Source organism: Strongylocentrotus purpuratus, unplaced genomic scaffold, assembly GCF_000002235.5.
Source record: "Strongylocentrotus purpuratus isolate Spur 01 unplaced genomic scaffold, Spur_5.0 spur5_contig_827, whole genome shotgun sequence".
Taxonomy (NCBI): domain Eukaryota; kingdom Metazoa; phylum Echinodermata; class Echinoidea; order Camarodonta; family Strongylocentrotidae; genus Strongylocentrotus; species Strongylocentrotus purpuratus.
The window spans coordinates 731,893-803,981 of record NW_022145532.1 but is presented as its reverse complement, the minus strand read 5'-3'; the positions used below and the strand labels follow the sequence as shown (position 1 = coordinate 803,981).

The window sequence follows — 72,089 nt, the reverse complement described above, 5'->3', positions numbered from 1 at the left end:
TTGTTAAATATATTTATATTTAACAAATCATTTCTTTTAATTTTTTTTTTTTAAGTGATAGGTCGGCTGCTCTCAATGATTGAATGCGTTTTCATTCAAAGAAACATGATTGCAATAGCATTTTATAGGGAAAAAAACAGAAACGTAAAACAGTCAAAATCTGTTTTTTCACCTAAAAATATGCTTTTTCAAGCTGAATAATATGTTTTTTGAAAGTAACAGGTTGGCAGCTCTGCATTGTCATTATAGATGGTTTTTCTTAAATATTTTTTTATAAAAATAATTTAATTCCCTCTTCCTAACATTTTATTTTTGACATTTAACGGCATGAAAATAGTTTTAAACATGAACAACAACTACAAATGACAGATTTATCCAAGGTATGAGTGATTTAATATTATTGAGTGCTCAAAATTTAAACTAGAAATTAAACTATATATGTATCAATAAAAGGTAATGGTTAACAAATAATTTAAAAGAATACATATTTTCATCAATTTTGGAAACGGCTCCTGGTCCTGGAAAACGGCTCCCGGTTCTCTAAAAAATTGAAGGACTGGGAGCCGCTTTTCAGATATTTGGCTCCTGGTCTACTTTGTCCTTAAAAACGCAGACGATTTTAGTGGATGTTCTGTCCGCTTTCCGCGTTTATGTGGATGATCCTTATTCTCGGACCAGCGCCGCTTCTGGTCTGGAGCAAGATTGCTGGTCTGCCTGTGCAGTGTCTCATAAAACCGTCATAAGTTCACTGACATCCCATTGAAATGCGTGTATTATTTGTTTAACACGCGTTTCAATTAAATGTCGGTGAACTTGTACTTTTGACGGTTTCGTGAGACGCTGCCTAGGTCGATCGACAGCAAAAACTATTTGATATAGGACTAGGGGATTCAAGAAAGTGACATTTGTTAATCTTCTGCATGCACAGACAGCACTCTCACCCGAACCGTGTAGGGCCTAGGGCGGAATGTGAAAATCATGAACTTGATACACTGTACATGTAGATGTAAGTTCACTTGAATACCTAAATTGTTTTTTTTTAGATCATTTTAGAAATACAAAGTGTAAGACTACTGCCAACGGAGTCTGATCAGACCAAAGATCAATCATATGTGCAACACTGTAGCAAAAGAGACCATGATTATAACTGCTATGTAGTAGGAAGTTTTCCGTTCCATACTCAACCCTGCATATGTCAACAAATTAAAGTGATGAAATTTTATGTATCACAGCACATCCTCACTGATATTTCAAACGTCAAGTGGATGTCCCCACTGCCAGGTTCTTTTTCTTGAATCGCCATTATTAGCGATCTGCTACTGTATGAGTTTCATTTCATTTCATTGCTGATGTCTAGCAAAAATATTCATGGGAGAGAGCGAGAGAGCAAGAATGAAGGACAGGAGTGTCGTGGGAATGTTGACAAATGTCAGTTTTATTAAAGAATGACCCATACCAGACAGTTATTTCTGTCTAATGTACTCATATCTTTTCTTAAATCCCCATTTCTCATTCTGTCTTCTTTGATCACATCTTAGAGTTAGATAGCTTGTTGATATCATGCTTCTGCTACCTGACTCAAAGAATGTAATTTGATTTTGGTATGATACACAATTCCTATAGAATTCAGCCTGAGAATTCAACCCATCATCAATAATTTATTTAGTGAAGCCTGTATTATATGAAGTTCGCTTAAGGGAGACAAGAAAATTTGTCTTTATATGCAGGTGCTCTGGAGGAACAGGTATCTTTTGTAAATCTGTCAATGAAAAACACTACTCGAGGGTCTTTATAGATGGGTGGTCTGTCTAGATACAGGTGAGCCCAAAAGCAGGTTTCACAAATCGTCTACCGGTAGTCCTTCCCATAGCCAAGGCCTTTACATAAATGTATCGTCTCATAAGCTTGCATGTGCCTGTCCATCCAGGGGAGCAATATTTAGTTTCATTCTCCAATTCTTTATAAACGTCTTTTTTTTCTTTCTCCTTTGAACAGAGGAGTAGACCATCTACTGGAGGTGCAGTTGGAGGTCGAAGGTTAGCAGCTGGAACCAAAGCTGGTGGTACAGGATCCAGACCATCATCCAGTGCAGGTGTGAACAAGGATCTTGTCAGCCGTGAAGAAGAGTATATGTAAGTCTATGAAATCCACAATGAAAATGTTGAAAAGCAATAAGCATTAGGCCATTTTTGTAATGTAACCAAATTCATGCATATATTATGATTTATTTCATTCACCTGTTCAAAATAAATGTATCTTGATAGTCAGAATTCAAATTGCATACATTTGTTGTTGCTAGGTAGGACAAACATTATGGCTTGCCCTACCTTACAACATGTAATATATATGCAATTTGCTTTCTGACTTCTGAAATGCAAGTATCTGTGACAGGAGAATGAAATCATTCCTATCAAGGCACTAAAGTATAAATTAGTTTACAAATATAAATTAGGTTTTAATCATACATCATAGACCCTATGTTTAGCTGAAGAATTGGAGTATAAAAAGCCTTTTTAGCAAGTGTATTTAAATCATGCACAAGTGATGTTACTAGGCGAGTGATCAATGAGTGTTTGGCAAGATATGTAGACCACCTCATACATGTTCATGTTGTATGTCTTGGTTTTGTGTGAGTGGGGATACTTGAACTTCTGTGCCTTTCTGTTATATTTCCGTATCTATTACCCTTTTATTTATTACATTTTTGACATAGCAAGTATGATAAAAAGCTCTTTCATGACAACCATTACATGTATTAACTTTTGACCGATGTGCCAGTCACGACTGTGTTGCCATAATCTTATTTAACCAATCATGTGCATCTTTTCATGTATGCAGGCGTCTGAATGCTGCCCTCGAAGCCAAGACCGCATCACTCATACAGGAGGCTGAGACGGTCATGGTAAGGAAGTGAGATGGGAAGTCTGACTAATTCCTCAACTCCTTTTTAAAAGATTAACAAAAAAAACAAAAAAAATTCTTGACTCCTTGATCATGGTATAAATTGTCTTCAGGAAAACATTAGTCTCATGTATGGGTTTGATTACCTTCACTGGTGTTTGTTTTGAACTATCCTGAGGTAAAGCTAATTATTTCAGCTCATTTCAAGTTTGGGATGGGAAGTCTGACTAATTCCTTGATTCCTTGAATATGGTTTATAATGTCTTCAGGAAAACATTGTAGTGTCTTCAGGAAAGCCTTGTAGTGGCCTCAGGAAAACATTGGTCTCATTTTGGGGTTTGGTTACCTTCACTGGTGGTTGTTTTAAACCATTCTGTGATATATACATGTAGGTAGTGATTTCAGCTCATTTAATGTCAACACTTTGAAGGGTTGTTAATCTGTTGGAACTACCTTTCTGAACATATGACAAGTTCATGCATGCACTAGCAGTGTTCATAATGAAGAAGGCGCAAAGTTTTGTATAAAGAAAGAAAAGTAGGGAAGGATTAGGAAGAAGAAAACAAAATTTGGCGGTGTCAAGTAATGCTTTTAATGTTTTCATTCTTTGCTGACTTGGGTTCTTTGTAATATGAACAATAATGATGATAATGATAATAATAGTGGGTTCTCGTTTAAGCACTTACTGTAGTTTGGCACATAGCCACTCATGGCACTCCAATATTATTATTACTTTGGCTTTAGCACCTCTTCCGTTACAGCGCTCAAGCTTTTTAAGGAATTATTTTCTACCCGGTAACCATTTACCTCTCATGGGTTGAATATGGTAAATTTATATACCTAAGTGCTGTGCCAGGGATTTGAACCCTGTACCTTATGGTTCACAGTCTAGAAAATTATCCACCAGAATATTAAATGTGAAAGTATTGTTAAATCTAATTTACTCATTTCATAATGCTATTCTATATGAACAGAGAGAGCAAGAGGACATCTTGACCCGTTCTTTCAATGGGCTTGATCTGAGTGGCGAGGAGGAACGGCAAGCCATATTTAATACGGAACCAGTCGTCTCTGATGACATATCAAAGGTAATTATTGCAAATAAAGGTTTTTCTGTTATTAATGAGTTTAATGAGGTTATAAGTAAATATCCCATTTGAAACTTCTTCATTTCAGACATGAGAGTAAAAGTACACATTACTTGGTACATTTTATTATAAGACATAATGTATCACTTTATTTTGATGATAAGGCCTAAAAAAAAAGATGTATTGCCCTTTGCGACCGACTCAAAAATCTTGACATCTACGGTTGGCTTTTTGAAAAAGTTTTTTTAAAGAAAATAAACTAAGAAATATCAGCCCAAGGAGGGAGGGAAATTTTTTTTTAAAAATATGAAAGATTTTAGACCAACCAACCCTTGTTTTGGCACCTAAAGGGCAATACAGCATCTTTTTTTAGGCCTAATGTAGAAAAATGTATTTAATTCTGTGTTAAATTAATGAGTTAATACACTTCTAGCTCTCAGCAGACAATAGCAACTTTGCATTTTACCGAGATAAATAGGAAAACACACAATGTATCGTATTTGCCGGCGATAAGGCCGCAGCGCCGTATAGGCCGCACCCCCGATTTTGACATTTAAAAAAAAAAAAAAAATCTTTTGCCAAAATCGGGACTCGATCTCTTGCGTACAAATGTTGATGTGACTAAAATCACCGCCTTAAACCGCTCGGCCATCACGCACTGATACCATACACGGCAGTTTTCTGTGATGTAGTCATTGAAATGGATTGAAAATGGGGACTTCGCGTGCTGGATGCTTCGCGGTAGCTCCGTTAAACGGGCCTTTCTTTTACTTTTGCAATGCATTGGCACGAACTTAGATCAAAATCTATGGGCAGATGTTGTTTTTGGAAGTTTATTTTCGTCTTCATGTCAACAATGCAAGATAAAATTGTCGGTAAGATGTGTGGAAATGTATAGTTATTGTACCGTTCGTAGATCAAGTCCCATATGTACAAATTTCGCCGTAAAGGCAGCACCCCGACTTTTTTATATTTTCTCTTCCAAAAATACTGCGGCCTTTACGCTGGCAAATACGGTAAGCACTTTTATATCTATAACAGAATTATGCAACTATCGATGACACAATTCTCTATATCTTTGTACATGTATTTTAAAGCTTATTTGATAATCGTGCTTGTAGCTGTAAATATCATATAGAATGGTGAAAAAGATTATAAAAAGAAAGTAGAAAGGATTTTTGTTAAAATTAAAAACAATTTTTAAAGGAAGATAATAAAAAGTATGTAATGACATGTACAATGCAGCAATGGCTCAGATTGATAATCTTTTTTTAAAACTTTGCTTCCCAAGCCTTCCCTAATTCAATCCACAAACCTCGCATCAGTGAAGAAACCTCCCTCTAGAGGCAGACCTGGGTCAGCCGCAGGTGCGGGCAGACCCTCATCGAGGACTAAGTCAAGGTATGAAAGCAATTTCACGTTTGATTTGATCTTCTAAATCAAGAGTTTGTTCACTGGCCCGCAGGAAGGAATTAGTGTTTCCAATCTTAACAAAACAGAGGAATTACATAGGTGCAGTTTTTTAAAAGGGAACATAGAAAATACAATTAATATCGTAGCTTAGGGTTAGCTACCATGGCAGAATTTTTTTTTTAATGGCAGTTTTACCAAACCTTAAAAAATGTAATTATCATAATAACAATGATAAGTTCTTGTATAGCACTCATGTTAGTATGAAATGACACTCCGGGCGCTCCACAATTATTATCCGGGCTTTAGCATTGCTGCCATTGTGGTGCTCTTGCATTTTAAGGAATTATTTCTTGCCAGGTACCATTTTACCTCACCATGCAGGTCAAGCATGGCAAATGTAAATTCATGTCTTGCCAGAGAACACTTTGTGGTGCTGTGGCAGGAATTTGAAACCTGTACCCTATGGTTCACAGTCCAGTGACTTATCCACTAGACCACAACACCTCTATAGAATATGCATTGCACTGGTAGTAGGTGCCCTTCACTGAGTTCAATCAACTGATGCAATAGGAAACCTATCATGTAGACCACAAAGTCACATTTAGCCGCAAATGAACTTTTGGTAATTCCAAGTCTAGAGGGAGCCATTCCCTTTCTTGTAAAAAGAAGGATTAGATTTAGTTGATACTATGCTGGCATGTGAAAACCCTTTTGCATATCGGTACTATATTTCCTTGTACCCCTGTATGCTTTTCTTGGTTGGTTCCTCTTGTTGTTTACTTCATCCTGTCCTTCAGTCTGTTTTTATATTTTTCTATTCACTTTCTTTTTGTTGTTGTTATCTTCCAAATAATGGTATATTTTTCCATTCTTTTCTCTTTTTTTTTTTTTTTGCACCTCATTTACCAGGACTTTTGGTTGTTGAGCAAATTTTTCATCCCTATTTTACTTGTTTGTTCATTGAAAAAGTGTGGACAATAACAATGAATAAATTATGCTTGAGTTGTTAAATCCTACTAGTTTTCTTATAACAGGGATACAGAACATCCATGAAAGGGCAAGTTAAGCTATTTTGTCCCATATGTTATCAACCACATCCAAGATTTCAGTGTGTCTGATGACTATCAAGCTGATAGCCCTACTAGAGCTTGAAGCACACAAAGCATCAAATGAAAATTTGTGTTGACATTTCCAGGACACAATTCAATTATACTTGATAAAGTTGATAATGTATAGTACATATCTTGGACTTGTCTGTAAATAAACATAGATTAGCATTGATCAGTGTCTTTTTCACATAGCCCTCAAACTAACCACCACTAATTGGAAGAAAAAATTAACCTCCATGCTATATTTTAAAACTTTTCCAACATAATATACATGTTTTTTTGTAAAGTGCTTAGAGCCTTCATAGATTATTACCTTACTAGCAGGACCCGCGGAAATCCGCGGGATCCTAGACGGGGGCGGTGGGTGTAAATAGATATATAGAGACTGTCTAAATTAAAACCACCAAGAACTTTATTTGCCATTCAGGCCATTAAGAAATATACATGTTAAGCGTCCCCGCCCGCTTCCTTTTTGGGGGCCGCCTCCTATTTTTTTTTTTGAATTTTTTTTTAAAGTTTTTTTTTTTTTTTTTTTTTTTTTTTTTTTAGAAAGAAAAAAAAACAGCGTCCCCGCCTGCTTCCTTTTTGGGGGCCGCCTCCTATTTTTTGTTTTTTTTTTTAAATTTATTTATTTATTTTTTATTGAAAGAAAAAAAACATGAAAAGCACTGCTAAAATGTATTTCTGATTTTAAAAAAGAAAAAAAAAAATGGTCGGCCGCCATCTTGAAAAATAGCCTGAATGTCAGGAAAAATGTACGGAGCGGCCATTTTGAAAGAAAATAAAAAGAAAAAAAAAGGGCCTCCTCCTTCCCATTTTTCGAAAAAACAGGAAGCTAAACATGTATTTTTTTTAATTTGGCCTTATATAAAAATTAAAAAAACGATCCAACTGTACCGGTAGTTATTCTTTAAGCCACTGGAACTGCGTAGAGTTCCGTAGTGTGGCGTACCGACTACGCAGAAATTAGGCTGCGTATTAATGGGGAAAATAGTCCCTGCGTAGGTTATGCGTAGGCTGGCGTATAGGTTTGCTTATGGTTGCTTACTGTGTGGAAAGCTTTTACTGCTTTGTCGATCTGGCGAAGGGTAGCGTACTGTTGCGTAGGCATGTAGCGTAGTGTTGCGTAAAAAGGCGTACTTTCTGCGTCAAGTTTCTACGCTGAAAGTACGCGAAAAAAATTTAACATGTAGAATTGTTTTCGTTCATCTTGCGTACCCCTTTCCATCCCTCAGCATATATAGTAACGTAGGCCAGCGTAGTTGGTACGCAACACTACGCAACTCTACGTATTGACCCCACGCCAATTCCCCGCAAGTGTCACAAATCAAGTATTAAAAATATGCTCATCTGACCCTAATTAAACGCCTAAAACCCCCGAGCTTTCGGGGGTTTATGGCCCCTTGAAACCCGTGGACCCCACGCCTATACACTCAACTCGCTGCGATCTGATCTCTCCCCCCCCCCCCCCCCCCCACCAACTTTGAAGAACGTAACCCCTGAGCTTTTTGGGGTTATGGCCCCTTGAAACCCGGGGACCCCACGCCTATATTATATATACACTCAACTCAGGACCCGCGGAAATCCAAGGGATTCTAGAGGGGGGCGCAGGCAAAAAATTAAGTTTTTCATTTCGGGGACTCCATTTCAAATTTTTGGGAAATTTTCGGGGGCTACTTTTTCAACTTTCAGGGGCTCTTTTTTCTGGGGCTACTTTTTCATTAATTCATAAAAGGATAGGCCTACACTTTGTTGAGATTTGTTTAGTAGGCTAAGGTTTCAGGCTTCCTACTTCATAATTGCCTTTGTAAAAAAAAAATCATTTTTCTAGTTCAATAACTAAGTTTTCATGCATTTATTTGATGCAAGAACTGTAACATAATAGACCCTAGATTGTGATTATTACTGACCATGAATTTCGATAATCATTTTTCAAAGTAAAATTTTCACAAGAAAATCAGACAGTCGTTTAAAAACGTAGACATTAGTAATACTTTTACTAATTCTAAGCTAAGGTTTCATAAATCTATTCACGAAACTATATTGAAATCGCGGCAATAATGATGCAAACCAACAGATAACAATTTCAAAGTGTCAAATCTCTTCGACTCGAGCTCAGCTCAACTTAACTCACACACACTACAGCGTAACTCCATAGCTCGAACACCGGCGCCGCAGGCGTCGGACGCCTGCGGTGCTCGGTGCCGGTGTTGGAGCTTCCTGCAAGCTCGTCTCAACTCACACACACTGAACAGAAGCCCTGCACTGTATGAAGGCAGCTTGCGACTAAACTGTCAGTCCAATGGTTTTCTTGTGAAAACTTTCCTTTAGAAAATGATAATCAAAATGTAGTATACATTAAAGGTAAAGACCAGTATTGGCAACACCCCAATTTCAAAAAATGAAATGGAAGCTCTCATTACCAATCATGTGAAAGAATATGTTTTGACTAATACATGATGATAAAAAATTTGCCGGGAAACCGCCTACTAATTCATATATTTGGTAAATTTATTTCTCTCATGGTCTGGTGAGAGAGATAGGGTAGTCCCATATACATCTTTCTGTGTATAGTGCTTGTAACTTTACGAAGAATGAGCCAAATTTCTTATCATTTTGATGATTCCAGAACCTTGCAGATGCTAGATGCTAGATGATCGACCTTTTCTGATCGATTCCACAACGTTTCTTTCACAATGCAATCGCATGACCATTACTGGTCTTTACCTTTAACCGTCATAATCACAAAATAAGCTTTGATTTCATACCTCCATTCACGAAAACTATATAAAAATCGCGGCAATAATGATGGAAATAGGTCTCTAAGTTTGGACGTGGACGGGAAGCTTCGTGTGTACCTCTGTTGCTTGTGCAGCTACTACAAAGGATATCCTATAGAAAGATGCTTTACTCGGGTAATCCCGACCCTGTGCATGGTGCATTTAATACGCAACTTAATGTGAGTGGATAGTCATCGGTCGTGTGTCTACGGATGCAATGTTGAATATCCATGAGGTATCTCTGTCGTCACGCATATCCTGCATTATGCATGTCGCGTCTGTTTTCGCCCTGGACGTCGACACGGAGGAGGACCTCGGGCGGAGTATAGCCAATTCGCTAGAGTAGACTCTCCCGCGGACGATGGCACCGGGCACGGGTACCCCGAGGGCAGGGTTCAGGAGGAGATAGCCGCACCAACTTCGGTCGGCGATCTCATTAAAAAACAATAGAATACAAAGGCCGGCGGAGACGTCGCGCCCCCCGCGGAGCCTTAGCGTATTACTTATATAGATACCTGCCACAACACTAACGTTCTTTGGCAAGACGTTAATCTACATTTGCCACACTCCACCCAGGTGAGGTTAATGGATACCTTGTAGGATTGTTCCTTGAAATGAACTCTGAAATAACAGCTGCCGGAGGTAAAGCTAGAGTATTCATTTCCAAAGCTCTTTGGAAGCAACGTTACATCATGTATGTGTAATATGTACATTATGTATGTATGTATGTATGTGTTATGTATACAAGAAGAGATTATTATTATTATTATAAATCCTGAATATTCTTCTTCTTTTTATTTGTTTATTTTCAGGACCAAATCTCAGACTTCGATGTCCTCTAACTTAGCTGATGACGTTGCTATTCCTGATGCTGTCCAAGCAGATTACTCCTTAGCGGACACATTCTCAGCGTTTGATAAACAGTATGCTGAAGGGAACCCTCCAGCTGATGGAGATTATGATGATGTCTTACCTCAGGCTGCAGAGGGCATGGGATCAGGTACTCTATTGTTAATACAGTATAAACCAGAAAGAATGCTGCGTTCCAGGAAAAGTCTTCATTTATGTCCCACAAACTATGTCAAAATATTACGGGGAAAGGTCATTTTCATATTGCAGCCACTGCTTTATGGAAGAACTTGCTGGAATTCCTTAGAAATATAGAAACATATGAAAAGTTCAGAATCAATTTGAAAACATACATATTTAGCACTTTGTATAATCTCACAGGTAAGAAACCATTTTGCCATTTCCACTCCTTCTGTATTCTGTTGTGTAAAGCGCATAAAGACATGAAATTTTGCCTATGTATTATGTGCTATACAAAACCATTTAATCATTATTATTATATATGGTTGATATAAATGCTTTTCTTCTCTTGTCTCTTTTTCTTTCTCTCTCTGACTCGCTGACTGTCTGTTTCTCTTTCTCTCACATTCATTCTCATTTTCTTTATTTTCCGTCTTTCTCTATCAAATGCTGTATTTCTATAGTACTCTGTTTCTCATTGCTCTTCTCTCACCCTCTTTCAATTCTGTTTTTTTCTTTGTGTCTTTTGATATAGAAATAGCTATGCTTTTATCCTAAAATTCTTAGGAAAGTGATTTTGTGGATGGTGCTATAAGATAAATTTCCTACACACAATATAAGTGGAACCATGTGCTTTAAATGTAATGACTGAATCAAGTTTGATTTAGGATGTCTCAATTATTGTGAATGCAATTATTTTTCTGTTCCCTGTCAGTCATGTTGTCTCAATGTATAATTGAAGTGTAAAAAAATGTGATAGCAACTACTTTAGAAAAATCAACCTAAGACAATTTCCTTAGCCCTTTACATCACCTATTGAAATGTGCAAATATGACAATTATGTATTACGTAATCCGAACATGATTTCTATTGGACCTACAATAAGGTATTGAAATGGCCCTTTATTTGATTTTTTAAAAATAGTTGCGATCAAGTTACTATCAATGTATCTTACTAGTGTGAAAACAACCACAACTTCTACGATAAAAGTCTTCAATAAACATTTTATAAATCTGTATGAAATGCCTTGTAACTTTATCTTTCTTGTCATGTTTCAGAGGCTACCATTCGTTTCCTGAAGGCCAAGCTCAGGGTCATGCAAGAAGAACTGGACAGATTAGCTCATGAATGTAATCAAAAGGTATTATTGAGAGCAGATCTTTAGTACAATTGAAATGCTTTCTCTTGGAATCTTTCACTTTTGATAAATTTATATATATATATGTTATATCAATGTGACGTTCTATATCATCGCAATGTCAAAGTATCTTTCTGAGTTATCATGGAAGATCTGTAAAATTGTGAAAGCCTCATTTGCTCTCATGTGTCACACACTGTTTGTGTACCATAATGTTTGAAACATTCTATTATGACTATTACATGTAAGTCAATTTTTATTAAGCTACCGGTACAATGAAACGTCAGTGGAGAGATTTTAATCCTTCCTGTACTGAAAAAACTAAACCCTATAGATTTTCTGTATCAATGATATTGGCATTCTCTCTCATCTCATACTTAATGAAAAAAATCCTTTTTGCTGGTGAGAGATGGCTCTATAGCTCATTTGATAGATATGAGGTTGTCCAAAGAACTAAGCTATGGAACATAGATAGAGAGATAGATGCTGCCATACAAGTGTTTATATTATTGTTGTAAAGACACTTTTAGCTTGCACCCATTAGATAAAGATCACATACTCCATCTTAGAAATTTAAAAACAAGTCAGAAATTTTTTTGAACAGGATTTGGACTTGTCATCTACTGCTTGCAGGGCAGCGACTTAAACACCAGGCCAAACACCATGGCACAGTCAAGATGGACTCGAACCAAATACCTCAGCTCTCCTCACCTCATTCTGACTTATGAATATTCATCAGTCCACCATTAGGACAAAAGCTTTGAATGTCTTATGGGAATAAGTTTCAATTGTTGTAAAGACATGTTTATATTACTATCATTAGCCGGTGATATGACATTTACAGTATCTGCTTCAAAATACTGGAATGATCTACCACTTAGAATTAGGCAGTTTCCATTCGTTATTACCTTCACAAAGGCCTTAGAAACACATTTTTTTTTGCAGTTTGTAGTTGTTTTTCTTATTATATGTATTTATGTAATTTTTATTTTCATTCACTGTAAGCGCTTTGGGCCTTTTGGGAAAAGCGCGGTATAAGTAATAATAATAATAATAAATGTTCTATTTGATGACAGGATGAATCATTGGGCAAGCTTGAGGTACGGGTGAAGGAAGCAGAAGAGGAGAGATCCAGGCTACAGAGAACCAATTCATCTCATCAAACCCAGATCGATAAATACAAGAGATTGGCAGAGGACACAAAGAGGAAGAGTGATGGGTTGGAGAATCAGCTCACTGGACTCAGGAAGGTAAGATGCCAGGGATAGGACACCGTGACATTGGCCCAAAGTGTAATTACCTCAAAGATATAAAGTTAGGTGGTATTCTCGAAAGGTCCATGGTTTAATCTTCTGACTAAGTATGGAATGCCAAGTGTCCATATGAATAATGTGATATGTTCCTAAATTACCATGATAACATAATTTTTTCATAGTTATATTGTTGGTTATTAATTATGTTATTACATTTTATTTTAATTTAGTGACAGATTAAATTATTCAAAAGCATATTCATATGGACACTTGTTATTCCATACTTAGTTGGAGGATTAAACCATGGACTAAAGTTAGTCCGCTTTCAAGAATACCATCGTTAGGGTTTAGGTAAGGTTTGGAGTTCAGGTGAAGGTTGGGTATAGTCTTTGGTCCATGGTTGAAGGAAGGGATTTGGTCAGTGTAGGTTATTTCAATTGTTGCAGGACCATGTGCTGTACAACTGAGATGCCTTGTTTTTTAATGGTGTGGTCAACAGAGGTAGTTTTTTTTTCTTTTCTTTTTTTCTTACTCTACTCTTCTCCCCTCTCAGAAGTCTCTCTTTGTCTTCCATATTGTCTCTTTCCATTTCTCTCTTTCAGGTACTCTCTTTCTCCTTCTTTGAGCAGCTCATCTTATAAATAATTAAAACCAATGAACCTGTAGAGTATAGACTCTTGTAAAGGCCTGTTATATTGTTGCTTTAAGAGAAGCCACAAGAACTTTTCCTTGTAGTGTACTAAAATCATCTGCTTCTCACTGTTTTACAATTGAAAGATATTTCTGTAAACGTTATCATTCTTGGGTTTATTTTGAGCAGGAGTTAGATGAACACAAGAGAAACCAGAAGAAATCTGCTACAAGTCAGAGTGCCACTGAAGTCAGATTGAATCGAGCAATGGAGGAGGTTGAGAAATACAAGTCAGATTTACAACGGATGAAGACATCTTCACGGGTAAGCAAATCTTTTCTGGAATAAATATGCTGTGTGTTTGGTACTTCAAAATCAAAGAATAGCAACAAATACAGACATACTCAAGATTTAGTATGTCTGTATTCATTGCTACACTGTAGGTCTATGTATCAATTTTTTTTAAAGCCATGATTAAAGATTTGAAGGTTTTATATTCCTTGTGCAGACTGTTGAAACATCAATTAATCATAAATAGATAGACTCTTAACATTGATGTTACCCTAAGTTATATCTGACATTTTCTTACAAAAATATGCATTTCTAGATTATAGCTGGCATGCCTTGATATTCAAAAAGTATATGATGACTTTATATCCCCTGTGCAAAATATTAAAACATATAATTGAGTATAGATAAACTCATAATAGTAATGTATGATATCTTTAGGTGCTGTAACATGCTATCAATATTAAAAACTAACTTTGTATAGTGTGGTTGATGTATCATTATCACAGATGATTATGTTATTGCTCTTGATATATCAAATGAAAAAGAAATGTCTTATTTTTGTGTGGCATGACAGGAATCATCTGAGGGGGAGAGGAGAAGAGTGGAGCAGCTGGTTGCAGAAAACAAGCGTTTAGAGAAACAGAAGAATGAACTCATGTCAGGTTTCAAGAAGCAGCTTAAACTCATTGATGTACTGAAGAGACAGAAGGTCAGTTCTTCTTTTGTTGTCACTGAAGTCATTGATCATTGTGTAATGAAATTGTTTAGTATTTACCATTGTCTATTCTCTTCCTTGATTCTTGCATGGCTAGTGAATAAGGGACAGGTACATACTAGCTTAGGTTAATAGGGACTTTTAGATTTGCACAACGACAACGTGGATTGCTACGATCGACGTCCTTTTAATGCACTGCCTTGAATGGACGTCACACGTATCAGTCCATGTAAATCTAAAAGTCCCTAATGTAATGTCATGAAAGACACGTCCAGAACACAAAAGGTGTAATAGATCCATGTAATAGATCAATGATGTTGGTGAATTCAAAGTTCTTATTGATATATCCGAACGAAAGTTTAGTAAATATTAAGCATGATCAAGATAGTACATGTATTTGCCAGCTTCATATCCTAATGATTAGGTTCTTCCTCTGTTCGATAAGATTAGGATTTTCAACAAATATGCATTTTGCGTTCCGGATATGTCTTTTTCTGACACTTCATTTTGCTAAAGTACCTAGGAAGTAGCAAAGAGAAGGACAGTTGATCCAGTTTAACCATCGGTCTGAAAAGAGTTATGGTACCTCCTATGTCAATAGTGTGAAAGGAACCTTTAACAGACAATTCTTATCGTCGCTGTTTTCACGAAGTGACGGTAGTGAAAAAAAATTGCATTCACTTTGCGTTACGATTTTCCTCACTACCATCACTTCGTGAAAACAAGGACGTTATGGCAGATGAAGAACTGCTAGTTTTTGAAAGTGCAAAATTATTTAAGTGGAACTAATGTCCTTTGGCAAAATTTTAATTTACATTTGCCACTCTCCACCCATGTGAAGTGAAGGGGTAGCTGGTTGCAAGAAATTCCTTGAATGGTGACTCGAGTCAGCTAAAGCATGGTTCACAATATGATACTTTGTAATAAGCGCAGTAGAATATATTCAAACAGTAGCTGCACTATGTAAATGGACCTATTTTTATTATTTATTATGACTATTTTTCCTATACACTCAATAAACATGTAACCATTGTTGATTCCTTCAAATGTGGACTGCACACACAGCTCACTTCAATACCTCAGATACCATGATATTTCATTCATTTCCATTTAATTTGCTTTGCTTTGTTTTGAAATTTGAAAGGGGTAGGGAATAATCTATTACACAAAAATTAATTTTTCTTCCCTATCTTCCCTATCTTTCAGATGCATATTGAAGCTGCCAAAATGCTTGCATTCACAGAAGATGAGTTTGTGAAAGCCTTAGAGTGGGGTAACTGATGAGGAATGGGGTTGAGCTACATCCTATGAAGCAGAGATGATAATTTATGGAAGTAAAGCTGATATATAGCTTCCGCTTTTGCAGTTAATGCTATGCTGGAAATGTAATGAAACAGAGAGGTTTTTGACTGCTGAGAAATAAGTACACCATCTTAAAAGAAAGATTCTCAATTAGCTATTCTTTTATGTCATGAACATCCAAGGAATGTTTTAAGAGTTAATGGTTTGCCTTCGCAAAGTAAATAGTTTGTTCTCATGTTGTCATCCAGAGCTGCTCTTACAGGTATACCTTTCTTCTCTGAAATAGGCATCAATTGTAAGCCATAGCTGCTAAACATTCCTATTTTGGAGGGATTATTCCTATTTTTAGCCTTCAAGCTAATATTTTAAACCCTACATTCCTCTCTTTTCCAGAAATATTCTGTGTGAAAAGTATACAAAGTACTGTTGAAAAGACATGGCAGTAATGCAAAGATCATCATTGTGTATTTGTTTGTGTTTGTCAGTAGATTGTATGTAGAGCTATACATTAACTTCTATATCTGACTGTTAGCATAGCACATATGATGCCGATAAGAGCGGGTTTTATAGTGTGTGAAAACGACTTTATATTATGTGTGGTAAGTGATCTTATCTCATTTCCCAGAAACATTTGTTATCTGGGAAGTACTAAAGCCCAGCAGAGCTGGCCTGGGATGTTACCCATTATTCATGTACATTGAGTGAAATGAAACCATTTTCCCAAAAGATTCAAGGTGATGTTGTGATTTCCTTTCATTTTGATAATCAAATTAGTTTTCCAAAATATTTTTAACTTAGAATTATTGAGGTGATCTGAGTGATCTGAGATATTAGTGAAAACACATTTGTAAAACATTATGTTTCAATGTGCATCAGAAAGAATATAAAAGTTAAGGAAGAAACATTAAAATCTAAACTGTCATTAGATTCAGACTGTTAGCATACCATTTGATGAAGATAAGAGCAGATTATATAACATGTGGAAATGACTTTATATTATGTGTGCTTACAGGGATCTTATGTCATTTCCCAGAAACATTTGTTATCTGATTATGTTCTGTTAACCTGTGAAAAAACTAATGCCAGAGCTGGCCTGGGATGCAGCCATTATTCATGTACACTGAATGAAATGAAACCATTTCCCAAAAGATTCAAGGTAATGTTGTTGATTCGAACAGCCCTGTCATTTCCTTTCATTTTGATGATCAAATTAGTTTTCCAAAATATTTTTAACTTAGAATTGTTTAGGTGATCTGAGTGATCTGAGATGTGAAAACACATTTGTAAAACATTATGTTTTAATGTGCATCAGAAAGAATATAAAAGTTAAGGAAGAAACATTAAATCTAAACTGTCATTAGATTCAGACTGTTAGCATACCATTTGACGAAGATAAGAGCAGATTATATAACATGTGGAAATTACATTATATTATGTGTGCTTACAGGGATCTTATGTCATTTCCCAGAAACATTTGTTATCTGATTATGTTCTGTTAACCTGTGAAAAAACTAATGCCAGAGCTGGCCTGGGATGCAGCCATTATTCATGTACACTGAATGAAATGAAACCATTTCCCAAAAGATTCAAGGTAATGTTGTTGATTCGAACAGACCTGCCATTCCCTTTCATTTTGATAATCAAATTAGTTTTCTAAAAAGTTTTTAAACTTAGAATTAATAAAGCGATATCCAAGTGATCTGAAATATAAGTGAAAATTCTTGTACTACCTGTTCTCTTCAATTAATTGACATATTCTGATTATAAAAGCATTACATGAATTTCATTAGTTTGCAGTGGTATTTGGTAAATATTTTTCAAATACTGGTTTCCTAGCGAAATATATAATTGTAAGAAGTATTTCAAAAATTGCTACACTGGTTATCGCCAGGCATTGTTTTATCTAATATTAATTGTTTTGGTTTCTTAATTTTAAAATTAGTGGCCTCTAGTGGGCATGTTTTATCTGATTGTCAAACGTTCAAACCACCGCCAGATAAGGTACCGTTCTGAGGTGACCTTTGGTCATCGCGTTAGGACGATACAGGTTTATCTGATAAAATCTCTTTCAGGAGCTAATTGCCTGTCCAGACTATAAGAGTTCTCTTTGAATCTTGTATAAAGAGACATCATATAAAGACTCATTGTATAGTGAAAGGGGAGTACAGCTTGTATAAAGAAACATAGTAAAAACAGGTTTTGAAGGGGTCAAATGACATGACAGCTAGCCAATCATCAATGTCTGCCCACAATAAGCCCCGCCCAGTTAAATGATTTTTGTATGATTTGGTGTTCAGACTAGAAAAGTGACCCTGATTCTTTATCAAGTCTTCATTTTGAAACGATGATCAAAAATGCGTTTTTGCTTCACAAAGTTATGTTAGATGACATTCAGACTAGAAAAAGTACCTTGCTTACTGTATAGCTATACAAATCTTGTATAGCGATGAATTCTGGTAGTCTGAATGAGGGTTAGAGAGCTTGGATGATGAGAAGAACCCTGGAGCATGTTTTGTTTGCTTCCTTAAAATTAGTTCAGATAAATTGGTTCAGACAAAATCAACTGAACTTTATCAGTGCGCAAATAGTATGCTTCATCTGTTACCTTAGATGTAGATTTGTACACCATGGTATGTTTAGAAGACTGTTGCTTTGTAGCAAGGTGGTAACTGACATTTGTACCGACAAAGTAGTCAATAAAACTTTGTTTTATTCATCAGCACTATGAATAGTCCTTGCAATATATGCATTGAGTTGAGTTGAGTTGAGTTGAGTTTATTGGTTTCACAATTCACATATTATTCACAAATATAATACAGGTAACAAAATATACATAAAAGACATATTGTTTCATAATTTAAAAAAAAAAAATGATTATAATAATTAACAAGGTAATCAGACTACAAAGTTACATGTCATCACAATTGTTTGACAACTAATATCATTTAAAGGAAACCCAGACAAAAGTACAAACTGTGAAATGTGCAGGAACCTATAGAAAAGCAGAGCTTGTAAAGAATACACTGTAGGTTCCTGCATGGGAGACTTAAAAAATGACAGGGACAGAAAATGTTTACAGTAGAGAGAAGTACACAATTAAAATTGGGACGGCAGTAATTTGACAAATAATTGGTTGGAGTTCAATAAAGTACATACAAAAAAAAGGGGGAAAAAAGAAAAAGAAATTCACTAAAACGAACAGAAGTAACGAGCCAATAAATAGCAGAGTATGCACCTATTTCCACCACATTGCAGGGACCACTCTTATGTACTGAATATACTCAAATGAATATTAGAATCTGGCAGATTTTGTTTTTATTTAATTGCAAGAAATAAAAAGTGTTGACCTCTTTAAGAGTAAATTGACCTGATACACCCTTAAGTAGGGTATAGTCAATTGCACTGGGAGATATTAAGATTCATGTTAATAACTGACCCGCATCTAAGCCTCATATGTTAATTTAGTGTGTCTCTTAGCTTCCAACAAAGTTTGTGCAGATTTTGTATTTCTTCAATTGCAAGAAATAAAAACATGCCCCCCCCCCCCCCTTAGAAATATTTGAACTGGAACAACCTTGAGTATTGTACAGCTAATTGAGTTTGATATGTTTAGGTTTATGTTAATAAATTGACCCGCATCTTAACCTCATTGTCAATGTATAGTGTCATTCAATATGCTTCAGCACAAAAAACATAAAGCCTCCAACAATTTCCTTGCAGATTTTGTACTTATTTAATTGCAAGAAATAAAAACATGCCCCCTTTAGAGTCATATGAACTGGAACAGCCTTGAGTATTGTACCGTTAATTGCGTTCGATATGTTTAGGTTTATGTTAATAAATTGACCCACCATCTCGACCTCATTGTTAATGTAGAGTGTCATTCAATATGCTTCAACACAAAAACATAAAGTCTCTAACAATTTTCTTGCAGATTTTGTATTTATTTAATTGCAAGAATTATAAAAATTACCCCTTTAGAGTTATATGATCTGGAACAACCTTGAATATTATACAGTTAATTGCATTTTATTTGTTTAAGTTTATGTTAATAAATTGACCCACCATCTCAAACTCCTTGTTAATGTCGAGTGTCATTCAATATGCTTCAACACCAATACATAAAGCCTCCCAAGATTTGTTTTGCAGATTTTATATTCATTTAATTGCAAAAATAAATGCAGAGTTATTTGAACTGGAACATCCTTGAGTAGGGTGTAGTTATGTGTATGTGATATATTTAGACTTGCATATTTAGACTTGACTTGCATCGAGACCTCATTCTTAATCTATAAAGTGTCTCTTAACTGCTTAAAAACAAACACATACAGCTTCCAACAAACAGAGCAGTATTTGTCAAGACCATGGAAATGGTTGATACTTTTGATCCATCTATAGCCTTGTTTAATCTTAAAACAATGGCTATATATTCTGGACAGTAAACAGTATTACCTTTTATATATCTTACTCACGTGGAAGGACATGCGTCTGTCAAAGTCTATATGACACTTAGGAGATGATTACACAACATTTTATTTACCCCTGGTCATTATGACAACTGTTTGATTGCCCTGGTAACTGTTGCCCATATCCAAAGAACAAGAATGATACGATATGAAATCAGAAGCAAATGTATTGATTAATAGCTTGAGGTATCGGAGGAGAGGATGCTTACAATTTCTGCACAGTTCCTTATCTTTTAGTCCATTTCTGCACCTATTTATATATCTAAATATAAATACAAGAAATCTATTATTTCTTAAATATATATATATATATATATATATATATATATACAGCTGCGTACGCAGGATATTTTTCAAGGGGGACTTTTAAAATTGGATTGCATCATTCAGTTTCGGATCCAAAATTTTCCAATAGGAAGGAGGGGGGTGGGGGCCTGAAAATCGTGCCGACTGATATTTCGCTCAGTGGGGGTGGGAGGGCGTAGTGACCACTCTTTGGAAATGTTTGTTTCTATACTTGCACAAAGAGGGACCTTAGCATATTTAAAATATATATGGTTATTGTTATCTATTTGCAATCTGTGCAAGCTCCAAATCGATCTATATTTAGTGCCCCTATTTGAACACTGCTACTTTTTTCTGGGAATCTTTATAACTATGTTTAAATAACCTTTACAATGGAAAGAAATAGTATGATATTGATTTCTTAATAGCATTTTCTTGTCCTTCACAAGTACTTAACAATCACAATAAACAGAAAACTATAATTTTGAGAATCAACTGAATAATGCTTACATGATCAGCATTTATATTTATCAGTCTTACATTCCACCTACAGAATTAAGAAAAAAGAAAGAAAAAAAGCAGAAGTAGAATGAAGAGAAGAAGAAGAAAAGGAAGAAGAAGAAGAAGAAGAGAAAGAATAAAAAGTAGAAGAAGAAGAAGGAGGAGAATAAAAAGGAGGAGGAGAACAAAATAAAGGAGAGGAAGAAGGATAAGAACAAAAAGAAGGAGAAGAAAAAGGAGAACAAGGAGAAGAACAAGAACAACAAGGAGGATAAAAACAAGAAGAAGGAAGACGAAAAGAAAAAGAAGAAGAGGTAGAAAACATGTCAGGGCAAGAGTTACTTTCAACTCCCACCCTTATCATCTTCTTGATAGGGTATTTTAGTTATACTTGGTATATAAATGGTAATTAACATGTCCCAGCAATTTGGGTCAATAAATAGACAGAGCAAAGGTAGACTTGGAGTGTTTGTCGTTTATTTTCTGTCAGGAATACCTTGATGAGATATAAATGTAGATGATCATTATCATGTTTGTGTCTGTTAGTATAGTTATGTTACTTGATATATCTTGTCATTAACCAGCAGCAGAAACTGGGTAAAAACCAGGATAATTGACTCATCAGTCCAAGCTTTCAACCCTTGGGAATAAATCACACCATCCCTTTGTGTTAAAGCTAGGTAACATATTTATATCACTGAGGAATCCTACTTATGTTGAAAGTCAATTGATTTAGATTTGTATGTTCCAACTCTAAATGCGAAGTGTAATGATGGTGACATTGATGATGAAAATTGTCTTAATGATATAATAATATTCTGTTCTTGTATAGCGCATATCACATTATACAACGTCTCTATGCGCTTCCAACCCCACGGAAGACCAGCTTTCCCATGTCGGGTAAGCTGAATGTGGCCAACCACCGTATCTCATGCTTTATTATGTTTTTATACGGAAATAAATACTACTACAAAGAGCTTTAGAAATTATTACCCTAGCTTTTGCGCCGGCAGCCGTTTTCACCGCACAGTGCATTTCAAGGAATAATCCTACCAGGTACCCATTTACCTCACATGGGTCGAGTGTGGCAAACGTAGATTAATACCTTGCAAAAGGACATTAGTGCCGTGGCGCGACTCGAACCGTGGACCTTGCAATCCATGCAGATTCTTAGAAAGATGATAATGCTAACAGAATAGAGTAAACCAAGAAGGACCTCACCAGCTTTTTGACTTTTGTAGTGTACATAGGTAACAGATGATCATCCAACAGAGGACTCAGACGCTCCCCACCCCCCCCCCCCCCGTTATGACAATTAGCCCTCATCCCAACTAGTCCATTTGACAAGAAAGCCTTAGGTAATTGTTGAAGGATAATTTTCCTAGGGGCTAATTGTCTTTGGGAAGATGTCCTATATGTTGGTTGTAACTGTTGTTGGAAATGGGTGTGTAGTGGTTAGATGGGTAGATGGCTACTGCCGGGGATGTGGAGGTTATACTTGAGTGGAAGTTTTCAGAAGTGTAGGTAATGCACCACAGATCAAACAGGTGAAATAATTTAGCATTTTAGTTCATCTGCTTATTTGTAAGGGAATATTAGGAAAATGGCACCTGCACTCAACAAGAACTTGGGTTGGTCAAAACTATGACGTGTTTCTTTTCTGTGGCATTTTTTGCACACTACAGAAGGTAAATGTTTAGCTACGATTTTAATAGTGTGGTCATTTTTTTAATCAGAAGATTGCGTTTAAAGACATTGTTGTTTTTAAAGAACAGCGAATTCTGTGAAGTGGATGACTCTATGAAGTACCCAAGTGTACCGCCATACTGAGCAAGTTGTCAAGGATACTGGTTCCAAACAAATTTGTGCTAGACAATAATAGGGACTTTTAGATTTGCGTGGACTGATACGTGTGACGTTCATTCAAGGCAGTGCATTAAAAGGCTGTCGACCGTAGCAATCCACATTATCTTCGTGCAGATCTAAAAGTCCCTAATAGCGTAGTGATCACGACAGCGCCATTGTCTTATTTTGGATTAAAAACCATCTCTCTGTATGATATTTAATTTGGTCAGAAATGATGAATAACACTATTAAGTGCAAAGTTGTAAATCTAACTGACCGGTACTTCCAACACCTCGTGAATATGCCATTTTCGTAATGCAATCAAATTGAATGCACAAATCTTTATTAAGTGCCTTGTTTTAAATTATTGAATTCACCTGTTGCGAACAATTATATTTCAATAGTCAGAATGAGAATTGCATATTATTAGGACAAGCCATAATGTTTGTCCTACCCAGCAATTGGTTTGTAGGTGGGGGAGGGGGGGGGGCGATTACATATGATGACATTTTTTTTCTCATCAGTGCAATCACTGACCTTGTGTATTATCAAAGTCTTATCATCTTGACCACTGCCTGTTTAGGTAGGGGTTTTCGCATCTGTAATGTATATGGATAGTTTTCTGGGATTAGAATTGAAGACCTTAGTGTATGGCCTCGGGTGTTTATCTCTAAGGTTAATGTATTTACTGCATAATTTTGTTTATGGTTAATTTGAAATAAGTGACTTGTATACAATTTTCCGATTGAATGTGTCCTTTTTTCTTAGTGCTATTTGGCTAGTATGGTGTCAAATGTGGATTATTGATTGGAAAGGTCTGTAATTTAAATGGAATGAGGCTGGTCACGTGTTTTAAAGATCTCATAGTTGCAAATATCCCGATTTTGCACGATTCCCTTTTTATGCAAATGATTGAATGAGTTACAAAGCATTATCTAAGAATTTGTTTTCAGCTGTGATACTGTCTAAATTTTGAATGTGTTTTTGAAGTATCGATATCATTGAATACATTCCATTTAAAATGTATAAATTTGAGCGTAAGTAAAGAGCTAGATTTCTTTTATGAAAGAAAACACACTAGCATTATTTTCTATTCTCTATTCTCTATTAATAAGGACAGTGAATGAAACTCTATCTTGAAACGTTTTATCAAGAAATTGTGAATAAAAAGACATAAATTTGAAATGAATGAATGTTTCTGATTATTGGTGTATGTGTCACTCACAAGTATTAATTATAATTTGATATTGAATATATGCTAAGATTAATACGTATGTGTATAGGTACACAAAACTCAGTTTTTGTAAATGTGAATTATCCTTTCCAAAAGATAATAATAATAATCATAATGATGATGAGGAGGAGAAGGATGAGGAAGATTGTGATGATGATGTTGATGATGATGATGATGATGATGTTGTTGATGATGATGATGATGATGATGGTGAAGATGATAGTAATAATGTTTTGTTTGTGTGCCCATGGTAGCTTCATCAGTATTAATACTGTTCTCCATGAGGGCCCTGCAATCATAAGTAATGATAATGATGATAATAAATGATGAAGATGATGATGAAGACGATGATGATAATAATAAGAAAGATCATGATAATAATGTAATGTAATTGACCTTACAGATTTGACGCAAGAGGAGAGTCATAAAATACAATCGACACACGTCATGGTTATGAGTGATAATGTATGTTTATTTGTTGCAAGGCAACTATATTTCTTGAATATCACATATACCAATGATAGAGATAAAGGGTGTGTACACCGGAATAAACCGCAATCCCACAAAACAAATATCCTTTATCCTTGGTCTGTCTCAACCATAATATTCTTCTTATTCATACCGAGTCTTTGAAATGTGTATTAGTATGTGGCTTACCTTTGTATACTTAAATATGTGACGTATATTTGACTTCAAATATTACAATTTGTATAGATAGAAGTAATGCTTGATATCAATTGAAAATAAAACCACTAATATAAGCGGAGACGTTGCTTTTATATACCGTGGACTTTGGTTTTGCTGCCATACTCTATACACCCACGTACTTATAATGCAACACACTTATTCCAAAAATTAAACAAATAAAAAGGAACTCAGTAACCTCAATTCTTTTTTATGTTCTCTTCTTTTTCTTCCCAAGCGCATATAGAAACATACTTATATATTTTGTTAGTTTTAGCGACTTTTAAAATCACTTTTTTTTCAGTCAGCGTGAATTATCTTAACACGGTTGCGCAATTAAACAGTTGAAGTAGTGAAAGAGATTTTCGATTGCCACTTCCTAAACAACTCTTGAAAAGTTATCTCTCATGTCTTTCTTTAAAGTTTGTGTGCAAGAGTGAGAGTACAAATATAGGACATGGTTCTATTTTAATTCAAGTGCGGAGACACAGCCCTCTCAATACCTGATACTAATACAAGGAGGCTACATTTTAGTTTTCGAAATGTTGAAATTCATTCTACGGTTAAGGAAGCATTGCAAAATGAAGATATCTTTCTACGGTCATTTGAAGATACTTGTATCTTTTATCACGTGTAATTTTCTATCAAATATAGCGCTTCGTTTACGACATAATACAAATTGCTTTGATACATTCTATTATAACTTATTTGCATATATGCTTTGTTCAACGACGTCAAACGTCATACTTCGCACTAAAACATGTAAAGTTGTTCTTACCAGGGCCGTGAACAAAAGTCTATTTACAAAAGTTTACAGTTTTACAAAATATACAAATTACATTCAAATGAACAAAATTGGTGCAAAAGGTAGAAAATTAATATAACGATTTGTCAATCGAAAATGGTAATATCAAGCGCAGTGTTTGCTTTAAGATACTTCCATACTCCTTATAAGTGCTGCCAAATGAGTCATTTCCCAGAAAGCCATCATAAATGTTTTTTAAAGCAGGTTAGGCCTACTATGGATTATTAAAGGTGAATGTTTATTCCACTGAGAACAGTGGGATAGCCCGTACAATAAAGTAGATCGCGTGATTTTTATTTGAATAAGACAATGAGCATAACAAAGATTGTGAGGAATGTAGTACCTCGTCTATTTATAGTCCATGATCAAATCTTGAGTTCTGATAATGGTAGCTCAAAACTATTCCGAATTCCTTTTTATGCATTTAGAGAGTTTTAGACCAGCAAATCCAGGGAAAGTTAAACGATTTTTGCCAGAAAAAAAGTTTTTCACTGACAACTCTCATTTGCACCTTTATAATAATATGAGACCCCAATGCCGTGTATGTATTTCGGATCGACTGGCTTGATTTATCGGAATCTTTCTTACTGTTTCATTTATAACATAAGTGTTATGTATATATATATATCAAAATCGTTTGGCAGGAATCATTTTATTTGTATATTTTTGGACGGTTTCGATTTGAATTCTGTACAAATTCACTTTGCGTCATGATCTTAACTCAAGGAGTACTTTCGATTAGTCACTACGGATAATTCAAAACGACTTTTTAAGTATAAAACAATCAGTTATTTATATTCTGTAATATTTGGCTCCGATTTAGTTTGCCATTTACCTAAATTGAAATATATCCATCAATTCACGTATTAACGTATCGATGCTACATACTTGCTACTACCTTCTACTGAAACATTTTATTGCACATGCACATAAACAGAAAAAGAAAAGAAATATTAAATAATAATACTCGAGGGTGAAAACCTTGATGACGACAGTTTCATTTCAAAATGAAATTATCTGATAGTGACTGTACAAAATAAACATCCATGCATTTTAATACCGGAAACCCAACATTTTATTATCTTGATATTAACTTGAACTCGTAAAAGATACCACAAGATGTCTATTTGATAGTAATAGTGAAATAAAATACACTGGAATTTGGAAACATATTTCTTTCTTAATTTAAAACTTTGCTGGGTCCTTTTGAAGGATGCCAATAAATATTGCAATTAAACGAAGGCAACAAAGGCACTTAAGTGAGTTGTATCAATATCACGGAGAAAATAATTTGCCTTTTAGTCATGTAATTGCTCGTCGTAAGAAACTAGATTCATCTCATCTTTTTTATAACATAGTTGCTTCATTTACATTCTGAAATATAATATTGAGCTATAAGTAGAACTTTGTCTTCTGAGTTTAACAGCAAAAAGCACGCCAGTGTTATAAAGTGAAAAAAAGCTTTGAGTGACGTCGTGTAAGACGTCATAGAGCTGCAGCGAGTGAAGAGAACTGGGTTATGAAGTGGCACCTAGGCCATGCTGATGACGATACAGATATCTTTCGCTCACTATAGCTGGTCCTTAGATGATTTCTAGTAATGAAGATGGTAATTCGAATGTGTAGATTCTAACATCTCGGCCATACAGCAGTCCTCTTTGATGTTAGACATTCGAGAATCTGGCCCTTGGCGTTAATTCACTTAGTTATTTTCACAATATTATAGAAGGACCACATGCGTGTACATGCAGGTTCCGAAAGAAAGAAAACATTGTCACGTTCGCAAACTGTTTCCATCCACCACTTTGTCTTTCAAAGAAGTTTGATCATTCAGCGAAAAGTCTTTAATACTGTTCAATCTACCAGCTTTCAAGAGACAGGCTCAATCGACCTGTATCTGCGAAGATCAGCAAGTTTTTGAATTCTTTCAAGACACAACTCATATCTGCTTTCAGCAGGAGCATACAGAAAATGTGCTCTTTTTCTTGGCAAGTAGTTCAATTTTCTCTGTTGTCGTTGGGCGTGGTAAAAGAGGTCGATTTGTATTCATCTGAAGAGGAAAGTGAATATTAAAAAATTCTGATTAAAATGGGAATAATGAATGAGGTAAAAATACGAATTCTTCATAAATCTGCTTTTAATTCTGTTCGGAAAACTGAATCAATCACGTCGTTCTCTTCCCACTCTATCAACTAAAAAAGTACACTTTCAAAGACTTATAGTCACAGCTGTATTATGCTATTGATATGATAACATCATTTAAATATGAAATGTCACATCTTGATTTTAGACACCATTTAAAGGAAAACCTGTTTTTAATAGCCTTCTAATTCCAAGGAGGAATTAAACCAAGTATTTACTATGTTAACATATTGTTTCTCGCTGTATTGATAAATACATGCCTAGACAGGTCCACTTTAGTGATCTTGGCATACCTTTTTGTTGTACCTATCAAGCATCTGTCTTGTAAGAGTCTCGAAGACGTTCTCAACATTTTCACCGGTCTTCGCACTCGCCTCGATGTAAGGAAAGTTAAATGCTTCTGATAACTGTAAATTAAGAAGAAGAAATCAAGGAATATAAGCAACCAGCAATCGTAGGATGGTATTGATATTTGAAATGCACTTTATCGTTCATACCACCTTCAAAACTAAGAATATGAAGTAAAATATATTATATGAAGATGTTTTTTATAATTATGATATCCAAATACAAATGTTTCTGAAATGAACTGGACGTCTCAGTATAGCGACATTTCACGAGACTGACGACTCATAAGACCGACCGATGTCGACCTCGTGATTCCTCAGAAAAGTCATACATTTTGAAGGCACGCGAGACTGACATTTTTAATCTCAAGGGCATTCGGTCTCTGGGGCTGTACCCGAATGAATTAACTGCCACAGTTCAAATATACTACACCCCACACTGATTACAGTTCTTTGTCAATACAAACCAATTTGAGGGTTTTGCAGTGAGGTTGTAGAAAATAATCTGAGCAAACCTTACCCTCCCATTATTTAAAAAAACCTAGCTCGCAATATTACCGTCGGTAATAGTTACGACGTTTATTGATTTCTTGCTATGACGTCACTGGGAAGCTTGAAGGCAAATATTTTCATTCTCTTAGCCTTAGGGTTATGAAACCATCGTCATTAAGCTAATATCCACCATTCCAAGATATAACAAGTGATGCAATATCAAATTCGATGGCACTTTGCCAGTGCTCATCATCTTGAAGCATTATGTATTACTATAGTTTAACCGCATCCTTCAAAAATATCATTCTGGTCTTTTAATTGCTGACCACTCGCATTTTCCCCAGAAATGATATGTCTAAATTCAAACTCAAATATAGTGAGACGACATGAAACGGTATCATCACCTCTTTGTCTTTCTTTTACGGATGAAGTGAATTCTTACCGTTATTGCTCGTTTGCTTGGCACTCTTCTTGCTCTAGTGAAGTCGCTCTTGTTCCCAACCAGGACTTTGCATATGTCGGGAGAAACATTCTGGAAAACATGAAATAATAAACAATTTATTGTCAAAATACCATTCTTATATTTTGAAGAGGGGGATAACAGAACAGATTGTAACTTCTTGGTATAACTGCAAGTAATAACATTGTGTATTTTTGTAGTGATATTTGGTATGTTATATGAACATTGCATTCCTGCATTTAATAGCTTTGCTGTTTCGATTGTTTCTTTTTTATCCTGTATAAATATTTTTGATTTTGACAATTTATTGACACCTCTGTAACCTTTTTAATATACTTGAAGAAAATACTAGAAACGGTCGCACTATGATACAGTTGTATACATATGTACTGTGCCAAGATACAATAGGCCTATACATATTTTCCCATTTATCTCATTCCATTTATAAGAATTTAAAGTGATTATTTAACCCATTGTTAACCTCAGTTTATCGTTTGAATGCAATGAACTCGCTATTTTGATGAGCTTATCTTGATTTATCTATCACTGTACACTAAAATGCCCTTATACCAGGTACGTGACTATAGATAGGCCTATTTCATGAGATACTCGTCGTAAATTATGTGCTCACCGTAATTATGTCAGAAACATGTCTGGTATTATCTGTATAACCAACAAATAACACTTAACCTTTGTTTCTATATAAAAATGCCACTCAATACTCTTATTCTTAATTTTTGTTATCTTAAGGTGATTTGCAGAACTGAACAACACTTTTGTCAGGGTAATATAATAACATATTTGTTCAATGACTCATGAATAAGTAAACAGGGGTAGTTTCTACCGTTTGAAAATAATATTTGTATTCAGTTGAGAGCATATAGAGACAAGAAATAAGCCAATTAATATGCTTATACAAACACTTGGAAAGTATAAAGTGTAAAACAATAATAATTTTGATATATTTCTGGCCGAAAGAGTTTCTCTTTTATTGAACATTAATGGGAGAACGTCTGTTCACGTGACTATAACAATGACAGAAAATATGAAGAATAAAGAGGTAACAGTGGAGACAAACATAGACGATAAAAATGATTTTACAATTCATAATATTCATCCATATAAATAGTATCACCACGTGCAGCATCATAGCCTGTTACACATGTGCAAGTGAGACAACTACAACTTACACTTGCTATTAATAGCCTATATTATGCCTTTGAGTTGTGAAACATGCTGAAGTCATTTTGATTTCTATATTAAGTAGACTATATCGGTAATCGAAACATTCATCAATCTAGATCGAGATATAAGTAGCATGGGAAGTGATTCTCGGGTAAGGCGTATTTCACTGTTTATAAGAAAATGGCAGTAATAGCTTGGCCATGTATAGAGCACGTGCGCTTGACTGCCACACGCTTGGCTGAAGCTGACCCGATATACACTGTAGCACTGAGCGACGTAGAATAAGCATCATGTATTCTTGTTCTTTACTCGATTTTTCTTAGCTAGGCACTGAAGTTGATCTAGCATGAGCTAAATCATTGATTTTGTTTTGAGTCCGAGGCCTATTCAGCTTTTCCCTTTAACAATGTTATCAAAAGTTTGCACATTGAAATGGAAGCAAATTCATGCCAGTGCAAGTCAGTGGCAAACAGTTGTTCAAATAGCATTAAACTGTTTCTCAGAAAAGCTTTCATGTCTCATTGGTAGTCCAAAGTCAAAGTTTACTTAGAGCACTTTAAACTTGCATATATATATATGTACACTCTGTTGCCCATACAGATGGAATAATGTTTCCTTATCCGTTTTCATGAAATGATTATTTAAAGACAATATCATTTTCTCTTGATAAAGTTTGTATCTTCTCATAACTTTACTGATCAATTTAAAGTGTCGTAGATGTGGTCGATAAAGTTCTGAGAAGATATAAACTTTTTGTGGCAAGAATAAAAAAATAATATTGTGACAATCACTTCATGAAAAGATGTAAGAAAAATTATTCCTACTTCATGAGCAACAGTGTATGTAGCGAACAATTTCACTTTACTGCTAAGAAACATTGGCGTAGGTTTTTTTTCTACCTAGGGGGGGGGGGGGGGGGGGTTGACGTCTCCTGCCTGGATTCAACTTTTCAATTTTTCACAAAAGCAGATATTATTATCAAGATAAGGTTTATTTTTCCAATTAAACTACACAAGATAAGATATACAAATGACATAATTAGGGCATCTCGCTGCCCGAATATGCGGATAATTCGGAAAGTGGGCTCTTCAACGAATATTTACATTCGAGTTTCGTTCTGATAAGTAAATATGAATCACGATCACGTGCAAAAGAGCTTCTACTTCAGCCATGTCTTTCTTGACTCTGTTTACTCAGATCTCGAGCTGAAACAGAAGGTTATACGATAAACACCTATACCACTATAGCATGGACCATATGAACATGACTGACAAAGAAAGCGGACAAAAATATACAGTTCCTCAGTTAGACAAAGGAACATCCCTTCACTGCTATTATGTAAAAAGGTGAATATGCATGTGACACTTGTTCTACACATTTGTACATAATAGCAGTGAAAGGATGTTCCTTTGTCTACCTGAGGAACTGTATATTTTGTCCGCTTTCTGTGTCAGTCATATTCATAGTGATAGGATCACATTCTCTGTCCATTACGTCACATTTTTTTAAAGATTAAGTCCCGCCATTCCCACCAAAAGAATGGAAAAGAAGTTTTTTACTCCAAAAATAGTAGAAGAGAAAGAGAGAGAGAGAGAGAGAAAAAGAAAGACGGAGAATAAAAAGGAGAAATAAACAAAGATATAGACAGGAGGAGATCGAAAGATGGAGAGGGTGGGGGTTCAAGATACTTACACGGGCAATATCGTCAAGCCAACTAGTCACATGATCAAATGAAGTCTCTCTCGTTACATCGTAGAGAATGATGATGCCCTGATATTAGATGAAAATAAAGTATCATAATGAAACTACATTTCAGCATTTTAAAATTATGACTCTTTGAAAGAATTAGTTTAAAATACATTAAATATTCCATTAAACATAAGTTAATCGGCACTTACAGCGTCATGAGTCAATTTTGAACGATTACTTTGCATCAAAATATGCATTAAAACATACGTTTAAAAAAATCATTCCAATCATCTAATCTATATCAAAAGTATACTTTCAAAGTATTACCACGACAGAAAAATAAACCTAAAGTAGATATAGCTTCACACACAGTTCAAAATTTTAAATTGGTATTTTATCGAAGTATAATGGATCTTCCCTTCATATCATTATTGATTCTTGATAAGGGAAAAGGCAAAAAAAAGAGACGTTTCTTGTCAAACATAGAGTATTTATGCGAGCAAAGGTATATAGTCAACAAAAATAAATAAGAATTTTTGTTACGAATCCCAGCTACATTTAATTATTAACATCAACAATAAATCACTTAAATTATTTTATGTCTACAAACATCATTATTATATATTATCAAATACATTATACATATATGTTATAAGGTTATTTTTTCAAATAAATAGCAAATTATAATAATCAAATAACAAAATAAAAAATAAAAAACTAATAAATAAGACAGAGACTCACCATGGCGCCTCTATAGTACGCTGTTGTAAGAGTTCGAAATCTTTCTTGACCTGCTGTGTCCCTGTAAAGTTTGTTGAGATATGAAGAAAATTAATGATATAAAAATCTCCTTCTACTTTGAAGGCATTGTATTCTACTGACATTACCTTAGATTTACGTCTACTGCCATATGCTGCCCAGCAGTGGTAGCGATGTCGGTAAAATACCCCCCCCCCCATAAACCCAACAATGAACGGACCCACGTGATGTATTAAAGGGAAAGTCCACCCCAAAATAAGTTTGTTTCGATAGAGGCAGAATAATAAGAAAATCAGGAAAGTGAAAGTTTGAGCAAATTCTGAATAAAAATAAGAAAGTTATGAATTATTGAAGTTGTGATCAATCAAATACAAATTGGCAACTATGTGACTTATTATACGAGCTCTCCTTCATTTGCTTTGTGCATAATATTCCATAAAATCATGTTTTCTTCGTTATTGATGACGGAATATATATTTGTTCCTTGCAGGGGGAGTATAGAAACATATTTGCAATTATTATATTTAGGGTGCATGTATGGTTGAATTTTTCTTGAGGAAAATGACAATTTTAGATTTTTTAGTACTGAGCAAATGGAAGTTGAGCTCGCATGATACGTCATAGAGTTGCCAATTTGTGTTTGATTGATCACAACTTCAAAAATCCTAACTTCCTTATTTTTAATCGGAATTTGCTCAAACTTTCACTGACTTGTTTCTCTCATTTTTCTACTCCTATTAAAACTAACTTAATTTCAGGGTGGACTTCCCCTTTAAAGCTGCATGAGTTTATATCATACGGGAATGTATTTCTCCCACATGAACATGTACATGTGATAATGAATTGTTTTGGTTGTTTCAATTTTTTTGGAATTTTCATCATAGTTTAATTTTAATGTTATAATTTTGTCAATTTTAAAAATATCTTAATATCACGACGTTTTGAAGCCGGCTCTGGATTATTTACTTCCCTTTTTGCAATTAATATAAAGGAACCCCCCCCCCCCCCAAAAAAAAAAAAATATATATATATATATATATATATATATATATATATATATATATATATATATATATTATATCTTCAGTTATTTGGATACGTTCATTGCATTTTTGTTTCCAATTCATCTACAAGATTTCCCACCAGAATGTATGAAAGAGGTGTAAAGCATGAGGTTCTTAGCATGATTTACAGATTTTCAGCACGACACGGGCGTCGCCATTTACTTGATATCATGCCAAGAATATCTTCATTTTATTTCACTTGTACATTTTCGTAAGGAATATTGTACATCAATAGGCAGCGATTAATAAATCTCATATTTCAGTGAACCTACACTTATTCGTTGGGATGAGGTTTCCATTAAGAATACTCCTCAACGATGACATGGTTTATTTTAAGGTCGAAATTATTCAAATTTCATCACTTTAAGTAAGGTGATCTGAGATGGAACACTCATCCCATCTGTATAAATTTACTTTGAAAGGGAAAACAATTGCTTAAAACATTTTGAAACTCAACTTTATGAGTTTTTGTATTTTATAAAGAATAACAATCATATGCTGTAACTTCCACAAACATACGTACATACACACATAAATACGTATATATACTTAAAGATAGACCTGAGTCTGTTGATGGAAATTCGAAAAGAAAGCAATAACTAATGAAACGAAATTGTTAGAGAAAGCTAATATACGACTGTTCGGCTATAACCAGGCACGTAGCCACGAGGGGCAAGTGCCCCCCCCCCCCCAATTTCCAAGATCGGTTGAACTTTTTTAGACCCCTCCCCAGGACGTCGATCAATTACATGTATGTGCCCCCCAAACATCAAACTCTGGCTACGGGCCTGGCTATAACCCTTTGTCAAGTGATGGCAAATTTCATTCAAAACCCCAAAAGGGCACCACAGTTTAATCCTGAGTGCGCGAATTTTAAGAAAAAAGGATGCCAGCAAATATGTTTTCGTGAATTAGTTTGAAATGAGTGTACATGTATTATGTAAACAGGAGCTTCCACCATATTCTATAAATTCCACATACACGTAAACGCACAATACACATGTATGCAAGAATCGTGCCCTTTATCGTTAGAATTACCTCGCCCTCATATCGCGTGTCTTAACACGTGATTGCAATACAGCAAATATTTTGTTCTGTTTCAAACATTGTACTTCGGGATTTCAATCTGAACATGTCGAAATCGCAAGATGGAGGTACCCATACCCTGTCAGCAAACAATGAAATATTTTTGGGTCAATATTTGAGATAATTTTGGGGCCCCTCTCTCTCTCTCTCTCTCTCTCTCTTTTTTTTTCTTTTTTGTTTTTGTTGCCGCTGCCGTTATTTTCTTATCAACCCCTACGCCCTTTGCCCCTGCCCATCTAAGCTCCTTGATTTGACAGGAGGGTTAGTTTCAATATTATTTTTGTTACAGTGTAGTGCACCCGTCTATGTACTGATTAATTGTATTGTTTATTCTGATAATTACACCATATTAATTCGATACAAACTTTCGAAAATAACATGTTACCCTATGTACGAAGACACTAACATCTAACTGTCTTACAAAATAGATACTGTCATGTATCAATAGATTAAAATCGAAGAAGAAAAATCTTTCTATCACTTTATACAAATGATATTAAAGATGATATTTCAAAAGTTGGATAGTACTTTAAATTCACTTACCATACAAGTAACCTGATTTTCTTTCCATCAACATTGATGATGTTCTTTTTTAGGTCCATTCCTAATCAAATTAGAAGAAGATTAGATACGGGACATGAATTAAGAATCACGTTCAAGTGCATGGTCGCAATAATCAGTTAAATCATTAAACTCTCTTGCTCAGCCAATTTTGGAAACTTGATATGCGCTGAAACGAAGTCTTTCTTTCGATATCCAGTATTGGATTTTTTAAAAATTTAAATAGTGCTCTTAAGCATCATGCAAGGTGCTCAAGGCGCTCCAACATTACCCCGGTTCTGGTATTGCTACCAATTTCGGTGCTGGAGCATTCAATGAATCACTCCCTACCAGGTACACATTTTAACAACTCGGTAATGAGTAGATGCTGAGGGATGGACAAAAAACAAAACACAAAACAAACGCAACAAACTACACACTACAGTGAAATTGCAAGCATAAACAAGAAAGGGGTTGCTTTCCCAGTTTTGAAAAGTGCAATAATGAACATATATATTCTGACAGCAATATGCAGTTTTGCACGTGTCAGCACATGTGTGCGTGCATTATTTTCCTTGTCAATCTATATATCGGCACTTTTACATGGGCTTATCCCCCCCCCCCCCCAATTGGGCCTAAAAAAGGGATGTTGTACTGCCCTTTGCGACGACCCCATAATATTGAAATCTGCGGTCGGCTTTTTAAAAAGGGCAATACAATTTTTTTTTAGGCCTAATTGTAGTAATTTTGTACGGGACGATCTAAAATGATGAAATTAAAAAAGTGGTATACTGACCTATCGTTCCTGTGCCATTTTCTTTAAAAACGTGTTCACAGAACATATTGATGAAACTAGTCTTGCCGACACACGTATCTCCTATGACGAGTATCTTAAATGAAAAGTCAGCTGGATCGTCAATGGGTGGACAGAAATGAGGGTACGGTGTCGACATCGATCGTGGTCGATGGCACTGCTGCCAGTTCTGACAGTCCATGATGGAAAGTGAGATGAGTCATCAACGGCAAAACATTAACCAAATCCGCCGCAACTCGTGAAGTCCGGACCGCAACTATCGTGGCTACTGTTAACAAGTTCTTCTTCGTCTTCTTGTTTTGGTAATCTCTGAAGGGCTGTACAGCCTTTAAAGAGATGCAGTACAGGTAGCGAGGTAGACAGATGATGTTTTAGTGGGATGAGGACATGCGATATGCCTCAGGAGTAGTCCCGCCAAGTTCTCTGGACTGTTTCAAAACATCTCGACAAGGTACCAGACGATTGCATTGTCTTCACCGCAGACAAAGAGCAGCTCTGCTAACAGTGAGCTTTGTCAATTGCAGCACATGGATGCAACGACCTATCGATCCCGTAACGTCGATTTCAATTGGTTTATTTACACTAGCTCAACAATAGATATGAGATTCCGTTAGAATCGGTCGCAGTTAATCATTGAAGAGTGTATTTATAACCAAGTACACGCCAAGTTTGGACGAAGGCGAACTTGTTTCTGTGCAGCAGGGCAGCAGAATAAAGATTTTTTATTAATATGAGGCATATTGGCCCGAGGTTTGTCGACAAACCTAGGTTCATGTGACGCGTTTCGATGCGTTTCAGACCAAGGTCCAGACAAACCTTGGTCTGAAAAGCGTAAAAACGCGTCATATATGACGCACCGAAACCTAGGTCTGTCGACAAGCCTCCTTTGTGAATTCGGGCCACCGTTTCTCGTTCATTTTGAGGAAGTTATAACGGGAAATTACGATCTATATTTAAATAAGTTAAAGTGATGCCGCACGTAAAATCCTTGGGGATATTAACAAATGAAATTTATGTAAGAAACGTTTGAAGTAATATTTCATAACAGTTGAATTACTGTGAACATGATATACAATTACGTGCATATAAAATTAAGTTTATCTGAAAAGAGGAGGAGACTTGACACAAATTGACAGACATTATGATCCGTTTCGGAACATCCCAGTAGACAGCCCAAATAAGGTTGAGACAAAATCTCAGAAGGCCCACGAGACCAACATTGGCTGTTGGTCTCGACGGTCCGTCGGTAGCGTTTACCCTCAGATTATATTTCGAAAGCCCATGAGACGAACGTCGATCTCGTGGGTTGCCTTAACGCTTGTTATGTGCTATTGATCTCGAAGACTCTTGGTCGTCAACTTGGCTTTCGTTTTCCACCATTGAGTGTGTGGACGTACTATAACTATGATGGTAATAATATTTATAAATGATAATGATAATCTACCTATCTAAAAACAAAAACAAAGTAATAACAAATTAGATGTACAAGAAGACTAAAATACTATTTGATGGACTGACGATAGAGGGCAATATTCCACATAGGGCATACTTCGCATACAGGAGCTAGCTATGAAACTTGGCTTCGATAACATTGCTCCCTATAGTTTGGTCAATGTGTCTGTGAATATAGCTAATTGATATATAATGCATAGCACTTCAGACTTAAAAACGCAAATGGCAAGTCGATTGATTCCTTATCTTTAGGAGGGAATATTATGTAAATCGATTAATTCTGCGAATCTCTACCGGCCCACCCCCCCCCCGCGAGTTCTATGACCTTGTCTATTACATAATCAAGACTAGAAAAGTTTTTTTTTATCGATATTTAAAGCAATAGTAAATATTGATCTGGATCTAAACAAATCGGTCCCATGTTGCCCCTGGTTGAACATTGCATCCCAAAAGACAGAACCAAATAACAATTATGTTTTGGGGATTTGTGTTTCCTTTCAGCTGAACGTTTGTGTACCCGCGGCTTATATACATTAATATGTTAAATCAAATAAAGTTATTGAAATAAAAATCAACAGTTTCGGATCATCATAATTATTAATATGCAGTAAAATACCACCCAAAATCAGAACAAGAACAAATTAAAAACTGACACAGACTGACAATTTATCATAATTTCCTCGGTTCAGTTTGAGACAATTTTTTTCTCTCAGTATTTGAAGGATATTTACATCACCCCTATAGTCGTATAGGTTTATAGTGACGTATCTTTGGTCTAATCAATGGAGGTAAAAGTCTTCCTCTGTATTTTACATTTCTTTGTAATGAACGGAATTAATAACGTGTGAATCAGGAGAGCTGCAGTGTATATGACCTTCTCAACTCCTGTTTATTTCCTTGTTTGTTTCCATCTCTTCCTTCTCTTTAATGCGGGGTGGGATGGGTGTGCAGGTCATGAGCCCTCCCGTAGTTACACCATGTTTCATTAGGCCATTAAAAAATATACATGTTGAGCGTCCCCGCCCACTTCCTTTTTGGGGGCCTTATAGCTCGAAGCAGGCACCAGTAGATATAATGAGTAATATTAATCACGCCATTTCATCGTAACTTTTTTTTTTACCCGGGAAAGCCACATTAGCATTACTCTCTCTCTGCTGGTCATTTAATGCACCATCGTCATGTGTCCATTTCGATACACCTGGCTAGAAAGTAACTATTGTGCCTTGGACAAAATACCTTGTCCAAGGATGGAAGCACCAAGTGAGGTTCGAACCCGGAACCTCTCGTAGAAGAGTCAGGGGCTTTCATCGACAAACCAAGGTGCTCCCGTAATTAAATGATATTGCTTTGAGCGCAGTCTCTTATTTAATTCTGAATTTAAATGCAACTATTCAGTACTGATACAGAATTCGTGAGGGTTTTGCAAAGTAACGCTGAAGAACATTTCGGTAAATGGTAACAATTATTGGTGCTATCACATTCTCTAGGTTTTCATGAACCAAGAATTCTGTAAAAACGGCCTCCGAGTGCTGTTGATACCCCCATGGTCCCAAAGGGATTTTTTTTTAAATACCAACTTAGAGTGTACTTTTCTATTTCTTAAATAGTTTAACTAACAGAGCCTACGTCAGGCGCGCCGGAAGCAGTTTGGGATTGGGGGAGGGGGGGGGGGGGAGAGAGACAAACATTCCAAGGGGCTCACCTACCAGGGGCAGTGACGTAACGAGCAAAAACGTTTGGAAGGGGGGGGCAGAAGAAAAATCTGCATCACCACCTCTCTTACACGTTACATGCAGGCCCAGCGGAACGTTTTTCAAAGTGGATTATTAACGAAAAGGTAGAGCGTAAATTGGCGTGGGGTCTAGGGGCTGAGCCCCCAGAAGCTCAGGGGTTTTAGGCATTTAATTACGCTCAGATGAGCATATTTTGATACCTTATTTGTGACATTGGCAGGTCACTTATTTTTTCTCTCTCTTTCTTTCTTTTTCTCTGTAACAAACTTTTTCAACAAGTGAGGGAGACTCGAGCCCCCGAGCCCGGCCGTTCTGCAGACCCTGACATAAAGGCTTCTAAATAAGCATATTTTCCGCCCGACTGTAAATTTTCCAACAAACGCATAAAAAGGTATGACTTACAATTTTTTTTAGAAAAAATACCGGAAATCATGTCATTTCAGCAACATTTGTAAATCACTGGTATCGAATATAAAATACCCCCATCAGTACGCCAGCGTTCAGGGGCTCATGAGCTTCTCACCCCTATAACAAAAAACACACACGCTTTCCCATTCTCTCACAATTATGTCCACGATATGCGCGTAGGCTATCGCTATTATTAAAACCTCCATTGATAAATATAGGTAGCATGCGCAATGTTGAGGAAATTTAATTCTTGTTAACTTTCCTATTCTCTGAATGGAGTTTTTATACGACATTTAATTCAGGTTTTTATTATTGTTATGTTCTTTTGGGTTAAAAATACAAACCATCTTTACTCCTTTACTACTTTTTTTTTTTGGTTGGGGGGGGGGGCAAAAATGGGTTTTGCCCCCCTCCTACTTTTTTGGTTGGGGGGGGCAACTCCCCCCCCCACTTCCGGCGCCTATGGTCTACGTGACCCCTTCCTCTTTTATTCTTCTTTCGTGTATACCCCTATACCCCTCTTTCTAATAGAAAATTAAGTTTCCACGTGATTATTTGGTACTATGGTAGTCTGAGCTATAGCTGTAATTTTTTATCTGACAGTTCCGTTGGCTTTCTTTCTTTATAATTGGACTTTGAGCGCTATATACTATGTTTACACTCTGTACAAGGTCTTTGCACGAACCTAGTCTGTCCCCAGAAACACGCATAATGGACTTTGACATGTGAGAATTAGGATTACCAAACATCTGATCGAACAAAAAGAATTTCGTTACGTTCTGATTCCCAAAAGTATTAGGTAATCTGGAGTATAGAGTAGTGATGCTAATAGCGTACTACGATAACATCAGCGTTGAGCAGGGCAGCATCATTCTGGTAAGTTACGATTAAGGTTTGTAAGTTATTATTTTGTATCAAAAAAAAGACTCAGTAAGCAAAATATATAACATTGGCTACGCCCCTTTTACCGTCCATTATAAACGATATAAACCAGGTCAAGTCAAGTCTTTTTTTTTTTCGTTTTCCAGCGGGAAAAGTGTAAGTCTTTTAAAATATAAAATTCCATACAGTAGCCATGCAAATATGAGCCATGCAAATATTGAGGCAACAACGCGGAAAACAATATTAAAATTTTATACAGTACCCATGCAAATATGAGGCAAACAAGATGATGCAATGTACTGTTATTAAAGAAGTATTTTCTGTAATAGCATACCATTCGTTCTTTCTGTTGAAGAGGAATAAAACCACGATCATATTGACTTTCCAGAAATCAATTCAAGAGCAACTTCCGGCTTAAGAGATCATGCCTGGTTTACATAATACGTCATTGCAATGTCCGCACATGTAAATAGGTGATGGGCAACCTGTTAGTTTGTCTTAAAGCGGGACTACACTACTTGTAGCTATTTGCTTCCTCTCTATAGCAAACAATGCCTAAGTGGTACCGCTGCCCCATAGTCCCATTTTCTTATGTTAATTGAGAGCTGATTCGATGAGAAAACCACATATCAGTGACCACGCAGGGAGGTCTAATCCCTCCTGGCCAAACTAGTGCAGATAGGCTTGAGCCTTTGTGATCATGTTATTTCCTTCGACAGGCTTAGACGTTCTAAATCTGTACATTATTAAACAATTTGATATTGTTTAGTATTTCAATTGATACTTAACGATTACTATACTCTAATGTATTTCAATTATCAATATTTCAATAAATCTACTCAATTCAGTAATTTAATTAATATTCTCAAGAATCATATCGAAGCCCCGTGTATACTGAGCACATCCAAGAAGCCATCATCATGTCTTACCGAGTCTTTGAGAGTTCTTCTATCGCCAAGGATTACGCCCTCTACCGCCCATCTATTCCTGATGATGTCACAGATGCTATCATTGGCAAACTAAAACTTCAGGTGACATTTTTTTCTTTTTCATAAGCTTGTATTACACTTAGAAACACATTTGAATAATTTCGTGATTAATCTAAGGTATACATTCTGTATAATTTTGTGACAAATTACAAGCCCTAAATGCTTTTATTTTAGCTGATATCATGGTACATGTATAAATAAATCACAATAAACACTGTTTAAACATAATCTTACTTTGTGAACGGAATGTGATTCAATATTTAAGTTGTTCACCTGTGTATCACTGCCGTCTTTTATATAGTTTTTTAAAACGGTTATTTAGTAGGAGCATAAGCTTTTAAGGACCAATAGTTAACATATTCGTAGAATAAGAGCTGATTGTATTTAAGATATTTTGACATGATCGCAAGAACTTCCAAACAACCATTTAAATAGCTTCCTGCATCACCTATTGAAATGTGCGAAAAAACAATGACATAATGTATGAAATGATAATAATCCAAACGCTCTTCGTTGGAACTGACTGATTTCTGATTTCTTGAACGTCTTTTGCGATCGTGTTTTAGGCTTTTATAACTATTACTTAAAGGTAATACAAAGTTTTGGTAAGGGGTCATGAATTTGGTTCAAATTAACAAATTGGAAGCGTATGCGATCCTACAATATTCAGTGATCTTTATCGCGGTTGAAATCGAGTGTAAAGTTATGAAATTATGAATAATAAACTCTTTATGTTGTATAGCTCCCTCTCAAGGTCAAGATATTAATTAAGCTATAAAACAATGTTTATTGACTTAAATCTACCGATTAGCTATTCCCGTTTGGAAATTATATATCACAACTACGTATTCTGAGATTTTCATTGTCGCAGCTACCATTGTACGGCCGTAGGCGCTATTTGAAATTTATCAAAATTTACCGGGAGCACCGGTAAATTTTTGTATTCCATTTTCCTCGAAAGCAGAAGTGTTTTAGGGGCTTAATTTTCTAGTGCTTATAATACATCCACAGGGGCATCCAAATATATCAAAACTGTAGAAATTCACTATCCACCCAATTTTCAAAATTTCCCAAAACTTTGTATTACCTTCAATACTTTCTGAACAGAAAATGGTTACTTAGTTTCATAAGGGTCCTTTGACTGATTTATTTGTAATTTGTTATATTCAGTCAGTACCCTTAGCTAATTTTCTTGGTCGCTTTTTTGGTTCAGAAATCAGACGATCACGAATCCTTAGTGGTCGACATTGGCTGTGGGTCTGGACAGTTTACTCAGAGTCTCGCCAGACACTTCGACCGCGCCATCGGGTATGATATCAGTGTAGCCCAGATCGACGAAGCGCGGAGTCAGAACCAGAGAAAGAACGTAGAATATGGGCAAGTAGAAAATTGTAAAACCTATCTTTAAGGAAATTGCAGTTTATAATTTGGTTGCAAAATCAGAATAATATTGTGGATAGCATCGACATAAAAGGTCGATATGTTCTAGACCTCACCTTTGTACTGTCAAACTTATGGGGGGCTATAAAACGAAAAAATATGTCCACTGTTTCGAACCGATGAAAAGAAGGATAAAAAAAGGGAAAGAGGGGATGATGAAGAAATTGAATGTGTTGATACATAGGTATTCTCCCCGGAAATCAGTTTTAAGCAGAACTCACTCAAAAACTATGAATGATGCAAGTTAATTTAATCCAGGGAGCGATGACATTTTTTTCTATAATGCTTTTCTCTAAGCAGTTAAAGAAAAGGTCTGTGCACAATATAATGGTTGTTTCTTGTACTCGTATGTAATCTCTTAATACCAGCAATCGACAACTAGTCATTTGATTGGTGCTTTTTTCATGTATGTAAGACATGTGTATATCTCTCGTCATCTATATCTTATTATATTATCATCCATCATAATTTATGTTGATACTATGTGATGTTATTTTGAAATGAAAAAGATCAATATAACATGAAATACAAAAGAAAATAAAACAATTAAACTACTTTCGGGGGGGGGGGTATCGAAAATAATAAACTTGTAGTTCTGGTCTGTTCTGTTTTTATTCTCAATTGTGTTCTTAATATTTTGTTAACTACAGTTTGTTGTAAATATTCAAATGGATATCATTTTCTTTTGGCAGGGAAAGTATACATCAACGCGAGTTATATTTGTTTATAAAATCCATAAGAGATTACATGTAACACTTTAAAAATAATAGTTTGTACTTCAAAATCGAGCATTGTTGTATTGGCTAAGCAATTACAAGTCCTACTCTATAATTATTTCCGAATATTTGTTATTTCCGACCCTTTATAGAATTTCATCAGCTGAGAAGATTCCTTTGGAATCCAAGACGGTAGATGTGGTAGCCGTCTCTCAAGCCGCACATTGGTTTGATTTCTCTGCCTTCTGTCTGGAAGCTGACCGTGTTCTACGACCAGGAGGACACGTCGTGATCGTATCTAGCTTAAGGAAGACGTTACATCATGATGATCCCGTCATGGAAACCAAGATCAACGAATGTAATGATAGATACGTGAGTGCAGACATGTGTCGTCAAACGTACAAAGAAATAATAAATAATACAATTTCAAATACGAATGAAAACTGTGACATTAGTCAAAATTTCGTTTTTGACTAGAACGCAATTGCAAAGTCTTCAGGAAATCAATGAAAGGTCAATTTTAATACCATTGGGCCTATGGAATTCCGTGTAGGAGTAATGTTCGGATTGCTAGTACATCATTGTCATGTTAACACATTTCAATGGGTGATACAAAAACATCACAAACATCATAAGGGTCTCAGAGGTTTTGATTGTTTATTCAAATTAATTTTAGATGACCAGTTCATTAACAATACGAATCGAACACTTACTTCACCTGCACACACCCACTTGCACACACTTGCACATTTCTTTTCTTTCTTTAATTTCTTTCCACTTTTTATTCAGATACTTTCTAAAAAAAAATCTTTATACGTGACTCTCTATTCATCTACATACTCCTATAACAGCGCCATGTACCCCCCCCCCCCTTCCCGGCTGCTATCGACTCAAGCATCTTTGCTTATGATAGTTGGCCTCTGCAATTATCTTGATTATTTTTACTTACCCTCATACTTTCAAGCTTTCAACTATACATTTTTATTTGTGTGTATTAAGTTGTCACTCTTTATGTAAATCAATTATATTATATGCTATTATTGTTATTTGAATGTTTTATATTCGATGTATTAATAAATGCAGAAACATCTGCTAAAAAAAAATACACAAGGCTATAAACCTACCGGAAGTTGATTTTAAAAAATCAAACCAGACGACTGCAACAAGAAGAAGGAAAGGGGACGGTTTGGTGTTCCCAAGGGTAACAAGAAGTAATATAGGACATTTTATGGAACGACAGAGGTTTGTCACAAAGAGTGATCCTGATAGATTTGCCAACAAAAGTTTAAGATATTTGGAGGGGGGGGGGGGGGGAGGGTAGACCCTTAATATGACGTCCCTGAATAACAGGTTTTCACTGATTTTCCCTTTATTGTATAGTAACCCCCCCCCCACATCCACCCTTCTCTTTACCACATTCAACACTATTTCCAATATGAAGCAAATTAACTTCTATCGTATATTTATTTTGTAGATGAGTATTCTAGATACCTATCGGCTCATCAGTCATGATGATCTAGATAAGTTCTACATAAACCTCAAGAGTCATTATCCTGAGACAATAAGGTATGTACATGTAGAATCCTAGACAAATAACAGGTGTATCCAGGGTTGTCAGAAAAGAGGGGGGGGGGGGGGACGGCGGCGAAATGATTGAAAACTCGAAATCTATATAGCACTCGTGGGAAAGAAAATGACTTATTAATTATGATTCTATTCGAATATCAAGAAACAGATGATTCTAGATAAGCAACCAGACTAATTTTGGCCTTAATTTTAATCAAAGGTTCTTGCTGATCAGAAGGCACTAACCTGAACCCCGAGCCACTGAAAAAAAAGGCCGCAGTCGATTTTGTCATCCGTTGATAAGCTCCAGCAAACGTATCAGGTATTCTCAGGTTAAGATTATACGATATACACGGTCATTGATTTGACTGCCGTAAAAATCTAAAAGTAATTTTTCCATTATGACGGAAGAGTTTCATCGAGATGGTTGTAGTACTGGTTTGAAAGATCGTATATCACATCCGTAAGTAAAAATGACCTGTTACCGTTTCGATGTCTAGAGTTCAGACATCTTCCACGGGCGCGAATTGGCAGACTCATTCTGCCAATAAACTTTAGACTTTTAAGCTGTTTCAGGTAATTTTTACTTTTGGATGTTCAGGCCTACATGTATATTACTATGATTTGATGAATGCTCGTATAGATGATATTGTAATGAAATGCAGTGGGTAATTGCTTTGTTCACTCACACGAGTCCATGCTCATCTTCCTAAGGCTGACTTTATTGATAAGGGCATCAGATTCAGTGTCCAATGGTAGAGAGAGAGAGAGAGAGAGAGAGAGACGGCGGAGGAGAGCGAGGGAGGGAGACGAAGAAGGAGGGAGGAGAGGGAGGTAGAGCGAGAGAGAGAGAGAGAGAGAGAGGGAGAGAGAAGGGGGAGCCATAAAGTGATAGGGAGTTGACTTTTGACTTGGACGGTGATTCCTAATACATCAGTTTCCATTAAAAACCCAATATAGCCTCGCTATATTCCTTCTTCCTTTCCCAAAATAGTCAGTTGCCAGACACTTTGATCAATAACTGGAAAAGTGACTACTGAACATATAATAATTATTCCTATTCTCCTTCTCTTTCTTTCCGCAGGGAGACCATTGGAGTAAACGTTCAGCATTCGCCTGTTGATTATCTGAATCTGATCAAGACTATGAGTTACTCTTTCAAATACAAGCAAAATAATCCAGACGGTAATTTGTTCGAAGAATTTCAGAAGAGGTAACGATTTTTCTTATCATGGTTGAACAGAAACCTGAATATACAGATTTCCTTAGAGAAAGGATGAATGGTGTATAAACAATCATAAGCCAAACTAAGATGTGTTTCAGATTTTAAAGGAAAAAGACTCATCTTGGAAGATAAGCGCCAAAGTAATTTCTTTTTCACACTATCCGACTGTAGTATCATAAAAAACATCAATATTGAAAAAAAAAGACAATAAAATGTATACATTTTAGTCATAAATCTCAAAGAAATCAATTTTAAAGAAATCAATTCAAAGAAATGCCGTCGATTAAGCGGTCTGTTTACCAACTGAATATGTTACTGGCATTACATTTGTAGTTTGCATTTGAATGTATCCATGATTCGAAAGGAAATGATTACCTGCTGAGGTGAGAATCAAAGGAAGTCACGACCTTGGAGGAGAAAAAAGAAATTAGCACAGAGCAAGACAGAAACATAAACTAATACGAAAGAACCTTCGCGTCTCGGGGGAAATCAACACCTGAGCATCGTTTATTATTTCTTTGCTCGTCTTTACCTTTCTTTACTACGGTATAATATTGTCATTCTACTGGGAAGATTGTAACGGATGAAAACCTCTCTTATGTTAGCACGGTTAAAAACCTTTCCCCGCCGGGGAATCGAGCACAGGTCACTTACGTCATGAAGACGAGAAACTATCATATAAAACGAAACACAGTGAATCAATTACGATACACATCGCAACCTGTAAAGCACTAAATAATATACGAGAGCAACATCATTCAACTAATTTTAAACTATTTAACTATCGCCACCCTCGCCAAAAATCGGAGGATGCAAAATGAAAAAAACAAACAGATGCAGATCAAAATAATGTCGTGCCGTATCGTATCAACTCTCAACGTCTATTATCCAGTGTTAACTTTTTCTTGTTTTCTATTAAAGGTACTGTGTCCCATTTGCAGGCCAAACAAATAAAAAAGTTAAATTCCAACGGCATTTGAAAGATAATACTAATGTAGAACTTCCCTCAAAACAAAAGGGCTCGAAAATGTCTATTTGTGGGAAGATAACGACCGTTATAGTTGTCGAATCGAATTTAGGGATCGCAGTCGTTTGATTAGATCTTAATATCCTAATATTTATTCCTATGTTGCTATACATGTAATATGAAGAGTTGGCAGAGGTGATCATCTCGGTAGACCGACATCCCGCGAAACGACACTTCATTTCACGATTTAAGAAATATGATCCACCTAAACTATATCGGGGTGACTTATATCCATCGTAATGCCTCCATTTATACAATATGTGCTATACAAGTGATGTAATAGGATAAACTAGTCTTGCTTTTGCGATTTAAACGAGTTGGCAAAGGTGATCATCTTGGTAGACCGACAGCCCACAAAACAAAGATTAAAAAGTAGTGGGTCTCATGAACTTGTGGCATACAATACTTGACACTTTTCCCCTCTTTTCTCCCCAACTTGTTTCTAGCCTTGAGGACGTTATGGAAACCGGAGGAGGAGCCACAGATGGACGATTCCGAGTCACTTTCTGGCACGATATATCCATTGGTCAGAAAGGAATATCGTGAAATCAGTATCAGTTAGGTTAGGATAAAGAAAGGATAACATCAATATCTGGATTTATTAAAAATAGGTCATATTATGTCCCCCTCTCCCCCCCCCAAACAAAAAAAGAATCTGTGTCTTTTTGTCGACGATGAGGAGAGTTACAGATTTAAAACATAAAGCGCCTTCATTTTACGATATAACAAATATGCTCCACCTAAACTATATCGGGGTGACTTATTTCTATATTAATGTCTCTGTTACTTATTTACATATAAGTTTGAAATTTGAATGTTATTGTTACAACCATTTTGATAATGATCAAGATTATTCTCATGGTGCACTGTAATGGCAAGAGAGACGGACGATATTGACGCATAGAGCCATGCATTTGTTATTTTGATGCAAGTATATAATGGGATCAAGGTGAAAAGTGATAAGCTGTGATAAGTAATAAATTATAAATTAATTGTCGTGGAAGATTTAGTCGCTAAAAGGCCCATTATAAAAAAGTACTTTTCATTATTTTCAATGCCATGTCAATTAATGTGTTAATATCAGAAGAACCAAGCAATTAATGAGCCACCAAAGGTCCTTGGCTCACTTGTTTGTGATGCACTTGATGGCTGCCAAGTCGGTCCAATAAGTGGATGTATGGCGGCTTGAATTATTGGTCTGGAAAAACGTAACCGGAATAATAATGTATCCGCGAAGCACTTAGAGGTGTCGTCGATTATATATCAAGTGCTATAGTACGTAAACTGAAATATTATTATCATTATCATTAACATGGGTAGTTTGTTATATTTGTAAATTTGAAGCATTATTTTTTAATATTAAGTACCCCGTGGAAGAACAGCTGTTCTCTACTATTACAGCAGCGATTGGCCATCCACCGTATCTGAAACTCAAATTCCATTACGTATGTCATCCATGTTTCATTTGATTACGAAAACAAAAAGAAACGAAAATTAATATGAGATTTACAAAAAAGGAGTATACAATGTCAATGAGGCAATTAGTGTAATATTTATTATAAGAAAAGAAGATTTTGAGATGTATATTATTCTGTAAAATGACGATGATTTAACAAGAAATTATGAGATGATATTGACAACCACGGTAATCTTTACTGATCGTTCTCATCATCAATATATATTTTAAATGTTTCACTATTTCGAATGCAATGATATTCATGTATTGTATGTGTAGGATGTATTATTTGACGATTTTCTTTGACTATATTAAAGAATCGTAATGTCCGCTCACTTTAATAGCACATTACGATAACAAACTGTATTCTAGCTGTAACTACCAATGACTACGTACATATACATATGCATGCACGGGTGATAATAAGAAGGTAAACTGTTTGAATTTTAATCCAAAGTGTAAGAATGTCTTTAAAGACTAGTAGACTAATATTATCAACCAAAAATTCGTTTCGTAGTTGAAGTGACGCTGTCTCTATTTATATCGATCCATCAATGCAATAAAATCACATATACCATTATCGATTTACGCTCATCCAATTTAAGTTGAGTTTCATATCGACTTTTCTTCGGAAAACCAAGATTTCGTTTGTCCAAGGGCGTCGCTAATAGTTTTTTTTCTCAATTTTCTATTAACAGTTTTTGTTGTTTATTTGCTCTATTGCCAACATGTAAAAGGGAGCCTCATTAGAGAGGCTTGTCGGAAATTTTTCGGGTTATCTTGTGAGACATTTCAATTAAAAATAAACCGGCAATGCCCCTCGTTCTGTCATAATCGCTTACATTAATTTTTACAAATTCACTAATTTTCAGAAAATTATTTCCCACCAAGGCTTTGATTTGATTCTATGTCTATTGAAAATCATCGTACTGTCGAAATTTAATTATGGTATTTTTATAATATAACAGAGGGAACCTATTTTCCAGTAAAAGAAAATAAAAATGATTTGTAAGCCTACTCAACGTTAAATTTACAGAGTGCAATGGAAACGCTAACCGCATAATTGTTTTTGCAAAAAAATAATTGTAGAACTGTAACATCTTACTTTTTCGCGGCGTCTTAGCTTTGACCAAAAGGTCGAAATTATCACCATCTTGCACGAACTTTCTCATTTCAAAAGCAGTCAGAGAATACATGTAGATAAAGAAGAGACTCTTTGTTCAAACAAATGAGATGGAAGTGAGGACGACAGACAAAATGCAATTTAGATTAGTCATGACTAGATAATATGTGTTGGACTTTAGCAAAATTATGTGGAATTTGGAAATAATTGTGACTACACGAGTCTAGGCTTACATGACTGGAATATAATCGGATTGATTAAAAAAAAAAAAAAAAAATACGCCCTCTTTCTTGTCAAACGCACAATAGCAAAATACTATTATTATCATTTTCTATTTGACTTTCTGTGACTGTCGGTAATAATCTTTTGTCCTCCTTGCTCCAGCGATTTTAAAAAGCCTGATGCAAATTTAACCTTTTCAATTTGCAAGAAAAAGCTATAAAATGCATCCAGGTCGTGCATGAAGGCACTTTGACAATGACATTACAAGCAAAGTGGACTTTAGAACAAGTTGTTGTGTTGTGCAGTTATTTCTCGGTATGTATTCGATATTTCATGCTGTTGTATGAGTGAATATATAGTATGCTGATATCACTCTAATGAAATGTGTTGACTGATGACAGTAATATACTTCATGTATATCATTTTGCAGGCAATATAACTGTATATAATTTGACAATGACCTTTATTCTCATATACAGATAAACGGTAAGCAGTATTTACTATGCAAAATATGATTCGGCTGTATTAAAAACGAATGTACATAGGTGATTTCCTGTTGTTGATTATGGTCTTATGCTAGAATGTAAGTTGCTTTGTAAATTATGCATGCTGATATTTAAAAAAATGCATAAAGGCTACACTTTGCCTTGGGAGTGTTTCACAAAGACTAAGATTGAACCAAATTCATGACCCCATACCAAAACATTGTATCATCTAGGTAATACAAAGTTTTGGTATGGGGTCATGAATTTGGTTCAAATTAACAAATTGGAAGCATATGAGATCCTACAATATTCAGTAACCGTTGTCGCTGTTGAAATCAAGTCTAAAGAGATGAAATTGTAAATAATAAGCTGTTCGTGTTGTATAGCTCCCTCTTAAGGTCAAGATATCAATTTAGCTATAAAATAATGTTTCTTGACTAGAATCGACCGATTGGATATTCCCATTTGGAAATTATATACCACAACTACATATTCTGAGATTTTCATGGTCGCAGCTACCATTGTTTGGCCGTAGGCGCTATTTGAAATTTATCGAAATTTACCGGGAGCACCGGTAAATTTTTTAATTCAAATTTTCTCGAAAGCAGAAGTGTTTTAGGGGCTAAATTTTCTGGTGCTTATAATACATCCACAGGGGCATCCAAATATATACAAATTGTAAAGAATCACTATCCAGCCAATTTTCAAAATTTACCAAAACTTTGTATTACCTTTAAGTTGGACTTAACTATGGCAGGCCATTTTTGTGACTGTTTCCTCTCACCATTTACTTGCATTGGTCTCTCAAGGGACGTACAAATCATGGTCACAAATCTACAAAATTTCAATTTGTCGATAATTCATTATTGAAGGAAAAAATGTTATCTAAAGATCATAATGGTAAGAGCAACCAGTGGCATGAATGGCCTTAAAGTTGATCTCAATCTTTGTGAAACACTCCCCTGTACAATAAACATTCATAAGCCTAGCTACTCCATATTCGTAGAGAGCACGGCTGTATAATTACAATGGCATGGACAGGGAATGGTGGAACAAGCTTGTAACAATGTGTCAATTTATAAGGGTTGATAGATTAGCGTATTTACAGTTTATCATTTACATATTTTGTCTAGCCAAGAGGCTTTTACGAGTGTGTCGTATGGTATTGATGACATCGTCAACACTTTTTACAGTGATAAATTGTCAATAAATTTCCTAACTGTGAGTTATGTTTTTAAAGGGAATCCATGGTGAATTGCAAATATATTATATGAGCTGCGTTGAGCATTGAACATCAAGTTACATTTAAGATATATATCATAGATGTCAAATGGTAGTACAAGTAGTAAACCTAATGCCAAACTGCCATTTTCTGTATATACATGTATGACAGATTCACCTAGTATAAGTAAAACACCCCATTACTGTTTTGTGTGTTCTAGATTGTAAGACTTATTATTTAACCTGTGCATGGATATGATATAAGTATATCTTTCATAAAAATTATGATACTAATAAACAAGAACAGAAACATTACCTGTGCCTGCCCACACCTTTTACTACCATTCAATGTAGTATATGATTGTGTAATTTCCTAAATATATATTTGATGTAAAGTGAGAAGGCAAAGAGCAGGGTAGAAATATGTTGAAAGATAACCTGTAGTAACAACGTATGTCAATATTTGTGTGCCTCTTATAGTTTGACAGCGGTCAGCATAGAAATAATATTTGAAGTAGATAAGGATTCCATTTGCTTTCTGGAAATTTGAACAAAGAAAATATCAAAGAATACGAATAGAAACTTGATTTATTTGGCCTGGTCCTACCGGCTGGAGAGTGTTACCATATTGCAATGACATAGAAAGTTATATTTCATGCTGGACGCCCACACGCACGACAGACTGGTTCTGCATTGGATTCCATTACTTTGTGCAGCGTGAATATCATAAAAGCATATAGGATGATGATTTTTAGTAATTTTATGAGGATAAGCCCTAGCTATTTTCTGGTTAATTAGACATCATAACATTTAGTGGGAAGCCATTATACAGCGCAAAATCATCCACTTTGATAATTGAGCCTGAAGGTGAGTTAATGACACCACGTAGTCACTGACTATCTCTCTCTCTCTCTCTCTCTATCTCTCTCTGTCTCTCTCTCTATTCATAATCATTGCTTTTTCTTAATGTATTCATCTGTATACGGTCAGCAGGAGGGGCGAGTAACTTATATCACCTCATTTTCTTTAAGAAAATGCATCATCCTTTTAAAATGTTCTGCAGGCATATCTCGGTTTCAACACCCATTTTTTTCTTCTTTTCATGTAGCTATTCTGAGAAAATCACACGACAGACAGCACGAGACAAGAAGGTTCGAAGCAGTTCAAATAGGTATATACATATTTTTTAGATATTTGATTATTTCTATGACATGTTGTGAAGCTTGTGTAGAAAACGTATTGCCTTTGTATCTAATAGTCGGAAATCTTCAGAACGTTCAGAATTCTTCTGAATATTCAGACAGTGCTGATAGTTATAAAGTAGGCTTACGGTTGCACCATGTGAGAAGGGGAGGATTGAGGAGTCCTGAAAAGGACACAACGGTAAGCCTACTGTATATCTACATCACCATGCAAGCCGATACTTATAAACAGCATTTAGTGCTTGTAGTGTATTGATATTGAAGCTATACACAACGATGACTTTTGGGCGGGATATCCGGTACTGTAATATGCACTCAAACATAAAATTGTTCATAGAAAACACACTAATGCAGACTTAAAGGTACTACGTCCCTTTTGCAGCCAACCTCAAATTCTGTAGAACTTTGCAGGAATTATGAATATGTCATGTATGTCCTATCTGTGAAATTTAAAAGTTAGCAGTGTCCTAATATTCAAATTATGCAAGGAAACCCGTTTACTTGCTAGACACTATTGAGTGACTGACTGGCTTTTTTCTTCTATGGTAATAACATACATAAAATGAGCTGTAAATGGTACATAAGCATTTGTCTACATCAATAACACACTTCTTGTGATGGCCAAAATTAAACTGATTGAATCTTTGCGCAGCCAAAAACGTTTGACCATTCGGTACAATGGTCTGAAAATCAAGACTATTACTTATTGGCTCTATAGCTCCTAAGTCGATTTGACAACTAATAGTCGTTATTTTCCCACTTGAACACTTTTTCAAGCCCAACTTTCTTTAGGGAAGTTCTAAATTAGTAGTATCTTTCAAATGCCGCTGGAATTTAACCTTTTCATTTTTTGGGCCTGCAAATGGGACATAGTACCTTTAACAACCATTCTTTGTCTTGCTTTTTATATTACAAAGGACGAAGTCTTGTCCATAAAGCTTCATTCACCAGTGATCACACACTTTCACCAGAAAAGCGTCTCACATCATGGCATCGCCTTCACGTAGCGATGATCACATGAAATGTGAAGAGACTGGTTGCCATGGACATTCCATATTAACTCATTACATCGACCAGGTGACAAGAAGAATATGTCACGCCTGCGCACTGGAGAAAGGTCACTTTCATCTACTTGGACACAAACGGTGGTATTGCGAGAGACATCAAGAGTTGGTAAAAGCCTTCTGCATCACTCATGGTGAGGGATGCTGTAAGTCATGTCAACTCATCTTCCATCAAAGTCCATGCCAGGTCAGTGACATCAATAAGGTTGTCGATGAGAAACAAAAGCTTTTAGAAGCCAAGATGCCCTTGAAGAAAAAGAGTACGAAGAAATTAAATGATTGTCTTCAAAGGGTGTCAGAAAGTGTGCTTGCTTCGGAGAAATCGTTCAAAAAATTGGTAGATGAAGTAGTTCAGCATTTCGATGAAGTATTAGGGAAGGAGGTCGAACGGGAGAAAGAAGCTATGTATACTATCAACAAGAAATACGACGATAAAATGACCAAGCTTCTGGAAAAAAGGGAATGCGACCTGAAACGTTGTCGGGAAGCGGCAGAACAACAAAGAAAACCTCTTCAAGAAAGTAAGAAGGATATACTCGACAAGATTCATAGATGTGAAAGAATCTCACAAGCAGGAATAGAAAAGCTACAGCATGAGATGGAAGAGCTTCAAATAATTATCCATGAACTGAAGATCAAGATTAATCACGTTCTTCATGCAGAACAAGAAATTGTTTTGAAGTCCGACGAAGTGTGTGTGGAAATTGAGAGTACCTTTAAAAGGGTTGTCAAAGTAAATGAAGTTCTGGATGAAACTAATGGCATCACAAACTCCATATCTCTGCTTAGAAAAAGAAGAAACGGGAAAGAGCATCTTAGGTTATATTCCACACCTCATGGACCGTGGAAGTTGGTAGATGAATTCAGAATTTCATCTCACATGAATGACTTACGTATTCTAGGGTGTGCCTTCAATGAAAATGCTTTCTTTGGAGACGTCAAGACAGGAGTGGGGTACATATTCGACTCCATCAAACGAGAGATGGTACACGTGTTACAATACGATGGAAGGGGCTCGGTTAACTACTGCACACCCCTTGATGAGGAATCACTCCTGTGTGGAAGAACGCATGGAGGGTGCTCTAAGAAGACACTGAGTGAGTGCATATGTCTGTATGACAGGCAATGGCAATTGAGGAAAAGTATTCCTATTCCAAAGCATACATCAGGACCATTCTCCTGCGTCAGTGTGGATGTTGATTGTAACGGAATGATCGTTGCATCAGAGGCTAATCAGTCCCATATCTACGTCATCAACCCAGCTAATGGTTTGACAGTCAAGACCATTCTTCTGCAGGATGCCAAGTGTAAGAGATGTCTGTGTATGCCATCTGGTGACATTGTTGCTTCTACTGGACAAGGAGAATTCACCATTCTAGATCAGACTGGTAAATCAAAGCGAATCCTACGGGATGACGACTGGCTATCAGCCGTTGATTTCTCGCTAGATCCTCTCTTAGACACGATGTATATAGTATACCGGGACGAGAGCCAGGATTCATATGCAGTAGATGAAGTGTCAGTGGGTGGAAAGATATCGAAGAAGATTTTAACCTTTCCTCAAGCAAACTGGTCAGATACCACTGCCAAAAGTCGCACTTATCCCATAGTTATTACACCTGCAGGCAAGCTCATCGCTTGCAATGAGGATAATGTTTTTATCTTCAAGAGAACAGTCTGTTTTAATGATACTGTTTTGATTTAGGTCTTCATCATGTAATTTCATGTGGATTTTACAAGTATTAAACAGACTCAGTTTGAAAAACAGAAGCATTCTTCCACCCCTCTAGCGGTAACACTGCTCGAGGGCGGTGGTGATTAAAATGTTCATAGGGGAAATTGTGCTTTAAACATGCGACCAGAAAAACACACAAATACAACTCGTCACACAAAATTGTTGTGCGGAAAAGTAGTTTTAATTAATATATTCTACTATAAATATCTTTTAATGGTTGGGTGCAACATGCGTTCATAACACGACACGAGTGGAAATAATTCATTGAGTGTAATCATACATAATTATCACATTCTTATCATATAGGGCCTACTTCAAGCATGGTGTATGTGTACTTTTCTTTTTAGTGTTTTAGAAGATTTTTCTGGTGAAATTGGCCCACAATATATGAAATTAATGTTAGTCAAGTAAGTTTGAAATAATAAAAGGGTTTTTTTGTATGCGTTTGCATAATAGATATTGATAAGAAGACTATGGTAGGCTTGGTGGATTAAAACGGAATTGTTTATGGATGGTCCCCCGAAATTGTCAAAAGTTAAGCTACATGTATACGCTTCTGTTATATTTGTGTTTTGTCATATTTACGGGTGATACATGTATTCCAATTTTGTATTGATGTCTTGATGTACATAATAAATATCTTGAAAAACATATCTTATAATATCTTATAAAACTATTTTTATGTCATAATGTAATCATTATAAATGATATGTATAGAGAATGTATGGCCTAAGGGTGAAAAATTATTGAATGTATAACTTTTAATTTCTTTGTACCGTTCATTGTGCAGCTGAAGATAAAGAAAATGCTAATTTATTATGCAATACGGTAAACATAATTGTAAAACGGTAATTATCTCGAAGAAGTTACGTCATAACAATCGTATTTGACCATATGATATAGAAAACTGTGACCTAATATGTCAGCACATGATGTTTTAACATCATAAGGTGTATGAAAAAAGTATATTTGCCCCCGTACAAAGATGACGAATGCCGTTTGGTAGTTTAAATTGGGTGTTGTGTGTCATATGTTGTTATATAATTGGCATTTGCTAATATTCACAGGCCCGTATTGTTTATATTCAAATTCAAACCCGATGATAGGCTCTTTACAGCTTCTTCCACAATCTTGCTTAACAAGCTTAAGGTTATACGTCTGAGGTCTCAGTTTTTCCTTTCTTAAAATTGATCTTTGAACCGAGGTCGAGTTTAACCAATAAGTAGAATTCGGGCCACAGTGTTCATAGACTCTTTCATTAAGATATGATGGTTCATTATCTCTATACATTAACAGCTCATCAGTTTCTGGGTACACTTTATCGTCACTTACATTAAAATGGAATGTAGATGTAACTGGAATTATCAAGAATTGTTATTGTTTGTTATTATTGTTATTATCATTATCATTTTCAATATTATGGCCTGTAAGCCTGCCCAAAGACAGTTTGCATTAATATTTTTGTCATTCATTCATTCATGTATTATATTTTATTCATGACGTCTCTTTCCTTGATCCACCTATGATATGCAAATTTATAACTGTGCGGCTTACATAATTATGTATGTAAAACAATATAAATGGGCCTTAGATAAATTGATGGGTGGTATTCTGAACATTGTTGTAAGTTTTGTGTTATCTTTTGTTGTATCTTCTAGAGATAACACAGCGCTAATATTGTTGTAAGTTGGTATTCTGAACATTGTTTTATCCCTGTGTTATCTCTTGAAGGACCGCCTCTATCTTATCTTTGACCATTGATGACACGCCCATTTTTATGGACCCTACCAATCAAAATCTATTTTATATAAGCATGATAAGTAGATCAACCAATAGGAATACTTTATGCCATATCTGAAGATGCGCCTAGCGCATACTAATCTTGGGCGTAATTAGTTATTTGAGCACTTATTACGCGCGTCATCATTATGCGCTGTTGAATGTGGATCATGAAGACAAATCACGCTTTCACTATATTGGTTAAGATGAGAGCATTAAAATAGTCCTATCCTAGCATTTAATTTCTTAGAAAGTTCTCATCTTTGATGTTTCCGGTCAACACATTATCTTCTTCTAACTCGTCTATTGGCACAAAGTTGGTTCTGGGCAAGAAATATTGCCGCCATTATATCACCACGAAAGATACAACAACCCCCTACCTGTTGTAAATATTGTTGTAAATACCATGCAAAATAAGATAAGATAAAAGATACAACAACTTTCAGAATACCAATTATCTCGACATATTATCTCCCGTGCGCATATGCAAATGAGGATTAAGCGCCATGTTTTTACTAATAAGCACAATTACAAGCGCACCAAGCTATGAGCGCAGGCGCGGCCAATGAGATGAGAGAAAAGATACAACAAAAGATAACACAAAAGTTACAACAGTGTTCAGAATACCAACTTTATCTTATCTCCAAAGATACAACAACATTAGAGATAACACAGGGTTCAGAATACCGCCCCTGATAGATATAAATATAGTTTCGTATTTTTCATTCGTTTGCGTGCAATATATTTGTAGTTTTTTCTTCTTTTAAATTATACTGATACCCAATAAAAAAACTATTAAAAAATAATCAACAGTCACTAACACTGACCGGTTCACAACTTTCAGAAAATCTAGTAATTCTTTGTGCGTTTATCTCCTTTCCATGATCTTCAATCGCACGCATTGAAGCGCTCTCATCATTTGAAGATGCTGACAAAACTGAGACAGGGCTAATTACGAGTGTCTTTCCCGTACTTATTGGTTTCATTCCTGATTGTCCCGTGTAGGTAGGCAGTGATGGGTCTCCGCTCTTTTCTCTCCACGCTACGGTATTTGGTGAGTTACCTGTCTTAACAGAATTCTTTGGTTGAAGTGAACTAGTCGCCACTGATGGTGGTACCCAACGCTGCGACTCATGTGTGCTTCCAAGGCGTCCTCGTCTGATGTAGCCTGAAAGGACACTCCGTAGAGGATCTGTTAGAAGGCCATACACCAGAGGGTTTACTGCTACGTGCAGATATAGAAACAATTGGATCATTTTTATGCAGAAATCTGGAGGTGTGTTTGGCTTAAAGGTTGACTGGAGTGTGAACACAAGAACGGGTACCCAGGTGAAAAGATAAGACGCTGATATAAGTGCAAGAGATCGTCCAAGGCGCTGTTCACTCGGTCGGACGTTGGACATGGTGGATGATGCGATAGAAGCGAGAGAAAAGCGTCGTCCACTGTCCCGTGTTTTGCCTCCCGTTGCCGAAGCAAGACTTGATCTTCGCTGATTGACGTTTGATCTAGGTAAGTTTTGTCGAGGAGGCAAGGGCAAGAAATCCCTGTCAGTGTACAATACCGGAAGTGCAGGCGAAGGGACACGCAGGGTATTTTGGTCTTCACACACAGCTAATGAAGCAACAGATGCAGACAACATGTTATTCGTAGTGTGCTGAACTCTCTTGGAGCTTTGCCGAACAGTGATTATAACTTTGGTGTAGCAGAATGCCATGGTGAACAGCGGAATAATGGTCGTTATAACAATTAGGAATATGACGTAAGATTCGTTGTCACTAAAACTCAAAAAGCAGTTTGGCGACCCGTCGCATGAGGTCAGGCTCCCCCAACCTACCAACGGCGGAAGGGCACACAGTCCTGCAAGGATCCACGTTACCACATACAAGAAAAGTGTCTGTGATTTGTAAAACTCTGCAAATCGATTCTGTGATCGTGACATGACGATGAGCCGGTATATCGCTAAGGTAGGAAATATGAATTCGATGCCGATGACAGCCCACAGTATGAAGAATCCATGAATCTGACATATTACAAATCCGTAGGTCCAACCACCCGTTAGACAACTTGCTACTGTCAATGGAAGAGTTAGGCAATAAATAAAATCTCCGATGACTAAATTCATGAGGTGGCTGTTAGATTTACTCCGTAACTTGGGTTTCTTGTACAATATAAATACCACAGTACCGTTACATACGACCGCTAGAAGACACAGAAGAATGTCTAACATGGCAATCACGATGTCTGATATATTGCGAATATTCTCCTCTCCACAGCCGTCGGGAGGATATAGATCAGTAGTCGACATATTCGAGATGACTACACTCTGGGAAAAAGATGTAAAATTCGTTAGATACGTCATTAAGCTGAAATCTCGGCATTTGCTCTATTCCCTTTTTTTAAACATGTACTGATCTCACGTTTCAGAGATAGCGTGTCACATTAGGTGATGGCGTACCTAACTGTCGGCGCGTTCTCTTTTTGTCCGTTTTTGTTTTTCTGCCTCTGGCTTTATACTCTGTGAATGTCATGGCCAGTAGCAGCCGTACCCTGCCAATTTAGTTGAAGGGCACTAGGTCCTTGTTAACTTCTCGGGGATAAGAAGGCTTTTATACAATCGATCAGGTATCATGTTACCCTGCAACGTCGATCGTCACTTGTTATTATACGCACTTCACATTGACGGGAAATGCTGCTCTTTCATTACCAGATGCGGCTGTTGCGGTATATCAATTCGTCTTTGTGCTGAACAAGAGCTGTAATGGACCAATAGATATGAGAAGAAAAAAAAACATATAAGCATTTTCATTAAAAGGGTTAAAAAGGCGATCATCAAATTACAGGTGGTTATCAATCAATATGAATCGTTGAAAATGAATGGATAAAACATCACCATCAAATTCTTTTTCATCAAAAACAACATCACACGATCACATAAGGAAACAGTTAAATCTACAGTGAAAGTATAATATCAAGGTAGCCCATGCTCTCCCTAACTACAATTTTTTTGATAGCGTCATAAGGGTTTCTGTTGTATGCGCCCATGCTTTTTAGAGAAAAGAGAAGACACAATACAATATCTTCTCACTCACAAATACCCCATGTTATATACACACCCACAATTAAAGCACCGCGCCTTATGGTGTTTGCTCGCTTTGAAATTCATTCTCGTCTGTTTGGAGAGCCAGATTGGAAGGACATTAACTCGGACTTAACGTATATAGTTCAATCGGATTATAACCAAAACAACACGTAAATTACTAATGAAAACCTGAATAATGACAGGTATACATGAGAATCTTTTCAGCATTATTTTTTTACATGAAACAAGACTCCTCTATTATGTGCACTTATTGGGTACACGCTTCTGTTTTTCAGATTGAATGAAATAATCCTCGTCAAATAGCTCCTGTCCATTAGGGCAAATATACATTAAGCCTTGACGAATATGGTTACAGCCAGGGACGTTACAATGTGCTGGATGTTTCAAACTTCTTCAACAAGAAGAAAATCAGAAAGAGCGATGAAGGAATTATGGATGAGAAGGAGATGACAGATGGGGACAGAGAGAAACGAATGACAGAGATTATCCTAATGTTTTCGTCATTAGACTGTACTATTGCACTGGTAAGCCTTAAAACATGTGAAATATCATTACAAAAAACTCCCAACACATTTTGAAATGTGCGAACACTGTAAGGAGGTATTAATGCGAACATGATTTTATGGAGTATAAAATAGGGCATTAAAATTGCCATCGACTTTGTTGCAACTCTTAGCAATCGAGTCTGTCCTTTTGTTTTTCTTGACATTTCTCCTAACGCGTTTTTATAGTTAGTTGATATGTTAAACGGCCGTTTAGGGCCTTCTTCAGAGAAAACGTGATATAACTAAAACAATGATGAAAGCCACTGAATTACCCATTTATCCCGGTGGATTGGTCGGTAGGTGCTATTTAAAGAACCAATTTCTTTTAACCAGTCGATAGATGAGGACACGCACAAACTACATTTATTGAATTTCAACCTGCTCTAAAATACAGTTCCAGCTTATTCAGTTGTTGTTAGGAAATAAGAATTGGAAACGTGAACGGGAAAGAATATTCCGTTCGTGTTCATTATGATGGATAGCATTGATTATGCCAGGAAATTGGAATTCTGATACTCTAAATCCCTTAGGCGATTGGCACCCGATATCAATTTCTGTCCTGCAGCCACATGTATTGTTTGAAATAAAACATTGTCGGTGTGCTTGATGGCGATTCTAACATGATACTGTATGTCAATGGAAGAAGTACTGAGCGCATGGAATATTTGTACGAGAAAGATAGAGAGAGAGAAAGAGGGATAGATGTCAATCGACGTAATATGTGTGTGTTTGAGCGTTTGCGTGCGTGTGTGTGTGTGTGTGTGTGTGTGTGTAATGGGTGTGTGTATGTGTGCGTGTGCTTTGGTTATATTTGTGCAGCAGGGATGATAAGACAATGATTAAATTGTCATTAATATACTTTTTTAAATTAAAAAAAAACAACTTTTGTTAATAAAAAGTAGATATAATGTAAAATTTAAATAACGTTTTGTTTGTCACTATAGAAAAAGCGGTTAATACAAATCTAAAAAAATGATAACATAAATATGTAACATGATCAAATTGCTGGAGGCGAGTAACATTTGAAAATTCTATCTCTCTTAACCATCAAAATTTAAGTGTGTTCTACATAATAATTTCATACCTGCTGTTTAAACTCCATTTTCTAAACGCACCCACCCAAGGGCTTCAAATGAAAGATGGAAATGAAGTTGCAGTCCCACACTTATTATAGGCATTGTAACCAGGGACTGTTATTGATCATCTTAATGACCTCCGAGTATCAAAGTAACAGCATTCATTCATGTCAGAGTACCGGACTTATTTTGATTCCAAAGTTCATCTCATTTCCGTCATTATTACGTTTATTTTCCGCCATCTTACGTGTTCATCTTCTTATACTCCCTCGAGTCTTTCGTTTTCTTTTAACATGACGTGGACAACGAACGGATGTGTTTTTTCTTCTTTCGAATTGAAGACTGGAACTAATCAGCGTTCGCAATATAACCTGCGGGTGAAAATATCAGGTCACGTTCGAAAATACTCTCCAATGTCATTTAATTTATTATAGGCCCCTAATTGTGTTCATTTGAAACACAGTCAAACATCAAAAGAATTCAGATAAATCGAATAAGATGGAAGCAAATGAGATTACGGTCGATTCTTTACATCCTGTTTACTGCAAAACGAATTTCACCTAACGAGATATTGAGTGCTTTCTGGTCAACGTTTCATTTTAGATTCAATTATGGTCGACCAGAGTTTCTGGTTTTTAAGAAAAATTAAGGATAGCGTATTCAATGTACTTATTTGCACTCTAAAACAAATCTTTGACCATTTTGACGGAAATACATGTTTTTATACATTATTAAAACGACATAGTGGAAAATTGATCCCGAGTCTCTCAAGGTTCTATACAGATTCCTTAAGGATTAACATTACAAAATCTATTTCAACATTAATTTTTAAGCCGCAAAATTAATCATATTTCCGGGAACATCATCAAAATAAAATAAAGATGTATGGATCGAATAGAATATTCATAGTTCTTGTGTGCTGTTCTGATATCTAAGAAATAAAAGATAAATATTATGATAACAATACCGAATTCACTCAGGCATGACTGATGGGAATGTTGTGAAGATGTGCTAATCATTATAATGAGTGGCAATTAGTGTATTCATGACTGACTATTTAAGTGCTATTCGTTTGGAATCACACAGGTCTCTGACTATGTCGGAACGTTAGGAGGTCATTTAAACAAAAGCATAGAAAGCAGAGCAGCAACCACTACCACCACCAAGTGGGGGGGGGGGGGGGGCTGGCTCCTTCTTTACAGAAGGCTCAGGCAAATTCGCCGACATCTCTTCAGAAAATTATCCAGCAAGCAAGGAAGGTAGAAAAACAGGAAATAAAAATTCGAACATGAATCTTTCAACTTCAGCTTCACTTCAACAATAAAGATTCAGCTGAAAAATAATGAAATGGGGTGTCCTCACTGACGCCCATCACTTCAACACCACCAGGAGGTGAAGAAGTGGGATCACACAGCAACGAGACGGTGACTTATAATGCCCGCTAGTATGCTGGTAACACCGTATAGGTCTATCGATAAACAAGAGCCGTCAATTTCAATTTGGATGCCACGTGCATTCCAAAATAGCTATCTCGAAAACAGAGTAGCGTACTAAGATGTTGGTGAACGTAGGGGCGTAATACTGGGACGTGACTCCTGAGTGAAAAATAGAGTGAACATAGACTTTTTCTTAGAGAGATTGAGAGGGAGAGAGAGAGAGATAGAGATTAGCACTGTATGCCGTATAAGCTCTATAATTACTACTTTTGTTTTTCTTCAGACGGTGAGGAGGAGTGCATCGGCACCACCCTGTAGTTGAAAACACATCTTCAGGTTAGTTAAAAAAAAGGACACAAACAAGGGGGATACAAGATGTATCATACACATCCTGTTGTACGAGCAGGTGTAGATCTGAGCCCTTTTCTGAGGAGAATCGATTTTGATTTCCAGACATGTCTCTGTCTTCTAGATGGCATCGATTAAACATCGGAACTTGCTGCAACACGTTATCCATGACCATCAATGGTGACAACAAACAAATCGATAGATGCCAACTAGAGTGACAACAATTGCAGTTCAAACGTGTGTGGTAGACTTTCAAGGATGGAAACGTATAAACACGAAGAAAAGAATATAGACGCATTGCGCGTCAGTAACCAGACATTAATAATTCAGTCATGATTAAGTTTATAGCTCAAGAAACTAGTTTTCTCAGCTGAAAAAGACTGATGACTGGTGAAACACGAAATGAAGCCATACTGATAACTCAAAATGTAATGGTGCAAAAACAGGAGAAAATGTTCAATCTCTCATTTTTCTGTAATAAATACTATTAAGTTTTACCTAGCTGAAATTCTAAAATATGCAGACTATTACCTCCTTCTTTAATTATTGACTCCAAAGATCTGGAAGGGACCTACATTATTTTTCTTTTCCAGTAAAAAGAAACATGAAATTATTAAACCAGCATTATCCCTTTTACCGAATCCCATCCATCATTTTTATTGCAGGAGCTTATTGCAATAATTGATCTGCAACTATACACCGATTTTGTTATATAAAAACAAGGTGTGATACTATCAATGTAGAAGAAAATATCTTCAGTCAATTCTTTAGGCAAATGAAAGTGTTTTTATTTTTTCTTTCACCCTTAACAGGTGTTTTGGCAAATAAAAGTTCATAGTTTGACATTTCACTGTATACCAAGTCTACATCTCAAGTAGACGAACGTTAGGGAATAGAAGAGATCAGTAAGGAACTTTATAACTTTTTCATCTTTAAAGAAGCCAAACTTCTTACCTAGGGTACATGAGGATATTAGATTTCTCTGAAGAAAAGGGTGATTAAAGAAACATGAAATGAATTCATAAAGTTGACACCAAGCATACTAAACAATAACAAAGAACAAGATAAGCCTAATGCTAATGGGCTGGGGAATCTTTTCTACGACTCATTGTTTTCCTCCTTCATTTCTTACATTCTTAAAGACAGCGTGGGTGTTGGTTTAAAATGCAGAAAATACTTTCAATCGAAACAAAGAACTAAAAACATTATCAGTTCTTAAGCTTTTATCGGATACCAAGTCTACATCTCACGTAGACGACGACTACCTGAGATGAAATTTAACTATGCTCTAAAAATACACAGACTCCAACCTGCTGTTTTAATAGCACAGACTGGGGATCAAATATGGGACACAAATTGTTATCTGTGAAGAAGCCAAGCACTTACACCTGAGAAAATAATGTTTTTTTCTGGGTTGGACAGGATGATTAGATAATAATTCATAATGTTCACATTTTACACTAAAATGACGTAAAATGGGGACTTTTCTCTTCAGAGAGCGTGTATTATTACATCCCACGCTATCGTTATCTTTTATGTAGGGGTATAAAATATCATCTTCTTCAATTTCGGATAGTAGAAACAGTTAAGAAAATTGTATAGCCAATCGTGATACACAACTACTAACAAAGCATTAAGCTTTCACTCTACACAAAGTCTACATCTAAAGTAGAAGAATGCTCATAATGCTCTAGGAAAGCTGAGACTACCATTTTCTCTTTTAATGGACACAAGGGTTCAGAAAGTGAACATAATTTTCTCAGTTTGAAAGAAGGCGCAATTCTTATCCCGAAAGGCCCACTTCTGAATACCCATCAAATGGCCGTTACCCTTGCTTGGTTTCCATGCCTATGAGAATACGAGTTATTAAGTAGATTGAGAGAGTGCTAATGAATATGGAAAGAGGGTGAAAAGAGGCGCTAGGGTAGGAAAAGTAGAGAGATGGGAGCGAAATGAACAAAGTTATGATGCAGGATGGGGTGTGAGAGAGAAGGGAGAGAGGGGGAGAGAGGGAGAGGGAGAGAGAGAGGGAGAAGAGGGAGAGAGGGAGAGAGAGAGGGAGAGAGAGAGAGAGAGAGGGTGGTAGTGTAGAAAGGGAAAAGAGGAAAGGAGGAGTTTAGGAGAACAGGTAGAGAGAGAGAGAGTGAGAGAGTGAGAGAGAGAGAGAGAGAGAAAGAGAGGAAGGACATAGGAATGTGAGATTCGATAGACAGAATGGATCAAAGGAAGACAAAAAGATGAAAAGGATGAATGAATACAGAAGGGAGGGAGAGAGGGTGTATGTGTGTGTATGTGTGTGTGTGTGTGTGTGTGTATGCGTGTGGGTAAGAGATAGTGTGGGAGGAGATAACGAGATTTCTTATCGCATACCTTGTGATTTCCCTCTTTCCATGTCACCCGGGAGAAGATGTAAAATAATAAGTCTACAGTCTACAGACTAAGCTAGTGTAATGGAAATAGGGGAAACAAGATTTGGTGGAAAGTAACATAAAAAGTGACAAATGTAAAGGGCAAAATCAAGAAGCGAATGACTAGGAATTGATTGGGAAGAAGAGGATGGGGAATAGAGGGGGAATGGGATAAAAGAGAAAGAGAATAAAGGAGAGAGGGAGAAAAAACGAGAGGGGCAGAGGGAGAAAGAGGGAGAGGGAGAGAGGGGGAGGGGAAGAGAGAGAAAGAGAGGGAAAGAAAGAGACATAGAAATAGAGAAAGAGAGAGGGAGAGAGAGAGAGAGGAGAGGAAGAGAGGAAATACAAGCAGTAGATTGTGATGAGAGAGTTAAAATAGATTTAAAGGATTAGGAAATTGATTCCATTGAAAGCCTTTCTACTTGGCTAGCCAGATCCGTGAAGTAAAGCGCAATCGGGTAGAAGCATATGGTGCTAGGGGGTCGGGAATCAATATTACAATGTACTCAACAACCTTGACAGACCCAAATTAGAGAAACTAGGAATAATGATGATGATGATGATGATGGTAAGAGAATAACAATTCGAAAACAAATTGTGTCTGTACTCTCAGTCTTGCTTCAAACGAGTAATGCTTACTAGGATCATTATATTTAATTGGTTGTGCATTCAAAAGATATATATGGGGTATCTATAGAATGAGCTGAGCAAACGCTAATAGGATTTGGATAATCATTTAACAGGTTTGTCAAACCAATCTATATTTTCTCAAAACAGGGATAGTAATATAAGCTTAAAACCTTCTCTTTTCGATTGCAGAATTAATCTAAATATGAAAACTTAATGCCATGAATTCTGTACCTAAATTAGTCTTCTCTTAGTAATACCAGTTGTGTAATTTATTTTCCTTCTCTTTTCTGTCCTTATATTTTTCAGACCAAGCATACCAAGTAACATAATAATCAATATTAACAAATAACAGTCACATGTTAGCTTAACTCTGCCTTCATCTTATCACCTCTTCGATGTACATGATTTATGAACAGTCATTTAAATGCTAATTTCAAAAATTAGCTTAACGAATAGATAGCTATTGCTTACAATGAAGAGTGACACGTAATATCAATCAACCATTTATATGTTGATTGAACTATGATAATCAATCAACTTTTGTTTGTTAATAATTTAAGTTAGAATTGTATAAAATACAATAGCATGATCCGAAGAAAAAAAAGTTCTTTAGTGGTTATCAACAGGAGTACACATTTAACACTCACTTAAAGCTATTACATGTATATGGGTCATGGAAATTGAATTTCTAAATATCTTATAACAAAGCCTCATAACAGTTCTTTTGAATGTATAGAATAGTAATGAATAACAATAGGACAAAAAAAATTAACATGGGCGCTAAGAATTAGAGCAGTCTGACTTAGGCTGTATCCGTTAAAATAAAAATTATGTCTACAATGACAGGTTTGAACTGCTGCAACATGTTGACTTATATCTTATACATAGCGTAAATTTTAACATTTCTTTATGAGAGGTTATTCTCTATCTAAATATTAATTATGAATAATCCGTAATTTTACCCTATGTATTTCTCTAAATTCATGCAAAATTTGCTCGTGATTAGCTTTAGGGCTAAAGGCCCTACATTGTAAAATGAATATTTACTATGAGCTCATTGTATTTCATTTGTAAAAGAAGTAGTGTAATTTCAAAATAAATTTGAATTTTAAGTAATAATATTGGGTTCTTGTATAGCGCTATAATATTGGCAGGCTTGACACTCCTGGCGCTCCCGATTAACTATTTGTCGAATTTAAAGCACTATCTATCGGTGCTACTGGATAATCTATATACTTATCCTCAGAAAACAGAGGAATGTCCTTTAAAACAAAACTTGGTGAGGGGTGGAAGCGAATTGAAAATGCATCACTGCATGAACAGTAATGTGGTTAATAACGCATTACACGATGACAAATTATCGTTCCCACGCTAGATATATTCTCAACAAGAACCACAAAAAGGTTAATATCAATAATTTTCAGAGGGAAAATCGATACGGCACACATTCGAATGGAGAAAGGAAAATATCATTTTTAAGACCCGAAATTTCGTGGTATCTTGAAAATCGATCTTTCGTTATGGAAAGCGTAAGCGTTACCCTCAATACAAATCTTTTTGTTTTACAGTTTTTAATCGGAAATGTCTTTATTTCCAATTTAACAGATTGAATTTTGTCCTGTCTTGACATCTTGACAGTCACGTTTGATATTGAAAAAGGAGTATCGTTGTAATAAAGATACAATCTAAAAGGAGGATAATCTAGATGAGTGCATTTTTTTATGAGCACTCTTCTAAGCATTCGACAGTTCGAACGCGTTCAGTAAAGAAAAACGCGATTACACATTTCATCGTGTGATCTACTTTCTGAGGACGCTCGTCAAGTAATGGCAACAAAAAAAACCTGACATTATCAAATTTAAGATGCCAAGCAGAGTGCTAAAAGTCGTTTACATGTTGATATATACGGAAGCATTACAAGGACTAGCTGCCCTTTCGCATGATTATACAAACAGCGTGTCAAGGATCGCTGTAAGCAAACGTATGAGCGATGTTGATCTCTCTGGGACCATGCACAAGATCATTAACATGGTGGCCAGCTTAATGGCCTGCCCGCACGGATTGGTCTCCCCCATTCATTGTTTGATTAGTTAAAAGGGAAAAGAGGACCATGAAGGTCCGTGGCGCCATCCCGAGGGAGATGATGATAAACCAAGATGGAAACGAGAGAGCGGAAGGAAAGGCTGGCAAGAATCAAACGTTCGGGAGTGGCATGAATAGAAAACAGGAATTAAACTCAACGATCGACGCGTACATGTACTAAGATACTGCGCCACCATATTTGGCATACGAGTGGTAAAATGTTCTTAATGAATTCACAGAGGCAGGCTTTCAAATTGGCATTAGGTTGGCATAGCAAACGTTACTTTTTAGAAGTTAATTACAAAGAATTTTCGAAAGGATGTATGGCAATGTCAGTATATAGTATTATAGATAGCAAGTTTAATCTAAAGGCTTGTAGGGTCATGAGTACTGTTGTGGTGACTCTGATGACGACACACGAAAATGTACTCGAATAGTGTGCATTATTCCTCGATTTGAAATGATTATTACTTGCAATATGATAATCAGGTATGTTTGAGATGCTTGTGATGGCTTTGATCCGGAAAGGACTAGAAATTTAATGGAAAATTAAAAAAGAAATGTTGATGAGGGAAACGAGCCAATGTTTGTCGTAGGGTACAAAGTGAAAAAGTAGGAAAGGGCCTAAAAAGAGCAACTCAAAAGATTGAAAAGAAAGGTGCCGTAAGTTATAGAATTAACGTTATGACCTGCCGAATAAAGACGATAGGAATAAAAGAGGAAGAAGAGAAATGTAGAATGAGACGAAATGGGAATGACATAGAGGAGGGGTACTGAAGCCATTACGATCAAACCCGAGGGCGGTGCACGTTGGGACAGAGGGAGAGAACAAATATCTATAGGCCCAACCTCAGGATTATGTTGCCTTCAAACATGCATGACTGCGAGGGCTCATAAGAATTAGTCTAATGAATGAAAATGGGGGAAAGTCGATTGAATTTTTTCTGAAACCGGTGAACCGTCAATCTAAGAATTCCATTCGAACTAAGATGCTCCTCATCTTCCATGATTTGAAAGCATCGTTAATCATTCTATATCCATATCAGGCCAATCAGTGCTTAATAACCCGAAATAAATCACCGATGCAGCATCCATGCACTAATGGACTTCCGCACTTCTATAAGATACTACATAGGAAGGGTATCAAATCGAAATTTCAGGAAATATAAGATTGATAATGGGGAAAACCTGCGAGGAAAATGTTTTTTTCCTTCCTAAACGTTGATTTAATTACATCCAATTTTCCAATTAAGGATCACATTTCCTCTCTGGTAGTTCATTCTAAGATATCTTGTCGTTGCGTTTTGGAGAAAGTGTATCGCGAAAGCAAACTTGAGCAACATAAAAACGGTGAATGGTTTAGATATCATTACTGGTAATAATTTCGATCTGTTTTTCGAGAGAATTGCATTAGATATACTGCTCTCAAATAAGTTATAAACAAAATATCTGCTGCAGACTGAGGAAAAGGGAAGCTGAATACGCAGATCACACCAAATTATTGATTTTTAGGCGCGACAGCTGTTGTTTTCGTATGCAAATGTCTATTTTTAGATTATTGTTTGTGGTTATTATACCTGACGAATGAGAAATCGAGTAGACCTGTGTGTTTGTTGATTAGAAAGTAGTAGTAGTAATGGTTTATTGCAATAAAAAATCAATCGCGGCTCGAAAGCCGAATTACAGGTTTTTTCACAATGGTAAAAGCAAACATCAAAATTACAGGAGACAAAATAGGTAATAACATGTAATAATTAAAGCAATGAGATCATATTGAAAAAGATTAAGTACAAATATAATCATAAATTATTTTCTTACAGGCGGTGCCAGTTAGCACTCGTTAACTACAACATACTACTATTGATATTATTATTATTATTATTATTATTATTATTATTATTACAACTATCATCATTATTTTAAATATTTTTAGTATCAGTATTATGGTACAGTAATTTATATCAATATTATTACTATTATCACTATTAACAAAGGTAAATATAAAATAGTTCACTAAAAATGTTGCACTTAAATCAGGTTCAGAGTACATGAAAATGGCAAATTACATAACAATAATTTGAAACATATAAAAGATAAAAGGGCAATTATAAGGGTTATATGGTAATGCAATAATCAGACCAGGGTGGGTACGGTTTTAAATGCCTGAACGAATGGCTCCACGAATCGTCTCGGCTTCGAACCCGGAACCTCTTGACTCCAAGACCACTGATTGATTCACTGAACCATAACATAGACGGGGCAAATATATAAACACAAAGCTTTAAAAGGGCAATCCAACCCTTGTTGAATGAAAGCAGAAAAATAAGATAAACAGAATGGCGAAAGTTTTAAACAAATAATAAGAAAATTATGAACGTTTGAAATATGGGATCACTAGGTATCTCAAATTGGCAAATTAGTCAGTGGATTGTGACGTAGTTGCAGATAACTCTCCTGTTAGTCGTGTACGAAAGAACCATTTCATTATGTTTTTATTCTAATCGCCTTCCTCCTTGGGTCACTACTCAAAATATATACATAATACAGGTTCTCTAAAAAGAAAAGACCCAAAGTAATTTTGTGTGTTGGAACAAATGGGAAAGTTGTCCGCCACTACATCGCAGAGACATTACTAATTCAGACAATTTGACGATTCCATACCTAAAGTCATTCAGCTTTTGCGAAAATTC

At 36.0% G+C, this 72,089-nt stretch overlaps 4 protein-coding genes across 4 annotated transcripts in view; 3 read left to right on the top strand and 1 right to left on the bottom strand.

Moving 5' to 3' along the window:
• Positions 1-18,369, top strand: part of LOC580954 (testis-expressed protein 9) — a 20,073-nt gene extending 1,704 nt beyond the window's left edge. Inside the window, exons 2-11 of the mRNA XM_030982957.1 lie at positions 1,996-2,132; positions 2,839-2,902; positions 3,876-3,989; positions 5,281-5,390; positions 10,104-10,291; positions 11,379-11,461; positions 12,535-12,708; positions 13,532-13,666; positions 14,208-14,342; positions 15,555-18,369. Coding sequence (XP_030838817.1) covers positions 1,996-2,132; positions 2,839-2,902; positions 3,876-3,989; positions 5,281-5,390; positions 10,104-10,291; positions 11,379-11,461; positions 12,535-12,708; positions 13,532-13,666; positions 14,208-14,342; positions 15,555-15,629 — 1,215 coding nt within the window. The 3' untranslated portion in view covers positions 15,630-18,369. The remainder of the gene's footprint in view (positions 1-1,995; positions 2,133-2,838; positions 2,903-3,875; positions 3,990-5,280; positions 5,391-10,103; positions 10,292-11,378; positions 11,462-12,534; positions 12,709-13,531; positions 13,667-14,207; positions 14,343-15,554) is intronic.
• A 6,063-nt stretch (positions 18,370-24,432) lies between these two features.
• LOC115918558 (ras-related protein Rab-8B-like) lies at positions 24,433-36,761 on the bottom strand. The gene is made up of 7 exons (XM_030982951.1): positions 36,031-36,761; positions 35,238-35,298; positions 32,527-32,587; positions 31,789-31,866; positions 28,894-28,983; positions 27,906-28,019; positions 24,433-27,520 (listed from the first exon to the last, which is right to left on the bottom strand). Exons 1-7 carry the CDS (start codon positions 36,227-36,229, stop codon positions 27,422-27,424), a joined length of 702 nt encoding a protein of 233 aa, XP_030838811.1. The 5' UTR covers positions 36,230-36,761; the 3' UTR covers positions 24,433-27,421.
• Positions 36,762-40,212: 3,451 nt separating this feature from the next.
• On the top strand, positions 40,213-42,949 carry LOC115922999. The gene is made up of 3 exons (XM_030982940.1): positions 40,213-40,517; positions 41,394-41,554; positions 42,726-42,949. The coding sequence occupies exons 2-3, from the start codon at positions 41,444-41,446 to the stop codon at positions 42,918-42,920; spliced, it is 306 nt and encodes a 101-aa protein (XP_030838800.1). The 5' UTR covers positions 40,213-40,517; positions 41,394-41,443; the 3' UTR covers positions 42,921-42,949.
• A 738-nt stretch (positions 42,950-43,687) lies between these two features.
• Positions 43,688-48,129, top strand: LOC115922993. Its single transcript, XM_030982936.1, has 4 exons — positions 43,688-44,040; positions 45,143-45,234; positions 46,319-46,447; positions 47,933-48,129. The coding sequence occupies exons 1-4, from the start codon at positions 44,005-44,007 to the stop codon at positions 48,030-48,032; spliced, it is 357 nt and encodes a 118-aa protein (XP_030838796.1). The 5' UTR covers positions 43,688-44,004; the 3' UTR covers positions 48,033-48,129.
• The last annotated feature ends 23,960 nt before the right edge of the window (positions 48,130-72,089 follow it).

Bases quoted from the DNA above. Each gene is read 5' to 3' on its own strand.
- LOC115918558 (XM_030982951.1), bottom strand. From the start codon at position 36,229: ATGGACTGTCAGAACTGGCAGCAGTGCCATCGACCACGATCGATGTCG. The intron at 32,588-35,237 runs GTAAGTGAATTT...CAAACTTTACAG, and splicing joins AAAATCAGGTTACTTGTATG to GGACACAGCAGGTCAAGAAA. The intron at 28,984-31,788 runs GTAAGTATCTTG...CATGTTTTCCAG, and splicing joins GGCTTGACGATATTGCCCGT to AATGTTTCTCCCGACATATG.
- LOC115922993 (XM_030982936.1), top strand. From the start codon at position 44,005: ATGGAAACCAAGATCAACGAATGTAATGATAGATAC. The intron at 45,235-46,318 runs GTATGTACATGT...TTCTTTCCGCAG, and splicing joins CATTATCCTGAGACAATAAG to GGAGACCATTGGAGTAAACG. The intron at 46,448-47,932 runs GTAACGATTTTT...ACTTGTTTCTAG, and splicing joins TTCGAAGAATTTCAGAAGAG to CCTTGAGGACGTTATGGAAA.
- LOC115922999 (XM_030982940.1), top strand. From the start codon at position 41,444: ATGTCTTACCGAGTCTTTGAGAGTTCTTCTATCGCCAAGGATTACGCC. The intron at 41,555-42,725 runs GTGACATTTTTT...TTTTTGGTTCAG, and splicing joins TTGGCAAACTAAAACTTCAG to AAATCAGACGATCACGAATC.